A 72089-nucleotide genomic window follows, 5' to 3' on the forward strand; every position below is an offset into this window, starting at 1 on the left:
GAGGCCTGCGCTTTAGGCTGTGGACCAATGGGAATGTGTTCTTTGGAATGAATGAACTCAATACCTCACAACACCTTTGGGATGAGTTGGAGTGGTGTTTGGTGTTGGGTGTACCTGACCTCGCTAATGATTTCGTGCCATCAAATCCTCTCAGAATTTGTTCCAACATGTAGTGGAAAGCCTTCCCAGTTGGACGAACTCGCTAATGCCTTACATTTGAGAAGATAAATGGCGGATGAGCAGAAACACTTGGTCGTAGAGTGTATACGCTGTGATCAGAAGGTTCACCACTGGTCCGTGATGTTTTTAAAGCTTTGCTTCCATCTCGCACTGTACAGTGGAGTGTGGATTACCGGAGCAAAGCGGTCCAACCAATTACGGCCAAAGGAAATAAGATCAAGTGAAGAATAGGAACACATCGATTCGAGCAAAGAAGAGGTGAGTGATGTCTGGGGTGTATTTATGTCCATATTTTGTTGGGGTGAGGCTCTTTTAATTGTGCCGTTTGTGGCACATTACAATTATTTCCTCAATTAGTCATCAGCGGGGCAGAAGGAGAGCCCGGCGCTAGCCTCATGCAGATGAGAGGAGTTGAAAGTTTTGCTAGCGCCTGCATGTAATTTAAGATGGCATTTAAGCCTCTTACCCCTGATCTTATCTCCTAAATGAATTCATCAGGTAATATTTCCCATTATTCAAAGGCATTATTTTATGTCAGAGAAGGTAATGGAATGATTACAGGGCCAGGCACACAAATTAGCAGAGGGAAAAAAAAAAAAAAGTGGGCGCGATGTCCTCCCTGTGAAAACGATAGCAGCTGTGGAATTAATTCCGTTTTCTCCGTCCCCTTTCTTTTAAACTCCTTTTAAAGTCTGCAAATGGTAAAATTCGCCACATTATATACCAACAAAGTCTCGGAGGCCAATTCAATTTGTGAATCCGCTTTCATCTTTAATGATACATATCTCCCTCCTGTTCCTAGTTTTGATTTCCCATGAAGGAAGAGTGGCGGGAGGGTGGGGGTGGTGTGGGGAGAGGAGGGAAAGGTTGGAATTAATATATTTTTTTTAAAATGTTCAATGAAAGAAGGAAAACTGTGTGAAGAAAAAGAGAGTATAAAAAAATGTACAAAAAAATAAAAAAGAAAAGAACGGCTACCTCCTATCACCTGGCTGGAAATCAGGCATGTAAGTGGAGTTTGATCTTGGCGGCCCCTCTCCAGCGGCCATGCCGCCTTCTCTTTTCCGCTCCGATTAAATCTGCTCCCGTCTGATTGGAGCGTGGAAGAGATTCCAGGCCCCAGTTCCAAATTTCACACTCATCTACCAGGGGCTTCCGACGGCAAAATGAACACCATCCACAAAAAAGAAACAGAAAAACAGATAATTGCACGAGGCCTACGCTCCGAACAGAGGAGAAATGTTTCAATTTAAATGTATGATTTTATCAGAATGTGATCCAGCTGTGGCACTTTTGCGATTACACCACTTACAGACAGACGATAGCGGACCACCGGGGCCACACATGATATAGCTTAATGCACTATACGCTGTACACTCACCATGTGGATAGACAACAGAGTAAATGTTCATGAAGTGAGCTCCCATCCACTGTTTTGCTAACAACACTCTAACTCTCTTTTTTTAACCAAAGAAAAATACAAAAAAGCACAGACTGCTTTACAATTGTGTACAACCCACTGAACCTACACAATCATTCATTCATTCATTATCTGTAACCCTTATCCAGTTCAGGGTCGCGGTGGGTCCAGAGCCTACCTGGAATCATTAGGCGCAAGGCGGGAATACACCCTGGAGGGGGCGCCAGTCCTTCACAGGGCTGAACCTATACAATGTATGCTTAGTATTAACCTCAATAGTACGAATTTGTCAGACTACTGCACAAATATGAACACACTACACCTTTTCCTACTATTAGAATGTGAGGAAATGTTGCTATGACAACACACATAGTACCAAGCTGCAGCTGCAACACTGTCTGTCGTTTTTTTTTTTTTTTCTCAAGGGTAAAACTCAAACTATCTCCCTCCACACTGCATAGTACACAGTGAATGTAATAAAATAAGAGTTTGTGCACTAAAATAGCACATTATGACTAACAATAAAGCCATTTGTTTTGGATACAGGCTTTACATCCCTCTGTCTAACATTTAAGGCACTGTCTGAAGTGCACTTTGTAGGGAGTATGGCCCTAATTTCAGATGTAAAATTTTCCAGACAATAGAGCCTCCTCGCTTTTAATTCCCTGTTGGATTATGAGACATCAGTGTCCATTACAACCATACTCAAAAATCTACGACTGGTTTTAAGTATGCATTGTAGATTTCTTGGTATACTCATCTTTGACACACTTTATTACATTCCCAGACACTAGTTAGATTTAATATTAATTGGGACACAGCCGTAGTTCGCAATAGCTTTGCAGAAACACAAGCCATAATAATCTTTTGGATTTTAGAGTGTACTTTAGTGTTAGGATTAGGTTTAGGACTAGGGTTCAGCTTAGTGTTAGGTTTAGCGACAGTATTAAACAAACACAAAACCCTGCTTTTTCTTAGTTTTGGAGGTTAGCCTTAGGTTTATATTTAAATTTAGGGTTAAGTTTAGTTTTAAAGTTGTATTTAGGGTCCATTCTAAGGCTTTTTTATTGTGCTGGGTTGCCAGACATTTACATAAATCCACCAATTATATTTTGTACAAATTGTATGAATACTGTCGCAGTCACACAGCTCCAGGGACCTGGAGGTTGTGGGTTCGATTCCAGCTCCGGGTGACTGTCTGTGAGGAGTTGGTGTGTTCTCCCCGTGTCCGCGTGGGTTTCCTCCGGGTGCTCCGGTTTCCTCCCACAGTCCAAAAACACACGTTGGTAGGTGGATTGGCGACTCAAAATTGTCCGTAGGTGTGAGTGTGTGCGTGAATGTGTGTGTGTGTGTCTGTGTTGCCCTGTGAAGGACTGGCGCCCCCTCCAGGGTGTATTCCCGCCTTGCGCCCATTGATTCCAGGTAGGCTCTGGACCCACCGTGACCCTGAATTGGATAAGAGCTACAGATAATGAATGAATGAATGAATGTATGAATACTGCGAATGGTCTTTGAGTGAAATGTGTACAAATTCACGTGGAGAACAGCCTGATGGTTGCTGCAGTAACAACTCCTGCTCTTCTAGGACGACTATACACATGATACAGGAATATTGCCTGTGAGGATCTGCCACAAGAACATTAGGGTGGCGTCAGATGCTGGTGTTGAGTGATTAGGTCTGGATCACAAACACCATTCCAGCTCATTCCAATGGTACTGAAGGTCGCTCTTGAGAACACCCTACCACTGCTCCACAGCTCAGTACTGAATGAAGGGAGGGTTTTATACTGCTCTAGCCAACACTTGGCTTTGAGCATAGTGACCTTAAGCATTCAGGCAGCTTCCTACTTCACAGCATGCTCTTCTATACAGATTAAAGTGTGTATGTGCAAAAACAGATGTCTGTATTCACAGTGTGTGAACCTTAAAGAACCCAAACACGGTTTGTAATGGAAAGTGTGTGGGGCCTGTTTCTTTTTAGAGTCAAGACATGGGTCTTGCTGTGAGACCATTCTGTGGAGCTGCACAGCACACCGTTTTTGCTGTTGTGTATGCGTGGATTTCCCAACACGCTTGGACTGATCAGGCCTGGGAGATATGCAACAATTAGAAACAGGTCTTTATTTACTGTATGAGGCACATGACACTTCTCCTCCAAAAAGGTAAGTGCCATCTGCAATGTGTGCGCATAATAACGGCTGGAAAACAAAGCAGCTGTTATTTGTGAGAGTGTGCTGCAGATTTGTGCGTTGGTGCTGGGCTGCTGCACGTCTGGCATGAGCCGCTGCTGTGATTTGCCCAGGGGCACTGTGGATTTGACACTAGAGTGCTGATGAATCTCATCTGTTTAATGTGTTTATGCTTGCTAAGCCTACAAAGCTTATTGCTGTTCAATGGAGTGTCTCAAATTTACCTCCTCTCTCTCTCTCTCTCTCTCTCTCTCTCTCTCTCTCTCTCTCTCTCTCTCTCCCTCTCTCTCTCTCCGCTTTGTTTGCTTTCAACTTGAACAGGGATTTTTCCCATTTTGGAAAGACATGGCTAGATTCCTTCTTTAACAGGCGCTGTAAAAAAAGATGTCTCCAACTATGAACATTGCTGGTTTATTTTGCTTATTTACAATTACATTAAAATCTAGTTTCCTTGGCACAGTCATCAATGTCATATGCTTTTTATTTTCTGAAAACATTAGGCCAGGACTTATGTAACCGCATGTAACTAACAGTATCTTGATGACGAAGATGATGCCAGTTCCACTTCTACGGCGCTTTTCTAGACCTCCAAAGTACCTTACTTTCTTTGGGACTTTAGGGAGTTGCCTCAACCGCTGCCAATGTGCAGCATCTATCTGGATGATGCAACAGCAGCCAATCTGTCCCGGTCAGCTGTTAGGTGGAGAGGAGATGGGAGGGAATGACTGAGACGTTGTATTTGAAGATGGGAATGATAAGGTCAGACGTGACCACAGTGGTCGATTTAGAAGAGGTCGACTTTTGGGGGTTTCACGTCTATTTCAAAGGATGGCACCATTTGTTCAGTAGAGTTTCCACTGTACTCAGGCATTGGGATCCATACAGACCACCAAAACAACTTCCAGCAGCCACTCGACCTTTCCTAAGAGCTCTCCCGCCCAAGTGCTGGCCCAAATCAGTGGATTCTTATTCACTGGTGTTCAGGTGCTATGGCTTGTGGTATCTTTTTGAACAAATCAAAGTTTTTAACATTTTTCAGTCATTGCCATTTACATCCACACCCTAATCACTGGCTGCCACCAAGCGGGAAGGTTAAAGGCCAGCACATGCTTCCTCTGGGAGACCTGTATTCTCAACCCATTCTTTAGGAGCTGTTGCCTTCACAGCATCACTGTTGGCTCAACACACTTGGAGGAGAACACTAACTAACTGAAGACACAAAGGAAAAGTTGCGGTCATTTTCTGAGCAGGAGATGAAGCCTATTGATTATTGTACTATGTGTATCACGTGTGTAAGTTAACCTCTTTATGATTGGAGGAGGACAGAAATTCTGAGTTCTGGAGTTGTAAAGGGTCTAAACCATAGAATGATGGGGTGAAATGCAGTGCCAGTCCATACCAAAGCATCACACAGTGGTATATAAGCATGGTTATAAAGTAAACACTATGATTAGCTCAGTAACTGCAATGAAATAAATATCCTGCTAAATTGAGAGTGATTGAAATGTGAGTATAAAGGAATAAGACATCTTGGAACTGTAGAAAAAGATGGATATTGGAAAGACCAATAGACCGACAGGAATAAATACTTAGTGTCAAACTGGAATACACCGCTCTGACACTGTTGTGCCCTTAAGAGTGTCCTCAGTGTCTTTTTCTTATTGAAGGTGTCAGCGCTAGTTTGCCCATGTCCTCGACTTCTAACACTCTCCTGCTTATCCTCATAACGCCGCTAGTTGACTTCAAACAGCATGCGTGAATTAAACCGTCATGCTGGCAAACCATTAAAGTATAATGGCTGAAAAACGGCTCGACGTTACTGCCACGATAAGTAGTCCTGGCTGACAGGTGAGTCCGCCAAATAAATAGTTGAAAATGGCGTGATGGAATTATCCAGTGAGAACATGTACCATTAAAATGTATGACCCCCCATGAGATGCACCCTCTTGCACAATTACTCATTCGCCACACTGTCACTGTGAGTGCTGCGCTCCACCAACAGATCCTGCATTCACTTTCCAGCCAGAGGAATACGCTAGTGTGAGAACAAGGTGAGAACTGAGCCTCTGCAGTATGTACCGAGGTTTAAAAGCACTGTATGATTCCAGCATGTGTTCCACTAGCTTACACTTCCAGTACGTGCTGAAATTTAGCAGGTTTCCCTTTCGGTATGTATTCAGTGTTAGTGAGATATTAGATAGGTTTAATTTTAGCAGCTGATTTTGATTTAGTTTTAGTCTTAGTCTTCTGAATAAAATGGGTGGTAATCTTTTGATTATTATTAGTTTTAATCAATGAGAACAAAATAAATTAAACTGTTAGTCTATTAAAAAATTGTCATGTATTTTAATTTTTTTAATTACTATTTTCATGTAAAATTTGCTAAAAAGTGATATTTAAAAACATCTAAAATAATGAAAGAAATAATTTTTTTTTAAATACATTTACATACATTTATTTCACATTAACATTTTAAAGTCCTCTGCAGGGTTTTTGCTGCAGAAGGTTCTTTCAAACCGAGGCCCCCTGGAGTTTCAACTCTTCACTGGCTTCCGGACGCTTGGAGAAACATTTCCATGGGAGTCGACTCCTCTTTAAGAACCTACGCATACTTTACGTCAAAGTAAAAGTTGGGAGTGAAGAACAGTCAACTCCCAAAGAAGTTGGGACAGAAGTGAATGTAGCATTTTCCTGTTTAAATTTGCAAATCAGAATTTTTTTTCACATTTATTCATCTTACACATTAATGTTTTCTTTTTATTATTTGAAATAAAGTGCACAAAAACTTTTGGCAAGTGTTTATATTTATCTAGTTCTCATTAAAAAAATAGGTCATAAATTAATATATTTTGTCACAGTTTTGACCAACGAAATTAACACTGCTAACACTGCTAGCCATGGCAAAGTGGATATGAGCCAAAAGTGTCTTGTGAGTAGTTTGCTACTTATCCAATTGCTAACACACTTCCAGCCTATACTGAGTGTTGGTAGCATTCTGCTGAACACCAAGAACACATAATTCCAGCAAATGATGGTGCTGCACGTGCTCCCGCTCTTCCAGTATGTATTGAAAATTAGCAGCTTTTCCATATGGTATGTACTCAGTGTTAGCGAGCTATTAGCAGGCTTGCACAGTCTGTAGTTGTGGCCCAAGGTTAATCCAAAGCCACTAAAGCCTTTGTTTCCCTTAGCTTAAAGAGCGTCTGGGAACAAAAAAAAAAAATCAACCTAAAATCATCATTAAAGACGGCGGCTCTGGACGACAGGCTACAATGTGACATTCTGTCAGAGTAAATATGGTTTAATAAATGAATTAGCTCCATAAATAATGGCTGTAATGACATTTTAGGGGACAATAAGTCTGAGCGTTGTCAGGAAATAGTTGATGTATGAGTTTCATGCCTCAGCAGTTCCTCAAAATGAATAGGCCCGGGAAGATAGCTGGGGCATTGCGACTAGCCTATTTCCCCCCGAATTATCTACTTGTTGTCAATTTGCACAGCGGAATTACACATGCAAATTGCGCTGCCTGCACAAACACCACTTGGAGATGATAAAAACAAATTAACAAAGGCTATAGAAGGAGGATTTATTTCACTCGCTCACCCAGGTCAAGCAATACATGTATTTGACGATTGTGTGTACCCAATTTTGGTGTAATTATATCTGCAAATTATTCTTTGTAATCTTATTATTCTTTCCCCCAACCATCTCCTTACACTCATAATTAGCTTCCTCTGCGTTACCCCTCCCAATACCCCCCCCCCCCCCCCACCCCCAAAAAACAATTCAGCTGCCTGCCCCCGTCAGAATAGCGCTGAATAATCTGATCTCACCGGCCGCTGTCGAACCCAGGGTAGGGGTCAAGGGTTATTAAACGATGGGGAACAACGGGGGACCGGACACGCGGCCAAGGCTGGTCAGAAAAGTCGACCCCCAGCAATGGTGGTCGATCATATTCGGAGCTAATTGAGGAGTCGGCGGACCTCCGAGTTGGCTATTAGATATCTCATTTACTTTGTACACACTCAGCTAATCTGCTCTAATGAATTCTGCCACCCCAAGCCAGATCCAGATGACTTAAAAATTATTACCATTTCCTCAGATGTGCTTTTTCTCATTTTGAAGCTCAGCCCGGCTGCCTGGAAAAAAAAAACCCCAGCCTGTCACACTAAGATACTAATAATTAGGGGTTTAAGATGATTAGTTTATCTCGCCGCACTTACTGCCTCTTATCCGCCACAGCCAAAACTTAATAAGGGGGCTCCAAGTTTTAAACAGCCAACTCGAAATTACCAAGAAATGACAGAAATAATGAACTGGAGCCCGAGCCAAAGGGAGAGAGAGGATGGGTGGGGGGTGGGGGTTGTGGAGGAGTGCCACCGTGAGACAACAATAATTCAACTGTGAAATAGAAACACAATGTCTGGTAATCAATAAGAAAAATAATTTAGAAGTGGCCATAAAGAACGGCGCGGTGCTTGATGTAGCATGCCCAATGACATCGGGTCACCAAATTGCCTTAAAAAGTTCATGCTGCCATTCACTTGTCACATATGTAATTAAATTGGCATTAAGTATAAGGGGAAGCAGTGGGCTATCAGTTTGCAGTGGAGGGGACATGCTGCAACAACCCCACTGACATTTTTAATATATCTGGGTGACTTAAGCACATCAAATGAAGTTTGGGTCCAGGCATTGTAGATGAAATTGATCTTTTTTAAGGACGACATTTACATAAGCTTAAACAAGGTCAGGGGAAGTTGGACGACTTCGAAAGGCCTGGACCCAACATCTTCTGGACTTCCTGATTGGTCACTGATTTTAGGACCTACAGACACTGAGCTGACACAGAGTGAAACTGCACAGTGTAAATACACATATGAATACAAGCGTATGCCCATACATACTTTCCCTTCATGACCATCGATCGCAATGTTATAATCAACGTGAAGTGAACTTTCACACTTATATATTTATGTATTTTGTGAAATATATCTGAATGTGGCACAGTGGCGCTGCTGGGATTGTCACTACCTCAAGTCTTTGAGGAGTGTGGAGTGTTCTCCATGTGTCTGCATGGGTTTCCTCCTATAGTTCAAACCCCCTTTTAGGTGTGACACTGTCCACAGATGTGAGTGAGTGAGTGTGTTTGTGACTGGGTGAGTTTTTATTATCATCTCCTCAAACAACAAATCGTTCCAATGTGTCCGAAAACGGAATTTGAGTTGTTTTTGTAAATTTGAAACATGATGTGATTTCTAGAAACAAGTTTAAATTCAACATAGGCCCACGCTCTCAGAGGAACTCTTACTGTGGTGGGGCACTCCATTTTGGGATTATTATTGTACCATGATTTATTTTAATTGTAAATATTAATTGTTTAGGATTGTATAAATCCCATTGCAATTCCAGACTTTTATTTTGTAATTCTGTTTAAACCATTCCCATTGAGAAATACAGATACTCAGCTCATGAACTCATGAAGCGCCAATGTGCACGACTGGGCTTTAAGACCTCCTGCTGGACCTTGAAGGGATATTTACATTGTCTGGACGTTTAGCCAACAGCAATTGACCTGTAAACGACTTTTATTTTCATATACAATGGACGTTTAACTTGCAAATCTTACACACGGAGACACCCCCATATATGTATATTTGTATTGTATCAACATTATATGTATTGTTCAGCACAATTAAAATGCTATAACCTCAGGCATTATTCAGACAATTAAGACAATGTGCGGGATCGTTTAGCCTGTGTATCAGCGAGGGGAAAACATGCGGTTGAAGTAAATAGCATTTGCAGGCGGATCATTTAAGCACATAAACACTAAAGCACAGGGATGCTGGTGGATCTAAATGAACGCGTTCAGCAGCATGCTCTGCAGCCACAGGCGATGCCTAATTTGCATATTAATCACGTGAGTGATAAGGTGACGCCCTCAGCTGTTTGAATAAATTGGACCAATCATTGCCAAACGGGTGGGGGGCATTAATTATCCACAGCGAACAAACACCGGGAGGTGGGCCTGTGTCTATTTGGGATATGAATGAATGAATGAATGAATGAATGAATGCGTGAAAAAGAAAATGCAGCCTCATGCCCTTACCGAGAAAATAAAGCTTTAACCACACATTCACATTTATTATGATTTTATTTTGCATGCAGTTGTAGACCACAATACCAACAAAAGACTCAGAGATGTGTTCAGTTTTGTCTGATGGGGAAAAAGTCATTAAGACAATTAACAACAACAACAACAGAAAAAAATTATCCAGGTTTATCAAAATTTAGTGTTGTTATTTTGTGTTCATTTTTGTGCGGCCTTAAGGATACACCGTAGAAAGCATGTATAGTAGAAAGCGTATAATAGTTGTGAGTACAGTGCTGTAAAGCACATATTTCTTATGACATTTGAACATATGATTTTGCTCTACAACAAATTATAAATTATACATTATAAACATGTTGGAAGGAAAAGATAATTAATAATATTAAATGAATATAAGTATAGACAAATATAATGAACAAATAAATCTATATAATCCTCGCAAATGCAGGGAAATGTCAAATATGTGTTTTTATAAAATAAAAGAACACATTATCAGGTAACATTTTGTTTCAGCCGTTAGGAAAATTCAGTCTTTTGAACTTTACATTACTATTTCCTATTACTGATCTAGGACCGGTTGTCACGGACGGCATTGTATTCAAGCTACGGAAGCATCAACGTCTACACTGGCGTCTGTTCAGCTATTTGTCCCCTACATCACATGACGATAGGGCTTCGGTTGAGTCTCAAACGAATCCTTATTCCCCAAGTAGCGCATGTAGTAAGTCAAGACATCCTGGTTTTACAGCCAATTCTCGCACCACATACCCAGTATGTTATCGCGTACATGTTGCTGAATCACAAAAGGATGTCTTTATAGACATAATTTTGCTCTGTTCATCTGAATGAGCCAATATTTTAATCCCTAGTTGGTGCACTACTTAGGGATAAAGGAGCCATTTTGGTTTAAACCTTCGTGTCATGAAGCAACCAATTAGAGTCGGTGTTCAAGGCAAGCGCGAGGGGGTTCCGTCCAATAGCAAGCGCTGTTTCTCCGCCACAATAAAAACAATCCGTATGGTTGCCGTAGGCTGTGGAGGCGACGGTTGGAAATGTTAATTTAGGTGTAGCGCCATGTACAGCGGACTTCTCCCGAAGGGTCTGAGTGAGGCGGACCTGAGCTCCGGAGAGTCCGAGGTGGAGGAGGACTCACCCGGCACCAGAGAGACGCAGGAACGGCGGCTCTCTCACACAGCCTCCGCAACCACGGAGCTAGAGTCCGCCTCTGTCCGCCCTCAGAGACTGTGCAGCTCCCAGACAGAGCCGAATGAGCTTTCTCCTGAGGACTGTTTACCCGGGGTTCCTCCAGAACTGTGGCAAGTACGCTGCCGTTCCTCCGCTTCTGTGTTAAACGAGAACGTCATTCCTTTTTCTGCTAAAGTTACATTTCTGTACTTCAGTCAGTGAGCTGTACGCAAAACAACACAACAGCAGATGTGGAAACGCCAGTTTAAAACACTGTCCTGCTGGTGACATCTCTGCCAAATACAGTAAACACATTCTCCAATTAAAAGTGTTTATCCTTGTTGGAATGTCGGTGGGTTCAAATGGGAGTCTAGACAGACATGGTTTCTGACGTCACAAACCTAAGAACCAGTGTAAAGTTAGTCTTAGCCACATTTAACCTTTTAAGGGGGTCATTTCTTAGAGTTATGCCTTAATTTTGATGAAAACAAATGAGTTTTTAGGGGTGTACTTGATGACAGGAAGAGAACGTTAAGGCATGTAATTAGCTTAGAAACACTTTATTATTTAGTAATACTTAAATCGCATTCCCAAGCATTTTTAAGTCGTTTGCACAGCGTAATATCTTTTGAGGGGTTCTCAGCAGTGGGGCTCTGACGTGAGCCAGCTACCTTACAAATGTAGATATGTACAATCCATCGCCACCAGTGTTTTAACGTGTGTATTTGATAGTTTAGGTGCTATGAAAATGCCCTGGAACATCACATTGTAACTGCAGTTTCAGTATTTTTCTGAATACTCACACTTAAATATATTATTGAGGGTTAGATTCTGATAGATGACCTCAGCTTGTCTGTTTTTGATTACAAATGTGATCATTCACAAGTCAGCAGTCTTTTTACCATGTGAGGCACTTCTAGTTATATTCTATTCATAACTCCAAAGGGGCATGCTTGTTTTTGCAGAAATTTAAAGAGCTCCAGAAGGAAAAGGAGGTTCAGAAAGTGAATGAACCACACAGGAAGAAACGGAGGAAAACACATCACAGAAAAGGTTTGTAAAGACTAGATTTAAGCCTGATTTCATGTCGTTCTCTTCTGTGTTTCTTACTCTCTGAACACTGACGGCTAGAATGTGTAGAAACACTGTAAACCTCCGTGAAATCACACGTTTTTATTCTCCTCAAACAGATAAAAGTCAAGAGCCGGCTGGTGATCCGGAGGAGAAAAGGTAGAATATTTTCATGAATCATTTTCGATTTGCTTCAGTGGAGTGAAAAGAAACAGATCATAGTTAGAGCTGGATATGAGGTTGAGTCCAGTTTGTGTTTTTTGCTGATTCTGAATGAAGGTCTCCCACGTCTGGCCACTTTCTCACTTACAGAGACACGATGGAGGTGTCCTCTCTCCTCAGTCGCTTAGTGACACCGGCCAGGTTCACGCAAGATGGGGGTGAGACTCACAGCACTGCCATCTGGCTACAGTGGCCAAATGATTAGACACACTGCACTCAGCACGTGTAGTTTTCTGCTCATACTTCTATTACTGGTGTACGATCCGACACGGGCTGATGCTTAGCAATTTCCTCACATTAACATGGCGCCGTGTGTAATACATCTGCAGCGTGCACTCTTCATGAGCCCCCGTTTAAAAGTTTAGAATCACTATTTTTATCAGTGATATCAGCTGTGTACGATGGTTTTTTATTCAAACCAGACACCAAAAGGTATTTTTCGATATTTTAATTTTAGTTGTTAATAAAATACTGGTTGATAACATGATATTTATTATTATTTTGATTAGAAATTTGAGGACATCCTCATCCTAATTGCAGTGTAATGTGTGAAGTATTAAAGATAAACCCAATGTGATTAAAGGTTTTAAAACTATGTTGATTTATATTGTTTCTGTCCCAACAAAAACAAAATAGTAACTTTTTTGGAGTAGGAAAAACATTCTTAAATTTCAGTGGAAGTTAATGTAAAAAGTATTTTACACCAAATACGTTTACCGCATTCCTATTGGTTGATTCATTATGGAATTTTCACACAATGCGAGGGATGACTGCTGTGTTCAAATGACGTAGAAAACTAAATCAACAAAAACACAGATACATGTTTTTAACTGGACAACAATAATATATTTTAGTTAAACCTCAGGGAAAGAAGAACCCTGATATGACGTGATATGATTCTGTTGCAATATCGGCTTGTCCTAAATTTGTGTAATTATGCGCTGCACATTAATAACACTTTATTACTATTCAAACAGTTTTGTCAGTCATTTTCTTTAAAACTACCTGGGGTCCTGCTCATTTATTTTAAAGCTTTGACATTCTCAGGACCAGTGTACTCAATTAATCTTGTACGTATTGCTTTTACATTTTAGTGTTTTGAAATGTATAAAACAGTATTAAAACAACTTCAGATGAACTGTATTTTAGCTCCTACTTGGCACCAGTTACTTCACCAATGGGAGTGCGTTGTATAAACACCTCTGCTTTACCTGAGAGTGTAGAACAGATGAAGGTATTGACTATGGGATCGAGGGATAGCGTTAAAATACATGACGATTTAATGCCTCTTTTCCATATTAAGAAACACAAATACAGTACATTTTGTGCTGTACCTGAATAACTCGCCCAGTGGCGGTGCTGTCAGAAATGGACGAATATAGACCTGTTCTAATCTAACAGAGGATTCAAGATGGTCTTGCACCGAACTGATAATGAACACAAGCGGCTGTCACTGTGGTCTGCTCTTTTACAGCGAGTGCAGAGAGGAGCACAAGAAGCACTGGGAGGAGCTAATGCAGTATTTTGGCATCAACGATAGGTTTCAGCCTCCTGCCTGTAGCAGGCCTCCACTCAAGGTAACAATGGCTTCTGCCGTCTTAATGCAGCACTCTGTGGGTGTCCTAATTCCCCACCGATGCCACAGAAGCATTTTTATCTCCCTTCCCTCCTCTGTTGCATGCCTACTGTATGTGTAGCGTAATTGTTCTCTATGTGAAATGTGAGCGACAGTCTGAAGAGGCATCTTTTCTTCGATGTGGCACTGAGAAGAACTGAATGGGAATGATTATATTTAATGATGAGATTACCTTAATCTTGACACGGGGATGTTGCTGCACCGTCTGTTCTCCGGTGTGAGCTTTAAGATTGTGAGCGTGAGGTGGGTTTTTCTAAAGGAGGTATGACTCTAGTGGAAACCCTCAGCACACAAAAGTTAATAGCTCTTGTAAAATGCTGTAATTCGATGATGGGAAGGAGAATAGGAGATTGCATGCCTGGAGTGTGAGATACTAGAGCAAGGGAGAAACCTGGACCTCATTTCATTGAGAGACATCTATATACTTAGACCAGGAGGGGCATCTGCCCTTTTTATACCAGGTCTCATTGGTATCCTTCTTAGGGGTCAGGTTTATAAGCCACATACTGACAAAAGACACCCGGATGCTCAGTTTATAATCTGTAAGTGGTTATTGTCGTATAGAAATAGCTCAAGAATGAGGCGTGTGAGCATCCTGAACATACACAGTCTTATTTACGTATTCACAATACACCCCCCCTCCCTCCTATCAAAATAAGAGTTTAAGGAGTTTTATTTTATTAATATTATTTCGGTCTGGTTTGTCTTGCAAATTAAAATTCTACAATTTTTGTTTATGATTTAAACAAAATCATTTAGTGTGATTTGATGTGAAATACTCTCTTTTTTTTGGGAAATTTTCAATTACAATTATTCCCAGCAGAGTTTAAAGCATCTGTAAACACTCAGAAAGTTATTACATTTACAGATACACAGTCTGAAGCTCGAGATACAGTTTTACGATTGTTAAAGCATTCATGGCAAAGTCCACAAAGAAAACTTTTTATTATTTCAGCTGTATTAATGTTTTAATATACAAATAAAAATATATCTGAATGCCTATACAACACAGAAGCAAACATACCATCTCTGCCTTTGTGTTTTACACATGGTATTGCACATTATGTTAAATTAGTCTGCCTCTGCTGTGATAACAAGCCCCTAAGCCCAATTAGCCATCTGCAAATGCTCCAATTATAGTAAAGTGATGATGTAGGTTTAGGTTGAAACAGAGTACAGTATTGTTTTAATTGTCACGTTACACAATTTTGCACCAAGTCACTAACAGGGTCCCCAAATGTGTTGCCTGCAGACCTCTAAACTGTAACTTTGAGATGCAGGATGAATAACAATCCTTGGTGTTAGTTCCTGAAACATTTCACTGAACTTAAACCTTCATGCTTGTTATATCAGGTCTTAGGATCTAGGAGAGAAACTTTGCCACAGAAAGAGTGAGAGAGACAGTAAGTGTGGGAGATAATTAATAATGCTGACATTGTCCTTTCGTAAATGAATTCAGTTACAGAGGAGTTTTCCTGATTATAGTGGCTTTAAAAAAACGGGCTCCAATTCAAAGCTCGGTAAACAAATTTACTGGAAGCCAGCGGTATGTGCGTGACTTTGGTGAATTAAACTCTAAATTGTCACATAAGCAGAACGATGGTGAATGTAATTTGTTGTAAGTAGGGAAATTCTAATTCTACTGACCGTATCCACATTTAAAACGTTATTTTCAGTGCAGTTTATCTCAGCACCATTCAATTATGAGGTGTGTTGGCCTCAGTTTCAAAGAGCGAAGCTGTTTTGTTGGAATAAAACACGTTTATTAAAGGCTCACTGTGTACATTAAGGAAATGCATTTTAATGAAATTGTCTGTCCGCCTGATTAAGCTCCTGGCTGTTCTCTTTAAATGTGTACATTCCACCAACCACACGGAGTATTAGACTTGAATTTAAATATATTTGATTAATGTGTGACGGTAGGGAACATGACGAGGTGATCGATTAGAAATCAGGCTCAGAATAATGAAAATCATGCTTCTGCTGAAAAAAGGGAAGGGTTTATTCTGGATATTTGGAGTTAGCCAATGTTCACTGGATTCTGGAAGCATACTGTTTATGGAGATAACCTTTGACCTTTTCAGAGACTGATTATCACTGATATCTGGCCAGAAAACCAGGGGTAATGCAAACTCACATTTCCAACAAGACTTTTAAATATGGATCCACAGAGGGTTATTAATGTGTATAGATCAGGCACCTTTTGTGCCATAGTTTATTTTTTTAATTATTTTTCATTTAAAGGACTTCAGTTTTGTAAAACTGCAATGTGAGTGTAAAGAAAGGAGAGTGCTGTATTTGCGATAGATAATTGTGAGCACCCTTAATGAAATATGTCATATTACGTTAATGCGTTCTCTACACAGCCTGCTTCTGCATATTTTAACGCAAAAATTAACTTAATTTGCTCAGCAACTATGAGCAGTAATTATGTATTAAGTGCACAGAGTTGTGTTCATTGTAGAGTGTATTTATTATCAGGAAATTAACCTCCTATAGTGGTATAACTAAGATATAGCTGTGTTTGGTTTTAGCGTGTGTCCCTTCAATATTCCCCACTTCAGTCTCAATCAGTGAACCCCATGAGCCAGGCTTGTAAATATGGAAATATGTAATTAAAGGGTAGCCTTCGCATTCTTTAATCTGTAGTATTTTGGAAAGATGCTCTTTTTTTTTGGCCTAATATTTAATCAAGTAACAATTTTCATTTGTGAGAAGAAATCTCCATATTTGTTGTAATGGCAATCATATTAAAACGAGAGCCTGGGGGACTTTGTAAGTTACTCTTTGATTTTTTTTTTCTTTCTCCCCTTCTATTCCTATTTGAAAATCACTTCATTTTATTCCCCCCCCCCCCCCCCCCTCATCTCCAGTCAGGGCTAGAAAAGAGCATGGAGAGCGCCATCGCTGAAGGGGACTATACGAAGGCAGAGGAGCTGAGTGACAGACTGGCTACTCGCGAGGTACGTCACGCCGATAAGCCATCTTGGGGGGGTGCTCCGACTGTGACAAATCGAGCTAATGGGTCTGCGACCATTTTGCCTGCAAAAGACACAGAGGCGACAAACACACACTCGAAATGTACGTGCCCCCATTGAGCACGGGCACAACGTCCTGCAGGCCTTTTCCATTGGAGTTAATGGAAAGCCCTCCCCTACAGTTTTGAAGTGAGACAGTGTCTACCGCACTTTCGACTCCTCTTTTTAATGACGGGCACAATGCTCTCAAGCCAAGTGCTAAAAACGTTTTCAAGGTGCGAGTTTGCACCTTTGAAGTGTGCTCGTACCTAAACGCAGGGCCTGCAGTTTTAAAAAATGGCACATCTTCGGAAGGTGCCCAGGATCAAGCGGTTTGAAGCTAATTTGGCAGAAAATGTAACACTCGCACACGTGTAATTGCTGTTAAAAAGACATTCTACTTTCCCGGAGTTGGGGCCATCATAGCGAGCTGTATTTTTATGTCTCAGAACTTTGCTTCAGTCGCCTCTAAAATGCATGTCGCCGTATTACAGGGTTAAGACTTTGATACTGTTTTGACAGCGTGGCTTAGGTGTTCAGTAGCAACTCAGTGTACTTTCACAAACTTATGATCACGTACCCTCACTTGTAGTCAGCTCGAAGCAAATTTATTTTATAACATGACCGTGCATTTGGAAGCCCTTCACTCCAAGAACTGCCATCAGACACATTCATATGCAGTTTAATGTGAAGATGGAAGCGTGACTCTAATTTTAAATGAAGTACATTTAAATAATCAAGAATATTACATACAAATAAATTAGGAATGAGCTTCGATATTTTAATACTTCTCTTTTTGCATTTTCACATGCTGTGTATTTGAATATAAATCGACAAATTTTGAATTTTGTTTATGATACGGAATGAAAATTCAGGAAGAAATTACACAAACCTAATAATTTATTGGCTATTGTTCATATTTGTGAATTATTCTGCGTAGTTTGTTTTGATACAAATATTTGAACATGAAAAGGACTGGCGCCCCCTACAGGGTGTGTTCCTGCCTTGCACCTAGTGATTCCGGGTAGGCTCCAGACCCACCACAAACCTGATCTGGATAAGTGGTTACAGATAATGAATGAATGACTGAATTTGAACATGACTGTAGTACATGTAACTGCTTTCAGTGAACGAACACACACACACACACACACACAGAGAGACACATATACACACGGAGCAGTGGGCAGCAATCCCGGCGCGCGGGGAGCAGTTAGGGATCAGGAGCCTAGCTTAAGCCCTGATTGTAGCCCTGAATGTCGAGGGAGAAGACTGTGTTTCTTCAATCTATTTGCCCCCAATTTTCCTGATTGAAATGATTAATCTTTGTGTTCCAAAGCCCCATTCTCTAACCTTTAGGCCACAGCTATCTCCAGCCATGTCTGTAGCATACTTTAGGCCCCTGACTCAGAATATTAAACAGGATCATCTTTATTTGTCCAAACATTAATGATGCCCTTAGTGTTATTGTGTGTTGTGTTCGTACAAGTGGATCAGACACAGCAGTGCTGCTGGAGTTATTAATGCCTGTGTGCACTCACTCTCCACACTTCTAGACACTCCTACCTCGTTGGTCCACCTTGTAGATGTAAAGTCAGAGACAGTAGCTCATCTGTCGCTACACAGTGTGTGCTGATCTTCCTCTTGTCCTTCATCAGTGACACAGGACGCTAGTGGGTGGAAGCTTTTAGTTGGTGGACTGTTCTCAATCCTGCAGTTACACTGAGGGGTTTAAAAACTTCAACAGCACTGCTGTGTCTGATCCACTCGCACCAGCACAACACACACTAACACATCAAGCTCACTGCAGCGCTGGAAATGATCCACCAAGTCATACCTGCTGTGTCCTGCGGTCCTGACCATTGAAGAACAGGCTGAAAGTTGGCTAACGAAGTATGCAGAGCAACAGATGGACTACGATCTGTATGATCAGTGGAGCTGAGAGATTGGACGATGGGTTGTGTGTTTATAAATGTGTGTGAACGAGAATGGGAACAAGTGAGTTCCATGAGGTGCTTCACATCTGAAAATAATTGTAAACATTCCATGTGATTTATAAATACGTTAATATTCCCCTTATTTCTGCACTTAAACTTATAGTCTTTGTGTCATTTTGAGTCCAGTGTCCTGTAGGGCATTGGCAAATCAACAGAACCTGTCGCTGTCCTGTTACTGCCTCGTATATTAATCACAGGCAGCTGTCTGTGTCCTCCATGTAGCCGCCACAACGTGCTGTTTCGTAATGCCATGTTAAACATAATTTCTTTTTCAAGCTGATTATTTTGAATGCGCTTTTCAATATTGCAATTTCAATGGGAACACATTTTTAACTAAGCCACATTTGCCACAATTTGTGACTGAACAATCTTGGGTCACGCTTCCATAAAGTGCTCCATCAAAATAATTTAACCATCTAATTGGGTGGAGCAATGGTAATCTTGTTAACCTCAAATAGTCAGTTACCCGCCGTAATCAATTACAGCCCGTATTTCCTCCAATAAGAGTGTGAAAATGCCACTGTTTGCTCCGCACTAATACAGTTCCCATTGTGATCATATTGAGGGTAGGTTTATTTTTGTTCAAAGAGAGGTGATAATCATGTCCCTAACAGCCATGCCACCGTGAGAACAAGCATTAAATAGCTCCAGAATGCAGACAATATGCTCACGATTCAGGCAATTTCCCTTTCAGGTACTCTTTATGGCAGTAATCCGTGCCGTTGTCACTTCCGCTTATCTGCCGAGCATCTCCAAGGGTCTTATCTTTTCTTTTCTAGGTAGATCTAGACAGTTTACTTAGAAAGCATTCCAAGAAAGGAGAGATTTCATCTCGTGATGCTTTCTAAGCAAGCCTTAGCCGTCTATAAAATGCTTTGGATGCTTTTGTTTTTGTCCTGAATTACTGATATTTATCCTTTCTTAGAAGTGTATTTACTTTATCTTGTCAAGCCTCACCACACTGAAATTGAAGGAAGGTTGTATTTTATGAACAAGGAAGACTTTTCTGTGATGCACGATATATTTAAAGGTTTGTGGGCACTTCTTTTACTGGGTGGATTCACAGTTGTGCACACGCAGTTTGTCTTTATCTCTGCAGAAATGAAGGCTGCTCTGGAGCAGATGCACATGAGCTTAAAATCACCTTTCCTAATGCCAAATATCAGCTGGAGGGGTATAAAGCCGTCTCTCAGGTAGTGGCGTTCCATCCAGTGTGTTTGGGATGAGTTGGAGTGGTGTTTGTGATCAATAACTAATCACCCAACATCAGTACTTACCCCTAGTACTGTTCCAACATGTAGTATAGTCTTTTCAGAAGAGCGGACGCTGTTACTACTCAAACAAGGTACCTATTAAGACCTTTCCTTTCCGAAGATATAAGATGAGCGAGTGTGGTCTCAAAGCACATGTCAGTTTCAAATTTCTATTGTGAAGGTGGGTTTGTTGTGTGTCTCCATCAATGTAGTTGATATTTTAACTGAAGGTTTCTTTACTAAACTGAACCTAACTAACCTTGACGTAAGATTTTCCCCACATGCCAAGAGGCACCTTGGCACAATGAGCGAGTAAAACGTTGGGCAACCAAAACGACTGGCTTTTCTCTTTGATTGACACACTAGGGCTGCGTCGCCTCAGAAAGCTTCTTATAGCACTAGTGGATTTGAGCAGACTTAGCAGAGTCTTCCCCCCCTCTCACCTGCCCCTCTCTTGCTCCCCCTCAGCCAGACAGCTGAGGCCTGGTCCTGACAGAAGCCTGGCACCCACTGCACACCAGTGTGTTAAAGCTAGCTCCCTTTAGGCGCTCTCTGTTAGGGGCATGCTGTTAAAGGCAGACTCCAGTAGTTCGGAACGTGCCAGTCTTCCTTATACATAGTGTACAGTGTCAGAGGGGAATGTGATCAAGCAGTGGGCCCGTATTTTCTGACTGATGTTAAGTTTATATGGACTAGGACCTGAAAGAGTCATATTTGGGCGATCAATCATTTTTGACCCGGTGAAATCGTTACTGTTACTCCCACTGAATTAAAACAATTGAGAAGGCTTTTTCTTCTGCGGTAACTTTTCTTTGAACAGTGACAATTAAGGTTTAATTATTTTCCACAATTCAGACATTTTCTAATTTACTAATGAATGTGTGAGTGTGTGTCGCCCTGTCAATGACTAGCGCCCCTTCCAGGGTGTGTTCCTGCCTTGCGCCCATTCCTGGTAGGCACCGGATCCACCCAGACCCTGATAAGCGATTACAGATAATGAATGAATGAATGAATTAATTAATAATTTAGTAATGCTGGTTTATTTTATTTTTCATAAAGAAGTTTAAGCATTAGAGTCAGGTGAGAAATGTAGCATCATGGAGTTTTGGATGCTGACGTGGACCCTTGGATTAGGAGGGCGAGCCCCCCAGAGCAGGAGCGTTTGTATGAGCACCGAGGAGGGGAAGCTCTTATTGTCATGTGATTATTTTAATCGTATAAATATAATACATTTTATTAATTCTCTAAACATTATACACAATAAAAGTCCCGGACAAACGGAATGGGACAGTGCTGACTACGGGTGTCTCAGGGGGAAAAAGAACTTACTGTTTGAGTATCAACAAATCAATAAACCACTCCCACACGCAATCGCAAAGAAACCTGTATCGTACGTAGTTTTGTGTCTTCAATACTCGGCCAGAGATGATAGCCCATGTATCACGCAAGTGGTTGGACGTCTTCAAACATGGCTTTACCAGATTGTGTTAACGTACAGATAAGATAAAGAAAGGGAAAACGTTGTTAACTGATTAAAGAGTCTAACAAACAATAAAATTGACCTTAACAGTCAGGTCTTCCTTAAGTTCCTATAATGCCTCATAACACTTCTTCTGCTTTTTGTGTCGTGACAGTTCAGTCCAGCGTCACGTTGATGTGCAGCCAGTGCTCTCAACCGCGAGTCGGAGATAAACAGAGAGAAACATGTTGCCTGCACCGCGAATCCTCGGGGGCAGTGTGGGTGTTAGCGCAGCATTTTACGCCCTAATTTCTAATCCGGCTAGCGCTGATTATCACAGCTCTCTCTGCACTCGCCCAGCACCCCGGCCAGCCTAAACTGCGCTCGAGACGCCGCCGTTTCAAAGCGGCACGACGAGCGGCTAAATAATCAGTAATCCCAACTGTGGCAAGCCTCAATTTCAAGGTCTTAATAATGTTTGTATCTGCGGACATATGGAGTATCATACATTCCATAATATGTTTATGTGCTAACGCAGCGTTAAATTAAGGTGTTTAGTTGAGAGTGAAACAATGCGATAGTGGAAGACTTGTGAATTTGCAGTGATCATATTTTAATGTGTGCTCCTGAGTGTTGGGTTAAGGATACGACTGGTCCCCAGCGAACGGCGTATGGATTAAGGCTGGTGCAATTTTAGATGCAACATGCTCATCCTCAAAGAGTCCTATATTTCTTATATCACTTTAAAGAGACACTGTCAGATGTAAAGCGCCTTGCGCATGAAGGGATTGTTTGTTGCTCTCATGTTTTAGCCTCTTTAATCAATTAATAACGTTTCGCTTTCTTCCCTTAATCTGTACGTTAACACAATTTGGTAAAGCCATGTTTGAAGACTTCCTACAAATTGCGTGATACGTGGGCTTTCATCTCTGGCCAAGTATTGAAGACACAAAACTGCGGATAATACAGGTTTCTTTGAGATTGTGTGCGCGGAAGTGTATTCAAATATTCTGCGGGAGCTTTAACGCTTTTGTTTAAGATTTACAAAGCTCTTTTTAAAGCTCTGTTTGAAAGTGAATGCTGAAGTTTGACTCCGACGAAACAGTGTTAACAAATATTTACGAGCGCTGAACGTTTTCAGCCTGTAGGTCAAAACGCAGCTCTGTTTTGTGGCAGGTTTGACAGTTCAAATCTGAACGTAATAAAGTTGTTCTCATGTGGATGGGTCCATATTCGGGGGAAAGTTCTCACGTTGTTTTTTTTTTTTCTTTTCTTCCACCCCTCAAAAGCCTCCCGAGTCTGTCTGAACTGGGAATAGCTCCCAGCCCCTAATGTGCTCTGTTATATTAGTTTGGTAGATTAACTGCTGTGCACAGTCCAATTAAGGAACACACATGTCTTCATTCTTTGATTACTGTACATTCTTTGACACAGCTTTAAGTTTCATAAGGAGTAATTAATTTCACTAATTAGCATAACATTAAGTGAGTGCTAAATATAACGGACTCACCCAGTGTCAGGAGATTTTGTATGATCCCCCTTTACTAAAAAGTAGTGGGTTTTCAGGCTGAAAGGCAGTGCAACTTGCATTTCCTCATGTTTACCCAACTCACTGACTCCTTACTATCCCGGTGTTTACCTAATGATTTATTGTGTTGTATGTTGCTTTAAAATATACCATTTATTCTCTATAGCTGCATGGTCCACGTTTGGAAAATTGAACCAAAACAATGTGGTTTTAAAGGTTCTGGTTCGGAGAAGTCCTGAAAACCCATGCATTTATCTCTATACTTTACACATCTCTCTTCAGCCTACAGCAGGTAATCTTCTGCCATTTATACTGAGGTTATAAGGTGCATTTCAGCCTGGCCTCCGTTTAGAGTATAGGGCAGGAATCTACATATTTAGTCTTAAACACAACAAAACAATATAATCATCGAGAATTTAATGTAAATAAATGAAGTGAAGTGAAAATAGCACACCCTCCTCAGCCTGGATATTAGCTCTAAAACTGCCTCACCTTGTGACTGTGGGACACTAATAGAAACTTACTTCCATTTGGCAGCAGAAACTTCCTGAAGCCTTGGGTACACTACACGACTTTTAAAGTCGGAGCAGATTATAAACAGACTGGGTATTTCACACTACACAACGGTTTTTGCAGATTTTTATGGAGACTGGAAGAGTCAGACACACACTACACACTGCATGACCCCAAACTCCTGAACTGAACTGAAAATGTGACTTGAATTATTGCATTTACACGTATAAATAAATCCTGTCCTATGCTTTTGTTTTCCACTATATTGGATTAGCTTTTGGGCGGCACGGTGGCGCAGCAGGTAGTGTCGCAGTCACACAGCTCCAGGCGCCTGGAGGTTGTGGGTTCGATTCCCGCTCCAGGTGACTGTCTGTGAGGAGTGTAGTGTGTTCTCCCTGTGTCTGCGTGGGTTTCCTCCGGGTGACTGTCTGTGAGGAGTGTGGTGTGTTCTCCCTGTGTCTGCGTGGGTTTCCTCCGGGTGACTGTCTGTGAGGAGTGTGGTGTGTTCTCTCTGTGTCTGCGTGGGTTTCCTCCGGGTGACTGTCTGTGAGGAGTGTGGTGTGTTCTCTCTGTGTCTGCGTGGGTTTCCTCCGGGTGACTGTCTGTGAGGAGTGTGGTGTGTTCTCTCTGTGTCTGCGTGGGTTTCCTCCGGGTGACTGTCTGTGAGGAGTGTGGTGTGTTCTCTCTGTGTCTGCGTGGGTTTCCTCCGGGTGACTGTCTGTGAGGAGTGTGGTGTGTTCTCCCTGTGTCTGCATGGGTTTCCTCCGGGTGACTGTCTGTGAGGAGTGTGGTGTGTTCTCCCTGTGTCTGCATGGGTTTCCTCCGGGTGACTGTCTGTGAGGAGTGTGGTGTGTTCTCTCTGTGTCTGCGTGGGTTTCCTCCGGGTGACTGTCTGTGAGGAGTGTGGTGTGTTCTCCCTGTGTCTGCGTGGGTTTCCTCCGGGTGACTATCTGTGAGGAGTGTGGTGTGTTCTCCCTGTGTCTGCGTGGGTTTCCTCTGGGTGCTCCGGTTTCCTCCCACAGTCCAAAAACACACGTTGGTAGGTGGATTGGTGACTCAAAAGTGTCCGTAGGTGTGAGTGAGTAAATGTGTGTGTGTGTGTGTGTCTGTGTTTCCCTGTGAAGGACTGGCGCCCCCTCCAGGGTGTGTTCCTGCCTTGCACCCAATGATTCCAGGTAGGCTCTGGACCCACCGCGACCCTGAACTGGATAAGGGTTACAGATAATGAATGAATGAATGAATGGATTGTTATTATTACTAATATTTACATAATAAAGCTTAGTCATTGCCTTTCCAGGATACGGTCTCTTTTAAATACAGTTACGATCAACGTATCAGAATGGGTTGTTTTCTAAGGTTTATCCAAAACAAGCGATGGTAATAAATAGCTCTTGCTTTGTGCCGCACAGCTTGACCAGTAAAAGTTCTCACAAAGAAAAGCTTTAACTGCTGAGAAGACGGTGTTGTAGAAAGTGGTCCACTCACTCTGAGAGGGTTCATTTTGCTCAATAAGGGAAGAATAATAATGCGAGTCGCTGTGTGAGCTGGGCTACTGTAGAAGCACAAAGCGGCTCTAAACAAAGCACTGTCACACTGCGTTATTTCCTACTGTTAGACACTGCTGTGATCACCTTTATTAGCCTCACATTACCACTTCAAAACACAGAGGCTTTCGTGTGACTTCATGGGGGGTGTCATGTCCATTTCATGTGCTCCAGGAGCCAGAAAATACGAAAAATGATTAAAGACAGGGACTTAAAGGGAAGAGGAAGAAAGGGTAATGGAGTAAGAGGAACAGGGGCGACGGGGGCGAGAGGAGAAGGGAAGAGAAAGGAGCATCAAGGACATCCACAAATATGCAGAATGTAGATGTAGTTTTGTCTTTCTTCACAGTTCTCAGTTGTGTGTGCGTTGGCCTTTTTCAGTTTGGCCCTTTCCCTTTTTTAATGTGACATTTCTCACCACTACATCAGTAAACAAGAGGCACTCTGATTAAATCAGAAAACTGTTGTAAAGATGTGTACAAAACTGATACAATGTTGCCACATTACTCTAAAAAAAGTGTCAGAGTTTTAAAATAAAATAATTTTCAAGAGAGAGTTGCTACTTTTTATTTAAATTTTTTTGTTCTCCTGCTAGATTCCCTCTGACCAGTGCCCTCCAGAGTTTAAATACCTCTGTTCTCCAGTGAAATTTGCTCGATTAAGGATTAAACAAGCTTCTGGTGATGCATCTTGATAGTGGGATGAACTTTGAAGACAGAAATAGAAACTGTTTTGGCTTAAACATGGTTAAAACACTTGAAGTGTCTGAGTGATGATGAATACTCACAACATTTTATTGATGACCTTTGACCTTATTAACAAAGTAATAACTAATATTGGCAAAAAAGTTTGATATTTCTCTAAAATAATAATAAAAAAGCCTATAATTTGTACAATTTCTTTAAACACACAATTTAAAAACACACTGAGGTAGAGTTAGGTGGTTGTTGTCGGACTGTGTACAGTAACGGTCTTTCTTCACCGACAGTGGTGTGTCTGCTTTGACAGAACGGTCGACAGTCTGCTACGACAAATAGACTTGAGGTCACTCTCTTTTCTCGACACGTTCTCACCCTTCAGCTGGAGGTTATTGGTAGTCTTGTGGGTTCTAGGTGTGAGAGTCTCACCTACCTGTTTCTCGCAGCTTTCAAAAAGTGACACCAGTTATCACACTGAAAAGTAGTACTTTGCTTTCTGTTGCTCTGTGAACTTTCATGAGACACATCCAAAAGATGCTACACATTCTTGCTGCCAGACTGTGTTTTAGCTTTTTAGCTGCATTTGATTATTATTTTATGATGAACGGCCAAACAGAAGCTGTTTGAAATTGCTTAGGGTGGCGATATACAGTGACTATATCAAACTGATGCCACCTGAACCCAATTCTGGGGGTCTTAATGAAACCTCTGTGACCTGCTTTAGTCAAAACACCCGAAGATTAAAGCTCTGTAGCAGCATTTACCCCGTCTACACAGCCCTGTTCCGAATTGCTGGCTTTAGTGCCAGTTTCTTTAAATGATAAAGAACCACAGTGCACCTCGTACTCGAGTATTTGACATCAGAACGGGAGTAAAATCATAACGGCTCGTTTTATCCCATGTTTTCTGACATAGGCGGCCCACAGAAAACAGACTGGTTGGTCTTATTTCACAGTGTGTGCACTGGTGGTCCCCACATTAACGTGTGCGCACACTGAACAAGTGATTATTGTTATTATATATATATTTTTTCCCTCATCTCTTCTTTGAAATGTTCAAGTTTCCTTTTCTCCCTAAAGCATTATCTGGTGCGTCCATTAAAAACACATCTTGGTTTGTTAGTTTTTGTTTTGTTGTGTTTTAATACGCCTTTTAAAACCATTGTTTGCTTCTTAAATCTTACAGTTAATGCTGTTGTATCACGTTTGTAGATCCCTTGCTGCCTCTTTTCATATTCCCCTCCCTCTTCCTACACAGAAACGCTAGACCCTCTCTGATTTCAGCGCTGGCCCCTCCGGCGACAGGAAAACTGTTAAGGAAAAGTCTCTTCTTTGTTCCTTTTTCCTTCAGCATAAGCAATTTATCACCGAATGAACTTTTATTATATCTCCGCATGACTCACATTAAATTTTTTTTTGCCCATTAATTTTGAAATGGGTTTAAAATGGGCACTAAGCTTTTATCAAATGCAGGGGAATCTCATTTGGATTATTGTATTTCATTAATTACTTGATAGACAAAGCATACTTTTCAATGTAGATTTTTGTGCTGTTTAATTAATTAGCATGTTTTCTCTTTTAATTAAAGCTTTTTTTTTTTAAATTAAAGCCCACAGCAAAACACATATATAATTTGTTTGTAATTAGCCCTTAATTGGTGGTAGTGGAAGCTTAGCACCCTCGGTTTCTTTTTTCCTGATTGCCATTTTATTGCCAGTCAGTCATTAATTAAACTGTTTTTCTAATTAGCTTATAAAACTGTTGATGGCACATTATTGTAAGTGTGAGTTCAAAGCTCGCTAATAAGCCTTGCCTACTCAGAAGAGGGAAGATAATGGAACATGTACAAAGCCGACCAACTTTCAGACTGTTTTTTTTTTTTCCCCCTCCTTCCCTTTCTCCCTCATTCCCTGAAGATGACAGTCTGGTGTATCAGGAATCAGATTATTGGGCCTGAAACACAGACAAGAGCATTATACCAGAAGCTTTTCCACTAGATCCCCCTCTGAGAGACTGCCTCTTTGCTTGTCTTGTAATGCTGTTTGTCAAGTTGGTGGCAAGATTACAGGAATCTCTTGTCTTTCCTCCCCTAGCATCCTCCCCCCTACATACCCCCCCCCCCCCCCCCCCGAGACTGATAACCTACATTAACTGGATCTTTCCATGTGGCCAAGTAAATCAAGCATAAGACGTTAAATTTGTAGGATTGCTGCTAAAAGCTTGTGGCATATGCTTTATTGTAGATGTCATATTTAGTTATCAGTGAAGATTTGGATGTGTTGCTTATGTTGTTCAGACTGATGTTAGCAATGAGATTCAGTGATACAGTTGTCACTTAAAGGGGACATATAAAAAAAACCACATTAATTTGTGGATCCCGAGACTACCTAACCACATCCTGTGAAATAAAATAACCCAGTCATTCATTCATTCATTCATTCATTTATTTATTTATTTATTTATTTATTCATTCATTTATTCATTCATTTATTTATTTATTTGTATGTTTGTTTGTTTATTTATTCATTCATTCATTCGTTCATTCATTCATTCATTCATTTGTTTTTTTTGGTTTTTTTGGGGGGAGGCTGCCTAACTCTCCATTGCTGTGTGCTTGTGGCAGGGTGAACAGCGAGTGGCTCTTTATCATTTAAAGGAACAGGCACTGAAACCGACCGTTCTGGACGGGGATGTTTAGACAGTGGGGGAATACTGCTGTTGGATCAGTGTGGGATTTTGACCAAAGCAGGTAACAGACATTTCATTAAGACGCAGAACTGAGTTCCCATGTGGAAAAGGGGGAGAACATGTCCCAGTTAAGACAGTGTTAGGATCTAATATTGGTCACATACCGTCCCATACTGGATATAAACTATATATAAATATACATAAAACTATAAAAAGACCAAGTGGCATCTTCAAATCACTGACTCATAAATCTGTTCCAACAGTGGTGGTATATGTTGGACTGTGTTATGTAGTTTATGTCTAATTATTACTGTGAAGGCTATGTACAGTTCTATCTATAACACAAGCTCAAACAGCCATGTAACACTGGTCTAAATTACAATGCACACAGCACTGTATCTCACAAGGTTGGCTCCCTGGAGCAGGAGTGGGCAAGAACTTGTCAAGATTCGTGATCTATAACCTAATAATGTGTATTGTTCTTTTATTAAGACATGTAAAATAATCTAAGCAGCAACAACGCAGTGCCTCATTTGAACAGAGCGGTGAAACAAAAGAAAAGAAAAACAGCTGTGAACATGTGGTGCTTAATAGTGCCGCATGATTTTGATAAAAGTGATAATTGCTTCATTATTTTGGCCGGCATTGTGATTATGATTATCAGCCACAATTAAAATGTGGGGAAAAAAAGGAGACAGAAACAGAAATGTCCCTGTCCACATAATCTAGAGGTTTGCCTTTATCTTCACCTTGGCAAATTACAACAAAAGTACAATTTATTACAGAGTCATGGCCAACTTACTCAAACGCTTTGGAAAGACTTTCTAATTTACAGACCTCTCAGCACAAAACATGTTAGAAAGCTGTTTTAATGAACAGCGCTGTTTATTACTAGAACTGCTTAACTGTGATGTTGTGGACAGATAAATGTGGCTTTTGGATCTTTGATCAGCAGTTTTTACAAAGTATCATTTCAGTTAATGACTCTCACTGTCAGGTTTTGAAGTGTTGTCACAACACATTTGTAAATTAATGAAATAAATATGTATTAGAATACAGAAGTGTGATTACATATTCCAGCACTGCATAGACATATAGAATAGATAGAGCTGGCACTCTCTCTGTGATATTAGTTGGCATCTCAATAGCCATTAAAATTTATATATTACAAATCATTAAATCCAATATAATACTAACAGCCCACAAAAGAAGGACAGAGTGTAAGTCACGTCTGTCATTTCATTACATAAATGTGCTCTAAATGGGAGATAGTCAAGTGGATATTATTGTCGTTTCAACTACAGGAGGTCCTCGGGTTACGTCAGTCCTGAGTTACGATGTTTCGTGGTTACGACACATCTCCCATTTACTGTATAAAGCTTTGTTTTGACTTAAGTGGTTTTGCGTCGTAAACGTTGTAATGTGAACAGGTGTGCGCGGCGGAAGAATACACAGTTACGTGGCTCGGGACCGAGGAGGATAGGTGTTAGGATACGATAAGTGCTTACAGTATGTTATTTACGTACAGTATGTTCCGACTTACACCGAAAATCGGTTTACGACGCGACGTAGGAACGGACCAACGTCGTAAGTCGAGGACCCCCTGTATTTACAAGTACACAGTCACAGGAAACAGCGTTCCTTCAGGAATGTGGAGCCACCGTAAAGAGACATGAAAAAACACAATAGAGTTCAATAATCATGTAGTAGACTTACACGAAGTATGCACAAGGATAACAGAGAGCACTGGACAGTACACAGTACAGTGTAGTTCAGAAAGATCTGAATCCTTAAGAATCTCTCATATAGATTTCAGAAGTGTTATAATTCTGGTTTCTGTCACAGCATTGTTAATAATTCTGACTGATTATTCAGAATGGCATATTTCAAATCAAATCTGACTAACGTTATTTACATATTAAGAAGAGCTGGACAATACGGCCAATATTTATATCACGGTATATTTCTTAATTTTGGTCAATACGATATAATTCCGATATCGATATGAACAGTATAAAATCCACTGAAAATCTTCCAAGAACAAACAAGAAACATGACGTCACCGTCAAACATAAACCTATTGGCTTTGTGAATATTAAACAAATATTTAAACACAATTTTAAATCGAGAGCTGAGTGCCCTGTAATGACCGTCAGTCAGTTACAGCTGTTGTAAATAATGTGTATTGAAAACCATATCATTGTTATTGAAACATTTTATAATGATATTGAATTATCGTCCATCCATAATATTAACCATTTATATTGTTAAAACATCAGTAGAATTTTCCCTTTAACACTCCAGCCTTTATGAAAGCCCTACAGGAGCTAAACTACTGCTATTGCAAGGTCTACAGTAGTATGTTTTAGAGAATGTATGAAATGGTGGCATAGTCAGGATGTGATATGTAATTGTCATTGAAAACATTGCTAATGTAGCCTGGGACAACTCTGGCTAGGACCATCCATCCTATTCACTACAGCTTTATGTGCTCTCTGATGTTCTCACTTAAAACAGGATCGGGGCAGGGTCGGCCCCAGGAACTGTAAACAGAAATACCACCTTAAGGAAAATATTGGGGGACTAATTTGCAGCTATATTGTTGTTATTATTATGGCTAATTTCACCAACAAATGAACATAATCAAAGCCAATTAAGTCGGGCCTACAAAATAGGCCCAATCTGATTTTCCTAGCCCTTGTATACGGCCTGCTTTCCAGCGTTGACTAAGGGCACATTATTTAGGCATTAAGGTGGTGTGATAAGGGAATTAGTCCGGTCATTAATCGCTTGCACGTCAAATGCAGCAGAGCGGCTCAGAGAGGTGATTTAGCCATCCAGATCCATGCTAGCCTTGCTAATCCACCTCTCGCATGTTTTAATTGGAAGGCGCTTCACTGCAAGGGGAAATTTATGAATGGATTTCAGGCTCTTTTTCCCATGAAAATGTGCATTCTCTTGCACCCCGTTTGTGACAGTTTCACGAAAACGTTGATAAAAAACGCTCTTGATGACAGTTGAACAGCAGGTTCTTTGAGATAATGGGCTGCTCAAACTTATAATTGACTCGTCGACACATTGTTGCCCAGCACCCAAGGACTCTCCAGCAGCACCATGTTTACCGTCCATCGCTGGAGGTCCCCAGAAGATCAAATCCCCCGGCAAGACCTCGAGGGGGAAGCAGCATGCCCTGGTTGCTTTAACCCACCTAGTGGCGCTAGACTGCAGCTGCACGCGACCACGTTCCTCTCAGACCTTTCAAAGGTCACGCCATTAATCCCTCTAAATAAACCCAGCAGTGAACAAAGGCAGCTGTGATTTTTGTTTAATTCATTTCAGCTGTAAACACGTCACAATGCTTTAATAAAAACAAAATAAATAAATTAAAAAAAAACACTGGAAGAAAGGCAGCAGACTAAACGTTCATTAAGTATGATGTGGTTCTCACAGAAATGCAGGATAGGCTTCCGAGAACAAAGAGTGCACGAGTGTTTTGTGTCATGTATATTATTTTTCTTCCTGCTTTGTTAGTATTATTTATTTAATTATTTTTCTGCCCCCCCCCCCTCCCTTTTCCTCCGCCTGTGCCACGTTCTCCCTCGGCGCGTGCGTCTGATGTGAAAGGATTTGGCAGTAAGTCGCTGGATTGGGGGTGTGGGGGGGGGGCTACGGTTGAGGCACGCACTCCGGGTTGGTGGGGGGTGGGGGGTGAGGTTAAGAATAAAAAAAAAATCCTGAAAAGTGGATCAAAAAAGGAAAAAAAAAGTAAATGAAAAATAATGTCACATTACGGCAAATATGAGAGGCTAATTTGCTGCGACTTTTTTTTGCCCCCCCCCCCCCCCAGCTCCCCCCCCTCGCTAATTTCGCCCTCGCCCTGCCGCAAGAGGAGCCGACACCTGCTCGGCTCCGCAGCGATGACAGCGGCAGTGATCCATGAAATAAGCTGCCGCCGGCTTTGTTCCGATAAGAATGAACAAATCTGCACAATGTACTTGCTCTCCGAATCTCATTTTCATACTTGCATGCGGGCTAAAAAGAAATAAGCTGTTTGCAAGGCTTGATTAATCAGACATTTGAGGGCTTTTTTTTTTTTTCTTTTTCCTTTTTTGTCTCTCTTTGATCTGCACCGTCTCCTAGGTAACTTGGTTGACATTAATGTCGAGCCTCAGTAAAGACAATCAGGGATTGTCGACTGGACCGATTAGGAAAAGCAAAAAAAACAAAACGGCGTTAATGCCTTTAACGTAGCACCAGTTTGGCTGTGTGTTTGAAATAGGGGGGGGTCCAGAGGAATTGTGGGTGAGGGAGAGGTGAGGTGGGGTTTTAATTTTGGGGTATTTTCAGGAGGGGGTTTAGGGGGGGGTGTTGTTTTGTAAAGCTGGGTCTGATAGACCTTTCTGCATCTGAAATGCTCCCCACAGGAGAGGAGGCTAATGTAGGTAATCCACGTGTCGAGGAAACAGATAAATCTCGGGGTGTAAACCTCAAAAGAAACCGTTTAGTGTCCTCCACTTTTTTCCCCCCGTCTCTCTATCCCTCCCTCTGTCGCTGAACACCGCCTTTTTTTTAACCAACATCTTTATTTATGTATTTACTTGCTTCTGAACCTCGCTCTCTTTCCTCTCTCTTTTGGCAGAGATTTGTCAACAGTTTAATGAAGGTGCGATTCGGGATCACAGCGGACACCCAGACACGTTTAGCACCGAGCTCCTCTCAAGAAGCTTATCGCTGGCTGGATCTCCACTAAACATGAGCATGATCGCCCATTATAACTCGCTCTTTTCTCTGCTTGTCTGACTTGAAAACATGATTTATGCCTCTTTAAACCTAGAGAGAGAGAGAGCGCGAGAGCGAGAGCAGAGAAAACGGAGAGGAATTTAAAAAACTGTCATAGTGCGTTAGCTTCAGGTTATGCAGACGCTTTTACAAATCTTCCAAGTGACTGTATAGATGAATGCCTCGAGGGCCCCGGCTAGAGCCCCGCTCTCTCAGCCTGCTAAAGGCCTTATCGTAAATCCAAGCAAAGTACCATTAATCTTTTTGAAAGACCTTTATGGCTTTTAATGTATCCCAAATTAGAACATTTTACACCCTTGGTTCCTGAAATATGGTGATAAAAAGCCTTTAGAGTTTAATTTCTCCTGCCTGCTCGCTCTGACCTTCCTAATCCCGGCATGCATTAGGAGATATTTTAGTTTCAGTCTTTCTAATAAAGTTTATCCCACTTAATTATAATTGAAACATTTTTTTTTCCTCCTCTCACGCGTCCTCTCTCCAGGTTTTTTTTTTCAACTCCAGAAACGGTGGCACATTTCTTCATTACCTAACAGCCCCCACTTCGCCCCCCCCTCTTTTTTTTTTTTCCTCCCTGATTGTGTTCTTCAGTATTATAAGGAATTACCGCCACCCCTCCTGCAATCTTTCCTCATGAAAAAAAAGAGAAAGAAAGAGAGAAAAGGGTTTTGTGATTTATTCAGAGTGTTTATCAAAAGTTCCTCATGGTTCAATAATAAGCCCATCTCAAGAGGGCACCGTCCTCCCTTTTGTTTCCAGAGCCTTGTATTTTTTTTTTTTTTTTTTTTTTTGGTTCTTTCTTTCCCCTGCCTCCTGGGATTACTCTGTGTTACACGTCGTCTCTCCTATAAATATCCTCTAATATAAATGTGGTGGGTTCTCACTCACTCTTTCTTTCCCTTTCATTTCGTCCGATTGCACGCGCCACGATTTGCCGTAGTGGCCTGCCGTAGATGAAGTGATTAACTGTGGGAGATAATGTCATTAATTTTTCACATCCGTAGCAAATGGGTGAACACAGTGTGTTTGGCTCTGCTGCTATGTGCGCTATGAGTAATATTGTTTTAATTTCAAATGCGCACCCTCTTCATAGCCGCCGTGTAGGATCCAGCTTATTTGGGGGGGGGGGTGAAACAAAAGAGGACTGCAGGCACTTCTGGAGAAGCCTCCTTTGGCAAGGTTTCCGCGAGCAGGCCGATTTTACAGCTAATGGGGCTCATCTTCTGTCTCCTTCTCAATAGCTGGCCGTGAAAATCGCGCAAGCCGCCGAGTGTCGCGACTTCACCCAAACCAGGAAGGAAGAGGAGGCTTCCCGGGACGCTAGGAAACGGAGGAAGCAAGTGGCTTGGGGGTCTGTTATATATTTTTTATCCTTTTTTACAATCCCTCTTTCCTCTCCTCGTGAAGATCTCCTGCAGTTTCGTTTAATCGTGAAACATTTACTGAGTTACAGCACGTTTACAATCAGAGTTTAATGCATGTAAACGGTGTAAAGTTTCAATACTGTCCACCAGTGTTTTTAAAAACATTGAATGAACTGCTTTTGTGATGTCACAAAAGGAATGCCTTTATTTAAGATCCGGGCATTTTAGTCAGATATGATATTCAAATATTTCTCCCCCTACCACCCATATAAAGGACCCTTGAGGCTATAACACAATCATGCGAAACCAGATGGACACCACCAGAGACAATTAACAGCCCATAGTAGATACGGGGTGAAATTTATACCTAAAAAGGTGTCAGTCTAGTCAGACAGACAGACAGACAGAGAGAGACAGCCAAATGGTAATCGCATTAATTTAAGATAATAGACCTGGTCTAGTCACACTGATGCCATATTTGGTGATGACAAATATCAAAATGACTAAATAATGTTGAAAGATGCTAATGCTAATTATAACTAGCATCTGGGAAAGTAGAGTATAGCATAGTTACAATGAGTTAAAAGGTTTATATATATATAGTGTTTTTGAGTATGTTAATGATGGACACTTGGCCCAAAATCCAACAGGAAATGGATAGGGAGGGGCTTCTCACGTCTGGGAAAATTAAGGCTCTGTCCCAAATAGTGCCCTACTTCCTACAGAGTGCAGAGATTATAAAAGTAATACTACTACACCCTTAAACCCATCTCAGGAGGGCACCGTCCTCCCTTTTGTTTCCAGAGCCGTGTTGTTCTTTCTCCCCCCTCAGCCTCTTGGGATTACTCTGTTTTACACGTCGTCTCTCCTGTTATAATATTAATGTGATGGCACTCTTTTTCATTTTTAGCTTGAAAGTACAGAATTAGCACCCAATTACGCCTTAATATCTTTAAATAGAAATGCTTTGAACAAGTTTGTCTTGTTGTTTATCAGTGCTCACTAGGTGCTTTAGCTGATGTTTGGGCAAACACAGACAGACCGAGCCAATGGGCATCTCCTTCAGCGTGTGGTAGACTTCAGACAGCTGCAGTAGTCTTTATATGGTTCCTTTGAACCTCTGACTGTTGGACTTTCACCTCTATTTAAATATTTTCTTTAAATATATATTGGCCACTTGGCCTACAGCAGGCTACCAGTTCACACAGAAGTAAGGAATGTTTCAACCTTTATTTTCGTTATTAAATCAGGCCAGTACAGGGCAGCCAATCAGAACACAGGCAATTTGCATATGTGCAAAGGCACAGTTCGAAAAACAGCCTGATTAATTCTAAGAAAACGGAAGTTGGTCATGTAAGAAATGAATCATAACTGTTTTCGGCGGATACCACCCACGCAGACGTCAAAAGTGGACCTCGGGGGAAACAACTAAGGCACATTAAAATGTAGTATATGGTCCTTAGATCTCTCCACGTTTCACACTTCTCATTCTGTTCTCTTCTCTGGAAATCCTCCCCTATATCTGATCTATACACACTGTAATGAGTGTAAAGACACAGGCCTTTGAATCATCACTCTACTCTCATCAAAGGCCTGAGTGTGTGGAGTGGTTTTTCGAGTTTTTCCTGGACCTTCCGCCCTCATCATCTTCCTCGTAGGCAGGACACTGTAGGGTGGTTTAACAACATTAATAACTTTTCCATGACCTAAGTTCCACATTAGCCAGCTCCGATGAAATATTTTACGCTGTTATTTTTTGCACTTAACGTGTGCATTTAGCCTTTTATACACTGTATTATTCTCATTCCCATTTCAGGTTTGAAGCAAAGAAAAGGTGGGAAACCAAAAGCAACATGGGCTACATGTGATGTTTTCACACAACGTCTGAAGATTCCTCCACAAAAATGTTTGGAATTAAAAAAAAATGTTGCATTCTGCTGCTCATGTTCGTTCCTTTCTATTTGGTTGAATTTAAATGTTTCTATTTTTGGTGAAAATATGTGGAAACCTCTGGCAGTGCAGGCTGTTTACTGCTGGTTTCCCAAATAAAAGCTTTAACCTTTTACATTGCAATGCTTTAACTGTTCATTTTGAGTTGCTCTCATGCTGTTTTCTTCCTAATTAAATCTGGTCCACATTAGCATGTGCCTGCGTCGAGTCCCCAGAATTAACTGGGTTAATCAGCAGCCTCTCCTTTCTTCTACGGAGGTATGGAGCAGGGGAAGAGAAAGGAGAGATTAGAGGCCTAATGCAATGTACAGGATAATATGCAATAGGATTTGCCTGAGCAAAATGAAATTTGTTGGCTGTAAGGAGGTTTGAGCAGGCGTAAACGAGGAGTTTAGCACTGGGTGAGTGTGTAAGGAGTGTGTGCGCGTGTGTGTGTGTGATAGTGAAAGCTGGCCTCTTACCCATGATGCAATGGATACTTCAGATTAAATAAAATAAAAAAAGGACAGCTGAATCAGAGAGAACTCAGGTCTGTTGAGAGTTTGATCACATCATGGTTCGTGATTTATATCTCGTTTAAATTACAGAACCCGGAAATGAAATGGGACGCCGGTGCAGCTGCACATGAGTTTAAAGTCACCATGCCCAATGACAAGCGCTGGCTGAGAGACTGTAAAGCTCCTCAGAATTGAGACGCACCACAGTGGAACTGTGTTCTCCGGAGGGATGGAGTGGTGTATGTGATCCAGAACTAATCGTCCAACATCAGTACCTGACCTCACTAATGCTCCCGTGGCCACGCGCCATAAAACCCTTGCAGCACTTTTCCAACGTTTATTCTAAATTGTAGGGTGTTTTTCTGTTTTGCCGTGATCTCACAGACCCGCCTGTGCACTGTGAAAATCTTCCAAGAAGAGTGGAAAGTAGCACCATATTATGTATAATTTCGAAGTTTGTTGAAACATCAGTGGAGAAGCGACTAGAAACACGTTAGAAAACATTACCCTCGCAGATATAAAAAAGACCTGAAAGCCATATCAGTGCGAACAAGAAAGTTGGGCCATTTCTGATGCGGTTACATCACAAATTATTAATCTGACATGAGTAAATAAACAATGTGACATCGTATTTAAAGCTTGGAAAGTTACTTAAAGCAGGCGTCAACAAACAGCGAACCTGAATAAGAGCAGCCGTGGAAAGCCACTTTTTATTTATACTAAAGTTTTTCTCTTGATTTATTAACATTTCTAAATGTAATAATTGATTTATAACAGTTATTGACATTTGGTGAAATGCTGCTTTTAATGGATGTAGGTTTGGATTAAAAGACCCTACGCTTTATGAAGTTTGGACCTTTGCTTTGAGGAGATTTTAACAACTGGGCCTTAATTGTAATGGAACCCCCCCCATTCCTGAAAGAAAAGGTGGGATACTATTTTGCCATCTCTCCCTTTGAATGCACGTGTACAAACATGTATTGTTTTTTTGCAGATTCTGCTCCACGCCGTCTTCTGTCTCGGCAAGAGTGAGGTCATCACTCAGAGCTCTTGAGTCAGAATGCAGAGAGACGGAGCTGGAGCGTCTGATTTATGCTCCGCTGGCCCGAGGCTGAGCTATCTGCAAATAGCAATTTTAGAGCTTTAAACTACCCTCCCTGACAACAGCGGTTTGACAACTGTGGCACAAACTAGCCGCTCTCGCCTGCAGGCGTATGCCCGGCACTGGCAGCTCCCGAGACAGCTCGCTAAAGCAGTGTAAAATAGAGAGGAAGAAAAAAAACAAAACAAGAGAGAGCCAAGCTTCATCCAGTTGTCATCAAGACCATCTGCGGTGTATCAGACGAGTGGCGCTTGTTGGCAGGAAGACGTCCCGCTCCCTCTCGTGAAGCATCTTTCGGAAGGAGATAATCTGAAGAAGTGCTGCTGATGGTTTGTTTTGATTAAAGCCCTGAATGCGGCTAATATGGATCTACGCCACCGCTTTAGAAAGCCTGTCAGTTAGTCTATGTAAATGAGGTAATTAAACTCACTTAGCATTCTTTAATAAGAGGGTTACTTGGCAGCGTTTAGCACTGTTTTAGACTTTTCTTGGATGACACATCTCCAGGGCTGTCATAACATTGGATGCAAGTCACTGTTTGTTTTTCCAAAGCTAATGTGTCACTTGTTTGTGGTAGGCAAACATCAACCATGCGCTGGTTCCAACGCCAAGGCTCCAACGCCAAGGCTCCAACCTTGAATTTGTACATCTCAGTCAACAGTGAGAACCACTGCCACTTTCTGGACACAAGTGGAAGGGCTAGGACTGTGGTGCTGGGCTGAGCTTGATCTGCCAGATGCTTATGTGAGGTAAAGGAAAAAGGATCATAGTTCTGGGTCTTAATGAAACATCTATGACCTACTTTGGTCAAAACACCACAAGCCTCAAACCCCACAGCATCTTACACCCTCTTGTTCAGAACGTCAAGTTTCAGCACCTGTACCTTTTAAAAGGTAACGGGCCGCTCGCTGTTCACCCCGACCCTGAGCGCACAGCAGTAAAGAGCAACTAGCAGAAGCTCTGATTTTAGCCGTTTTTGCTCCATTCTCTTTCTGGTCTGTTCTTGTTTTCTGTGTTTTTACTTAGTGCTCTTATTTCTCAGCGTTCTTTGAGCCCGTTTTGTGTCATTTAAGCTCGTCTTTGCACTTTCACATAAGCGTAGGTCCAGCGCTGTGATTAGAGAGACTCCAACTACGGGGTGGGGCTATTCTAAAGTCAGAAGTGTCTCGTTTTATTTCATGTTTTCTGACTGGATGGGTTTATCCCAAGGTGTGTGTTGGTGGGATCCAGATTGAAAAAGTTGGACTATTTAGAATAGGATTCAAGCCTCAAATGTAGTTGGTTTCAAAATGCAATGGAATGTCATGTATGCGGTGTGATGGCCGAACCCAAATTAGATTGAATTCTGGATGCTATGTTCATGTGTATGTGCGCTCTGCAGCTGATCATTATTCATAAAAACAAAAAAAACATGGACCAAGGACACTCCACATTAAATGGATCAAAGAACCTTGAAACCTGACCTGTCGTCAGGAAGGCTGCGAGGTTTTGAAAATTCCTTCTGTGAATTGATATAATATGGGGGTGTTTTAACTATATTTGCATCTGGTTTAGCGTTTTTCAAAAATAAAAACCACAGTATTGGAGATTTTTGGAGAGGCACAGTGCACTTGAGCCTGATCCATTTTGCTTTTCTACACTGGTGGTCACTGGTGGTTAGTTTTACAACAGCCTCAAGAGCATTTCACTCTTCTGTTCGTGTGGTTGCATTACGGAGATGTTTAGGTGGGGGTGTTAGCAAGCTGGTGTGATTAGCTTGTACCATCAGCGTTCATGTCACAACGACCAGTGTGATCAGTCATCTATTCGCATCCTACAAAAACCCCACAGCTTTCACACTGGGCTCCAAATATTTTGCTCTGTTGCTCCGCAGACATCTTCATCTTTATTCTTTATGCTTTAGACGCCTCATAACTCAGACCACCCGGCAGTGGAAGAAGTTCTGAAGAAGAAATAGGGACCATGGTAAACAACTTGGTCTGTGCTGCTAAGGTTTGTAATTTATATCTTCTGTACCGAAGGCCTTGACTGGCTTGTTTTATGCGTTTCGGCCTTTCTGAAGACCAGCCTCTTCATCATCGTCGGTAATCTCTTACGGAGCTATCCGGAAGGAATGTGGAGAGCCTCTCCCAGGCGGCATTCATAAACCATTTCCACGAGCTGCGGAACGTAGGAGAGAACACGAGTGTCCTTCCGTCCCCTCTATCAATAGCATCTCAGTCTATTAATCCCTTTGAACGTGGTGCAGTGCCTGGAGCCCAGTGGATGCTCCATTAAAAGCGGGGAAATCCGCTTTGTGTCGTCTTGGTGTGGAGCGACGGCCCACTCGGTAGTGCTCTTACTCCAGGCCAGGCTTGCCCCCTGACACTCGCTGATTTGTTGTGAAGCCGCTGAGGCACAACTCTCCCGAGCACATGTTGAAGCACTTAAGGGAAAAGCGGGTATTGTTAGAAAGAGAATGACATGGAAGAAAAAACACCCTCCGCGAAACCCAATCCTATTAAATGCTTGAACAAGGACACGGCGCGTGGAAACGCCGTGAAAAACGGGGACATATGTACTTCATGATCGCACTTTACAGAAAACCGGCATCACTCGAGGACAAAGAACCAACAAACAGACCCAACACATAAGGAACCTGGAGGATAGTGGAGAAGACCCATTGGTTGATAAGTGCTGAAAGCAGTGTAGGAAGAATGTCAAAGCTAAGAGTTTATATTTAATAATCCTCTGTTTTTATAACTATATCAGTCAAAATAAGTTAACGTGTGAACGGCTGCTTCTTCTACGTTTGGAGAAATCATTAAACACTCACAGTTTTCCACAGACGAGGGCAAGGGCTTAAAGATGTTTTACATGGCCGTAGTTCTGTATTATTATATATAATTACGTATTAAGTTACATAGATTTAAAAGTGATATATTCATATTATATGATTCCAGGTGGGCTCTGGACCCACTGTGATCCAGTGTTACAGACAATGAATTAATATTTCCTTTAATTTTGGCTTAAAATCTGATTGGCCTATATACATATTATTCATATGTATTATTATATATAGATAACACCTCAAGGAAGGTTTACACCTAAGGTTTAAAGTGCACTGTTGTTACAGCAGCTGTCTGTCCTGGTTTTGATGGCCCTGAGTCTTCTGCCAGAGGGAAGTGATGTCAAGGATGAGGGGGTAAGCTGTAATGTTGCCAGCACACTTCATCACTGCTTTTGTAGATGTTCTGAAGTGTTGACAGGCTGTTAATGCGCAAAGTCACTAAAAATCATTGTGCTGTGAATGGACTGCTGATATGGACCAGCAGATGTAAGGACAGATGAAGCAAGAGCCTGGTTTAGTTTAATAAGATGTCTGTTTAGTTTCTTAACCCGTTAAACCTCTGCTTCATTAACATTGTTTGAGGCTTTGAACTGAAGGATACACTGTAAACCTGCAGTACAGAATGTAAAGAATTGCTTATTGCTTTTACGTAGTGGATTGCCTTAAACGTCTGCTGTAAATTTCACTAGACCTCATATGTAGCACTACACAGAGAGTTTAGAATCACTCTAATACTCGGCCTCTCGTGGCTTATTGCTTTAGTAGCTTACGCCTAATGATCACAGAATGTAAATCACAGCTGGTGTTTTTAAAGGTGTTAAACAAAGCAAAAATAATGTCGTTTTTCTACCGACAACGGCGATACACTCCGGTCCGTCGAGCCTGGAAAACTACAGCTGGGCGGTGGTGTATGTTTTGGCTAAAGCCGCCCCTGAATATCGCAGTCATATGGTATTGGCTGGTATTGGCTCTGAGACGAGGCAGGAAAAGAGGAGCTGCCCGTCTGCGAGGATGTTGACATTTTCCTCGCCTGATTTAATGACCTGCTTAATTCCGCCACGTCCGCGGCCCCGCACAGATGTTTTGCCGCCTTAATTAGTGTAATCATCTCTCTTCAGAGAGGCCGGCAGGTCAGCGCACAGGCCTTGTTTGTCAAGATGCGCGGAATAATAACACAAAAGATGTCATTTATTTTGACGCCGTGTTCATTAAATAATGATGTGTCGAGACAAAGAGACCGTTAATCAGATGAGAAAGAGTGGATTCATTACAGCGCTAAAATTAGCCTCGACGCTCGCAGGAAAATCAGCCTGAGTGTTGGCGCTGGGGGTTCTTACTCGGTTCAAAATTGGCAAAGTATATTTTCCTTAATTTATAGGTTCATTCGTTTATTGCCAGGTTCTGTGGAGGAAAAGTGGATCCTGAAACCACTTCGAAAAGTAAACAGCTTTTAATTTAAATAATGGTCAAAAGCACCAATATATTGTCCTTGAGTACGTGAGTCTTTATGGTGGTGTCCATCAGTGACCACTCTTCATTTACGTACCTCACAGGCACATTACCGGGTTCAAAGGTTGATGAAACAGTCCTGCAGGGGCCTGGGGTTCTGAGTTTGATCTCCACCGTGGGTCGTGGTCTCTGCGTTCTCCCAGTGTCCACACGGGTTTCCTCCTCTTGCTCTGGTTTCCTCTCCCAGACCAGAAACGTTGGTATATGGATTGGCTGTGATATTTTTCTCAGATTTAAACGACTGGGTGAGTGCGTGAGATTGACTGCGATGGACTGGTCCACAGGACTGATCCTGTTCCAGAAGATGAGTAGAAGATGGACCTATATACTGCAACAGAAACCAGTCATGTTACAGTAGAGCAATGTGTGCACTCCAGCAGCTGTACGTCTCTCTCTAGTCTCACGCTCAGTTTGAGTGGGGACGGCGAGTCTCTGGGGCTGTGGCATGCTTCAGATCGAATTATGAACCTATGTTATTTCAAATTTATTTTCATTAATTAAAGTTGGGGAAGTCTTGATATATCCCAATACCCGGGTTGCCAAGAATCAGACAGGCGAAATTCCCAGTGTCTCTTGCTTCAATTAGTTACATTTTAAACTGTCTCTAAAGTTTGTCTTGAATCTTAAACTTTCTCCAGGCTTCGGGAACGAGGTCAAGCCGACGATCTGATTAGAAACACGCAAACTTCTTCCAGAATAATTAAAAAACTACACCATACACTGCCTTGATGGGCACGCCGCATCGTTTAAGACAGAAAATGGTGGTTGACTTGGAGTTCTTTTTTTTATTAAATACACTGCTTATGATCTAAAAATAACTGAAAAGCAGCTTTCAATTAAAACTATGGTATCTTTAAATGAAACGAATGTTCCCAAGAACAAATATGCTGAATACGCACTAATAATAATGCTTTCTTCAGCTTCATACAGCAATGGCATAATGTCCTTTATCTGAACGTATTATTAATGAACTCAATGAATATTTCATTCCTGGTTATAGACACGTTTCGGGACGTTTAAGGATGAATCCTCCAGTGTTTCACAAGGCTGACGCTGCTGTGTTTGCCCCTCTTTCTTCACAGGAGTAGATTCCAGCGACGTGTGATTGTTGGTTTAAAATGGCAGGCAACCAAGAGACTGTTTACAGTGGAAGTAATTCCTCTGTATTTTGCTGTTCTCTTAAAAAAAACAAAGTTTCTTAATAGATCTGGGCTCTTCTACGTATTGGGTGTTTCTGACAGTTATGGTTTATTCATTTTCAAAGTGAAAACAGGGGAACACATCCTCTACTGGAAGACTGTTAAAATACGGCTGGGGTTTCAGTTTCCACTTTCTATTTGTTGAACGTACTGTAAAAATATTACATAATACAGTGTGCCAAATTGTCCTCAGGTGTGTGTGTGTGTGTGTGTGTGTGTGTTTGATTGAGTGACTGGGTGAGTGTGTGACATTATCCACAGGTAAGTGTTTGAGTGACTGGGTGAGTGTGTGAATGTAAAAAAGTTTTACAACTGAAATATACACACATATATATATATATATTTTCCCAACTTTTTCACACTGTCTGTTCTTCCCCAAATTCATCTTCATTGCCTTGCTTTCAGTCCCGAAACTCGGAGAAGACAAACCGAGGTGCACAGAAGGGCCAGTGTCCAGTTTCTCTTTGCACTCCGAGCCGCTGATCACAACAAATGGCCGAGGAGCGGCGGTGCCTTCACTGTGTAAACACACCTGCAGTGGATGATTCAGAGCAAGCCTCGGGGTCCCGACTCCCCACGACCCAATCTGAGCGATGCCCTCATCTCCGTACGGACACTAACGCTCACCAAAACAGCCCCGGGGCGTTCGGCCCGGCACAGGCTCAAAGTGACGTAATTAGCATTAGCTTGATTTGCCCTGTGAGTGGCTGCTGTGAAGCCAGTGTGTGTCCAGTGTGAGGAATGGATGCTTCGCTTTTCTTTCAGGAGGTATTTATTTTCAACTCAGAAAAGCCATGTCGTCGACGGGGCAAATAATTACCCACGTTAGCTTGATTAGAAACAGACCGTTAGAGCAGTGTGCTGTCATAGGAATGGTCACTGCTTTCTTGGATGAACCCGGTGTGACCTCATCTCAGAAAAATAATGATGAAAGTACATTATTCCGTCCTAAAGTGATCATTTTGCCAAGAGTTGACCCCAAATGTAGTCAATCAAGCCCCGTTTTGGACTACGGCTATGAGAACTTTTCTTCTTAACAACTGGACACTGTGAGAAGGCAACAATTCTGGTCTGATACTAACCAATGAATCATTAGCCTCTAAAGAAGCTTTTTTCAAAGGCTACAGACAGAGAGGAAGATTGTAAACCTTTGAGGATTGTACCGAACTGCTGCCTTCTCAGATGCAAGGACCTTTTTTTTCTAAATGGAACTATGAAGTGTATAAATAAATGTTAAAGTTTGTTTGTGTGTAATGTATAATTGCAATTTAGAATTCCATTATGTTCTCACTCTTGTCATTTAATGGTAACTTGCACAGAAATAAAAATGACAATTGTCAGTTTATCCAAAAAGAAATAGAAAATAAAAAATTAAGTATTAATATGCTATGTTTATGCTAACATTAAAATAGCCATCTTTAAATCAATTAGCCCCAAGAACAGAACAAATTTAGGCACGCTTTTGTAATGCTTTTTCCTGATGGAGCTCATAAGGAATAAGCAACCAACACATTTTTCTCGCTTGTCGTTTTCAAACTTAAAATGACAAAGGAGTGGAGAACGGTTGAATTTTAAATGAATAATTATTATTTAAAAAGTAAGATTTAAAATGTCTTTGTACACCTAGTAAGAAAATAATACAGTAACACACAGTAACCTCTTCATCCTGATTGGGGCCGGAGGGTCCAGAGTCTCCACGGGATCACAGAGACTCATCACAGAGTATCACACACTCGTTCAGTCATTCACACACACTCTCGGACATGTTCACACAGCCAAACCACGTATCAATGTGTTTTTTTGCGGATTGGGAGGAAACCCACTTAGATACAGAAGGAACACACTACACTCCTCACAGACAGTGCCCCAACTCAGGAGCTGTGTGGCAGTGACGCCAGCCCCATTAGAAAATCAAGTATTAAACACATAGTATTCCATTATTGTGTTATAATAACAGTATAATTGTTTAAAAGTATTGTAGTTATTGGGGTAAATATATTTTGAGTTTTGAATGTAATAAAGCATTAACTGTGCCCTGTGAAAAACCACTGGAGCTTCCAAAGCATGGCCCCCTTTTTTTTTACTAAAACAAACAAAAAGCAGCATTTGGCGAGTTGTGAAACAGTGGTTTCTATCCGTCGTCATCAGTTCAGCCGTGCTGTGATAATACATTTGCATGCTCAGTGAAAAGAAGTGCGAGGGCTTGCGGAGTTGTGCGTGTCTCAGTGTTTTTGAATGTGTGTGTGTGTGTGTGTTTTTCTCCGTGTCGAGGGCAGAGCCGACTTTGCGAGCATGCTTGATGAGCGGCTGAACCAATTTGTCTCTCCAAGCCCCCAGGAACTTTGCAGAACTCTCTAAAGTAATTCCCTCAATTCTGGCTGCCTAAAACCTTGTCCCGGCACAAACAATAGCATTGCTTTGTAAAAGCCATTCTAAAACCTCTGCCAAGCATAATTTATCATTTGAATTACAATAGGCCACTTAACACAGCTTAAATTATTTCTGTGCACTATCAGCTACTCGACTGGCTTGGTGTTGTAACAGCACACTATCATGAACGGTGCGGGTTATGAGGTAGTCCCTTATCAAAGGCTCAGCGCCCCAACTTTCGGGGAAACAACTGTTCGCAACTTTCTTTCCTCTCCTGCTCAGAGGTAGAAACACAGTACACAACGTCCTGAAGTTTTCCAGTGCTCTTATAATGGACACAAAAGTACACACTCCTTATAATGGACGCCAAGGTTCATGCTCCTTATAAAGGACGTGCAGGTGTGTGCTCCTTATACCGTACGCCACTTATTATAACTGACACCAGGGGGCGCACTCTTTATAACGTACGCAAAGTTCTGCACACTTTATATCGTACGCAAAGGTGTGCGCTTCTTATAATGGACACAAAAGTACACACTCCTTATAATGGACGCCAAGGTTCGTGCTCCTTATAAAGGACGTGCAGGTGTGTGCTCCTTATACCGTACACCACTTATTATAACTGACACCAGGAGGCGCACTCTTTATAACGTACGCAAAGTTGTGCACACTTTATAACTTACGCCAAGGTGTGCGCTTCTTAAAACGGACACAAAAGTACACACTCCTTATAATGGACGCCGAGGTCCGTGCTCCTTATAAAGGACATGCGGGTGTGTGCTCCTTATACCGTACGCCACTTATTATAACTGACACCAGGGGGCGCACTCTTTATAATGTACGCAAACTTGTGCACGCTTTATAACTTACGCCAAGGTGTGCGCTTCTTAAAACGGACACAAAAGTACACACTCCTTATAATGGACGCTGAGGTCCATGCTCCTTATAAAGGACGTGCAGGTGTGTACTCCTTATACCGTACGCCACTTATTATAACTGACACCAGGAGGCGCACTCTTTATAACTTACGCAAAGTTGTGCACGCTTTATAACTTACGCCAAGGTGTGCGCTTCTTATAATGGACACAAAAGTACACACTCCTTATAATGGACGCTGAGGTCCATGCTCCTTATAAAGGACGTGCAGGTGTGTGCTCCTTATACCGTACGCCACTTATTATAACTGACACCAGGGGGCGCACTCTTTATAACGTACGCAAAGGTGTGCACGCTTTATAACTTATGCCAAGGTGTGTGCTTCTTATAATGGACACAAAAGTACACACTCCTTATAAAGGACGTGCGGGTGTGTGCTCCTTATACCGTACGCCACTTATTATAACTGACACCAGGGGGCGCACTCTTTATAACGTACGCAAAGTTGTGCACACTTTATAACTTACGCCAAGGTGCACACTCTTTATAACTGATGCCGAGGAACATACTCCAAATGCCAATGTGTGCACTTGCTATAACGGACGTGAAGTTGCACACTAGCCTACATGTGACACTCTGAAGCAGCTGCAAATGAGATTGAGGCGCCCATAACGTGTAGTAAAGGGGTATCAGTCTTGTCGGTGTACCATTCGTTAATTGGTTTTCCAACGGAGAACAACCCATTTCCCTGTTTTGAACGATATATTTATATCATTGATTAAGGAAAACAACCTGTTTCCTGAAACGTAGTTAAACTAGAGACAACAAAATACAAAATATGAATATGAACAAATATAAATTAATTTCTTTTTATTTCTGCTTGTGGCTGATTATGGGTTGAGCTGCAGATTTTAGCCTGAACCAGAGGTTTGTAACGTTAATGGTGACATATATTTTGAAACAGAGAGGAACTTATTCTTCTGGTAGGTTAAAGATGAACACACTTGACCCATTTCACGATTTAAGAATATGGTCAAGGACGGGGAACATATGCTGAGATTCATGTGCACATTGAGGACATGGGTCTCATGCTCTAATGCTAATATCAGTCCCAGTAAACATTTAGCCGTTGATTCAACGTTGAAATAACGTAATGACTGCCGTCTAATCAAAGTTCTCTTTAGGTTGAAAATGAAAGTTGAAAAGACGTCCAAACACAGACGACTATTAGACGTATTTTGGACGTCCATTGACGTTATTAATTGGTCCCGAAATAAATTACTTGTATAAAACGCGTTTTGGACGTCCATTGACGTTTAAAATATGTCCTTGACGGACAGACTACTTTTAGACCTATTTTGAACGTCCAGGGACGTTCCTTGTTTACTGAGGTACGTTTGTGAAACTGCAACAGAACGGTGACATTTATGTGACACCAAATATCAATTTATAACGAACTAAAATCAAAATATATCCGATTCTAATATTCCCGTATTTTGGTTTTGATGCGTTGGAAGAAAAGAAAAAAACAAAAATATCTACATTCTCTGGTACTGTTGATAACGTACAGAACAGGGAAATGGGTCGTTCTCTGTGTTTCTGTTGCAGGATTAGAAATGGAAGACCAGTTAACGAAAGGTACATGGACCCAGTCTGTTCAGCATTGGGCTGTGGAACAGTGGAACTGTGTTCTTGTGACTAATGAAGCCCCGTCCAATACCTTTGAGATTAGCGCTTCTTATTCTTAAATTACTCTAAAATGAACAAGATTAGATACAAGATCTACCCTGATTAGCCTTAACACTAAAACCGCCTCCTTGTTTCTCCACTCCATTTCCACGTTCTCAGCTCCACTGACCTCACTGGTGCACCGTAGTCCACCTGTTGCTCTGCATACGTTGTTATACCTCACAGAGCAGGTGTGATGTGGTGGTGGATCATTCTCAGCGCTGCAGTGACACTGACATTAGTGCGTGTTGCCCTGGTGCGAGTGGATCAGACACAGCAGTGCTCCTGGAGTTTAAACTCTCACTGTTCACACTTACCTCGCTTGTCCGTCTTGGCTCGTCCTCTGGTCCTTCATCAGTGACACAGGTCGCTGTCGGTGGACTATCCTCAGTCCAGCAGTGACACTGAGGTGTTTGTGTTTCCCCGGATTTATGAATATAATTGTATGCTGATATATAAATGTTGCAGATACAGGGGGTGGGCCTGCTGCTGGTTTTCCCGGGAGAGCTGTTATACACTGTGTGTGAGTTGAATGGAGGGATAATTAATGATGGAGATTAAGGTTTTCAGAGGGAGAAAATGGCCTATTTGGTTAAAGACTGAATGCTAGCGCTGTGACGTCATGTGGCTTAGCGGCATTAGGCCTGTGTTGTGAATGCAGGAGCGGGCAGCGGCCATTCCTTTGGAATCCAGGCCCAGATTTAATTAGTCCATAAATCCCCTGAAAAATTCATGAATTTGCCTTGCCCCTATTCGAAGTGACTTAGCCAGTGGTGTGAGGCCTTTTTAGGGCCGGCTTGGTAAATCTCTCTCTCTCACACACACACACACACTGATAGAAAGAGAAAAGAAACAACTGTTTATGTAAATAGAGGCTGTGTGTTTACTTGATGGAAGAATGGCGGAGCCGTGGTCTCTGAGCTCAGCTTAGCGAGGCCCAGCCAAAGGGGACCTCTCACCAGCAACTTCAGCCTTATTAAACTGATTACCAACTCCAGCTAATTAATCAGAGACGAAGAAGGAGCAGTGTGTGTCGCCCCCAGATTCTCTCTCTCTCTCTCTCTCGCTCTCTCCCCCTCCTCCTCTTCTTCTTTCCTTTCTTTCCCCAGCTCTGATGGAAGGGAGGGGAGCTGGTTATTTTCATGCATCATCAGAACTGGTGGGACGGGAGGACGAGTCGTAATTACCTTACACAAACAAGGCAGAGATTGCCTGTGAAGCTGGCTCTTTATTTTAGCTGCTGAAGAATAACGAGAGGGAGAAGGGGGGGAGAGGCGGCATGTGGGTGAGGGGGTCGCAATGACTTCAAAACACAAGTACGAGAGTGCTTCCTCGTGAATACGCTTATTCTTTTGTTCAAAAGCCCTCGCAGACGAATCTGCAACTCTGCGGTGTCCCTGCCTCTTTGAGGAGTGTTCAGTACGTTCTCTGCACAGGTACGAAGTAAAACACGTGACATTCATTGTGTTTTTTATGTTTCTATGTAGTCGCCGTTAACCTCCATACACTTGTTGGATCTAGAAAAAAATCACTTTCCACTGAGACCTTTCTTCAGATTGTGGAGTGAGTAACAATCCCTCGGGGATGAGTTTGGACTCTAGGGTGGAGACTAATGCCCTGAGTCCGGAGTCACAGACAGTGCCAGGCTCAACAGACTTGTGTAACTCAGTTTTCATAGCGACTGCAACAAAACTAATGATAGCAATTACGTGATGTATTTTTTCCTGTATTTATAAATGCTTTCTTTTTTTTCTTTATTCTTTATATCCTTCAGAAAAGGCCCTGCCTAGAACCATTATAAAACTACTTCCATGAGTCGTAGACTACACCGAGAACCTATTGATCACTCCTCATTCTGTAGATGTTAAAGTGATGGTTTAGTTGCCAAATGGTTGGTGTCTAGAATTTGCTTCTTATATTCACACCTGCGTCGACTGGATATTACCATTGTTTAAAAAAATTTAAAAAATACTAATGAACATTCACTGTTATCATTTCTATAAATACTCTTCTCTGAATCCACTCAGGGCGGCACGGTGGAACAGCAGGAAGTGTCGCAGTCACACAGCTCCAGGGACCTGGTGACTGTCTGTGAGGAGTGTGGTGTGTTCTCTCTGTGTCAGCGTGGGTTTCCTCTGGGTCACTGTCTGTGAGGAGTGTGGTGTGTTCTCCCTGTGTCTGCGTGGGTTTCCTCCGGGTGACTGTCTGTGAGGAGTGTGGTGTGTTCTCCCTGTGTCTGCGTGGGTTTCCTCCGGGTGACTATCTGTGAGGAGTGTGGTGTGTTCTCCCTGTGTCTGTGTGGGTTTCCTCCGGGTGACTGTCTGTGAGGAGTGTGGTGTGTTCTCCCTGTGTCTGCGTGGGTTTCCTCCGGGTGCTCCGGTTTCCTCTCACAGTCCAAAAACACACGTTGGTAGGTGGATTGGCGACTCAAAAGTGTCCGTAGGCGTGAGTGAATGTGTGTGTGTGTGTCTGTGTTGTCCTGTGAAGGACTGGCGCCCCCTCCAGGGTCTATACCTGCCTTGCGCCCAATGATTCTAGGTAGGCTCTGGACCCACTGTGACCCTGAACTGTATAAGGGTTACAGATAATGGATTAATGAATGAATGAATGAATCCACTCAGGCATCCAGTCCTTTACTGAGGTCACTCAGACTTGTGGAGGTGGTGTAAAGTGACAGAGGGACTTACTGTGAACTGTAAACATGAACAAACCTTAGTTGGATGCAGAGGTCAGCCATCATCCACAACTTTCACTTCAGCCTCCAGATCTGTGGGGTCCAATGTGGTAAACCTGATGTTTCTTTAAAGGGGATTAATTACACTGTACACTAATGACCTCACAGTCAAATGGGATAGAATGAGTCTTTCTGACTTTTTGCTGCTTCTTACACAGAATGCAGGCAATTCTGTATGGCCCCGCCTCCTCGCCTGTATCTCTCCAATCACAGCGCTGGACCTGCTTTTATGTGAGAGCACAAAGGGGAGGATATGGTGAAGAAAGAGAACCGAGCAAAACCCAGAGCATCCGCTCCTCGTTCCTCACAGCTGTGCGCCTGGGTCGGGGTGAACAGCGAGCGGTTCGTGATCATTATCAGTGGGAGAGTGCTGCTGTGGTGTTTGATCTTTGTGGTATTTTGAACAAAGCGGTTAACATGTGTTTAATTACGAATAGGTCTCTTTCAAACCTGAGAATAAAGCATGGACTACATCTGGAGGAATGATAGAACGTGTTGTAACTGGCATTGATTTGACATTTTCCTTAACTCTGTCAACTCAGCAAACACTGCAGCGTGTTTGAGCAGCCGTGCCCTCTCTGCATCGCCGCGGCTCCTTGTTCAGTGAGACACCATTGTCTGTGCATTAGGACCCTGCTCCAGCGCTTTCCCTCCGGAGAGGAGACTAACACTGTCTCTTCTCTTTTCTTTTCCCGCCAATCTCTGAAAATGCCAAGTGGAGCCGGGTGCCCTACTGTTCCTAATTACAGCATGATTAAAGAACTAAATCAGGGATTCTACTAAAGATTCTCTCTCTCTCTCTCTCTCTCTCTCTCTCTCTCCCTCATTCTCTCTCTCTCTCTCTCTCTCTCTCTCTCTCATTCTCTCTCTCTCTCTCTCTCCCATTCTCTTTCTCTCTCCCATTCTCTCTCTCTCTCTCTCTCTCTCTCTCTCTCTCTCTTTCTCTCTCTCCCATTCTCTCTCCCCCTCCCTTTCTCTCTCTCTCTCTGCCATTCTCTCTATCTTTCTCTCTCTCTCTCTCTCTCTCTCTCTCTCTCTCTCTGTGCCTCTCTCTCTCTCTCCCTCCCTTTCTCTCTCTCTGCCATTCTCTCTCCATTCTCTCTTTTCCTCTCTCTCCCTCTCTCTATTCCTGTCTATCTCTCTCTTTCTCTCTCTCCCCCTTCCTCTCTCTCTCTCTCTCTCTCTCTCTCTCTCTTCCTCCCCCGTCTCTCACTCTCACTCCTCCTCTCTTTAAGGAGTTGGAATTAATCCCCTTTGGATCTAGCTGCACCATTTCTGCATTCCTCTTGTTCTGTTTATCAAATAAACGTCAGTAATTAGAGACTTTAGATAAGTGGGCTAAATGGGTGCCTGCCCCGCCGTCCTGGGCTCGATAGGAACTCCATCGTGTTCTGTTAATATCTGCTGTTATCCTTGTCGTAGAACAATGGCGGCGTGTCTCGCATGCGTTTATTATGCGCACAGGGGCTTCCTTGACCTTAACAAACACTTCCCGCCTTCATTTAGATAAACGTAGCGACCAATTACGCCAGCCGCCAAACTCGGACCGCGCAATCACTGCAGACTACGACATGTTTAAGAGGTTTGTGTGGAATGAAAACAAGGAAGATGAGAAAATGGCCTGAAACGCGGTTCTTGCATTTTCTCACAGACAGAATCCAGGCCGACGGCTGATGAATATTCAGAGTGTTCCTGTCTCCAAACCCGAGTGGAGAGGGACTACTTTGTGAAGTGGCCACTGTTCAGAACGAGGGAAAATGTTAATGTTAATGTAAAAACATCCAACCTCCAAGCTCAAGAGCACCTGAATTGTCCTGGTTTCCAACGGCTCCACAAAGGCGGGATTAGTGTACCCCACTTTAGACGGAGGAGGGAAGTGAGAGCGCACAAAGGACGGTGGGACCAAGATCTTTGATGTGTCCAGCTTGTGAGCGCCGCTCTTCCCCTCCACTCGAGCATTCGGAGCTTTGTCAAGTAGCGCCCGCCCACCTCCCATGACCTCCCCTCGCTCCGCATTCAATCAGCCATGAGCTAAACATTATTGAAAGCCCTGCAACGGCAGAGTAAACCAATTTTGGACCGACCAAACACATTGTCTCAGCTAGATAAACGGCTAAATCCCTGCGGAAATAGAAACATCTTGAGGCTGCGTCCCGTTCGAGCCACTTTTAGGATCGCGTGGAGATTTGCACCAAATGCCTCTAATTGATTGCGTGATTGGTTTAATGGTTCTCCAGGAACGAGGACGTTGAATCAGATGGAAGGGGGAGAATCGAAAGAAATGAGACACTGCTCCTGGATTTAGCTCATCCTCCAAAATGACCCATTGTTCCCCCCCCCCTCTCGCTTTATTCCAAGGAAACTGGATTTTGCCTTCAAAGCTCATTTGCTTGTTTTCCCTTGATTATTGTGTTCGCTCGCGGGGAACAGATAATCAGTGAAGAGAGGGAACAGAGAACAAGTCTCCATCAGCGCTGAATCACACTGTCCTAATATGGACAAGAGATGGTCTTCCATTATAAGGCACCAGAGCTGTTTGACTCCGTCAACGTCGAGAAACGAAAAATAAAGAAACCTGTTTACGAGGCCAAGGAAGTGGCGCATTGTTTGGCTCCGAGACGTGCTTTTAATACCCTCTCTGTGTAAAGAAAACACTAACTGCAGAGGAAAGAAACAGAGCTAAGTAGGTCAAAATATGATTACGCTCCGGTAAAGTGTTTTAAGCTCTTTCAATAATCCTGTTTTTGCAGCTCTCTCTTTATTTTAACAGCTCTGTCTTTGAATTATGTTAATTCTGGGTTTGATAGGCCTCCAATCCTCCCATTCTGAGAGAGACAGTAGCTAATTGCGCTGAAATAAAATACACTCTCAAATGTAGCTGTTTGCTCTAATGCTCAACCACTCTGCGTAAGTACACTTCAAAACCTTGGCTTCGCTTTTGCGCTACGCTATAAAGCAGCGCGGCTGGCTGGCTCAGTCCGACTGCAGGGGCCGGCCAGAGGATTAACATCACACGAGTGATGCAGAGCTCGATACTTCACACACCGCAAACGTTCTGCTGGAGCACGCTTCCTTCACAGTTCCCCAGATCAAGGACGGCGTCCTCCGCTAAGGGTTTCCCAGGTTCTTTTTTGTGTAGATGCACAGCTCTGGAGCAGCTGCACATGAGCTAAAGTCACTCTGTCCAATGTCAAATGTCGGCGAGAGGGGTATAAAACTCTCTGGCATGGTGTTCAGGATCAATAACTAAATACTTAAGTACACTGCTTAACCACAGTAATGCTCTTGTGGCTGCCATCAAATCCTCACGCCAATGTTCTCGCATCTTGTGTGAAGCCCAGAGGAGTACAGGCTTTTACTGCAGCAAACTCTCTATGAATACTCTTTATTGCAGAAGAAATATTGGACTAGAAGGTGACGTAATGCAGAAGCAACACACGTTTGGACAATTTTACACACTCACTCAGTCACTCACACACTCAACCAGTCACTCACACACTCACCCAGTCACTCACACGCTCGCCCAGTCACTCACACGCTCGCCCAATCACTCACACACTCAACCAATCACTCACACACTCACCCAGTCACACACTCAACCAGTCACTCACACACTCAACCAGTCACTCACACACTCACCCAGTCACTCACACGTTCACCCATTCACTCACACGCTCGCCCAGTCACTCACACGCTCAACCAGTCACTCACACACCCACCCAGTCACTCGCACACCCACCCAGTCACTCACACACTCACCCAGTCACTCACACACTCACCCAGTCACTCACACGCTCAACCAGTCACTCACACGCTCGCCCAGTCACTCACACACTCAATCAGTCACTCACACACTCACCCAGTCACTCACACACTCAACCAGTCACTCATACGCTCAACCAGTCACTCACACGCTCAACCAGTCACTCACACACTCACCCAGTCACTCACACGCTTACCCAGTCACTCACACGCTCACACGCTCGCCCAGTCACTCACACGCTCGCCCAGTCACTCACACACTCAACCAGTCACTCACACACTCAACCAGTCACTCACACACTCACCCAGTCACTCGCACACCCACCCAGTCACTCACACATGAGGGCAGTCTCACACACTCATCCATTCACTCACACACTCATCCAGTCACTCACACACTCATCCAGTCACTCACACACTCATCCAGTCACTCACACACTCAACCAGTCACTCACACACTCAACCAGTCACTCACACACTCAACCAGTCACTCACACGCTCAACCAGTCACTCACACGCTCACCCAGTCACTCACACGCTTACCCAGTCACTCACACGCTCACACGCTCGCCCAGTCACTCACACACTCAATCAGTCACTCACACACTCACCCAGTCACTCACACACTCACCCAGTCACTCGCACACCCACCCAGTCACTCACACACTCACCCAGTCACTCACACATGAGGGCAGTTTCACACACTCACCCAGTCACTCGCACACCCACCCAGTCACTCGCACACCCACCCAGTCACTCACACACCCACCCAGTCACTCACACACTCACCCAGTCACTCACACACTCACCCAGTCACTCACACACTCACCCAGTCACTCACACCTTTATAACAGAGCAGCTGTGTAAAAGTATCTATCTCCCAATGTGTGCGTGTTTGGGTTGCGAGAGGAAAAGACACAGAGGACACCCACTGAGACACAGGGAGAATACCCCACACTCCTCACAGACAGTGACCCGGGGCAAGGATCGAACCCTGAGACCCTGAGACCCTGAGGTCCTGGAGCTGTGTAGCAGTGACGCCACCCGTTGTGAACATCTTGTTGTTGTTGTTGTATGTGTTTTTCCAGAGTTTGAAGAGAAGTCTACATTCTTCATTCTGTGGCCTGTTTTCTTCTTCTTCTTCTTCTGGATGTTTACACAGCAGCCCTTATTTGTCCGTTATATCAGGAATCCGCTGAAAAAGTGGTTCCTTGGCATTATTCCCCGCTGTGAATATTAATCACGCTAATAGAGGAGTCAGAGACGAATCAGTGGGAAACTGAGAGATGATGAAACCTAATGTCTATTTCTTATTATTGGCAGGCTCTTTCTTCTAGCTTGTCAGTAGCGCTGGCAGTTTGCGGGGTTGCCAATGGGAAAGCCTACATGTTGGATTAAAGCTGCCACTTTGCCGGAGTGGATTTCAAGGTAATTCATTCAAATTTAGTGGCTTAGTTAGAAATTACATATCACTGGTGCAACTCTGTATAGAACAGCAGACAAGAGGAGCAGCGCTTTATATGAATCACTCTCTCTCTCTCTCTCTCGCCCAAAAACACACAAACACAGTTCGCAGGAGTTTCTTGAGCTGTGTTTTCACACGACTAATCTCCCCCTCTTTGAGTTGGGCCTGGTGCGACGCTCCTTGCTAATTAGATCAGGGTTTTATAGTGTGGATTAGTTGGTGAGTTGTTTTTTTTTCTTTTTTCAATGCCGGTTCCTCTGACCATGGTAGCTGTTTCAAATCACCATTTCAAACTTGACCGCACAAAAACGCTTTTCGCTGCTTCCCCTCCATGTTTTGCATTAGAAAACAGCTGTGGGAAGAATGACAAACAACGTTAATCTCTTGCTCGCTGGCAATACATTACAAACCGGGAGGTGGTGGTGGTGGTGGTGGTGGGGGGAGGGCTAAAGGAAGGCTTGGGCTCCAGCACCACGGTAAACACTCAACATGCAGCAATTGTCCATTACCTCTAAAACCCGGACGATAACAAGCCTCATTAATTAAACTGTGGGAGTAAGTGGGGGTTACACGAATCAGAATTTAATAATTGCCCCTTCGACGTCAGCGCGGTCGCCGCCTTCCAATTGTCTTCCTTTCCTCGAGTCCAGCACCGAGGCTTTTTCTTCATCACGGATGTGCCGTTTCCATCCAATCCCACGGAAAGGTTTAGTCATGGAGTGCTCCTTTAATTTGTTTGCCACGTTTTCCCTCTTTTTTGCCGGGAAAAGGAAAAAGCAGTGATCAAGTAGGCATTTAATTGCTTGAGGAAAACAAATCGCTTCCTAAAGCCATTGTTTGGATTCCGAATGTGTTGCACACGAGCTGCAAGGAACACGAAACATTTCAGCAGTGAGTTTGTTTTAGCAGCTAGCGGAGAGAAGGAGCGATTCAGAAAGAGACCACCCAGAAGACGCTGCTCCTGATGAAGCTGGGTCAAGTTTACTTCAAGAACAGATTACACACTTTAAATTAAATGAAGCGTATTGTTCCCACAGGTGCCATTACAATGTTGTCCATGCTTTTATATGACATCACTGGCTAATTCCTCAGACAAACACACACCGGAGCTTCACATGTTTCCCTGCAACGTTTACGCAGTCTGTGACCTTCCGGTCGGTTTCTAATAAAGTGGCCAGTAAGCGGAACCAATAATAGTGGTGTTTCTAATAAAGTGGCCAGTAAGTGGAAGCAATAATAGTGGTGTTTCTAATAAAGTGGCCACTGACTATAGTCATAAAAGTGGTGTTTCTAATAAAGTGTCCAGGAAGTGGACAGATGAAGTTGGTGTTTCTAATAAAGTGGCCAATGAGTGTATGTACAAAAGACATATTTCTAATAAAGTAGCCTGTGTGTGTGTGTGTGTGTGTGTGTGTGTGTGTGTGTTATTTCCCTGTTGTTCTGATGTGATGTGTTCACTGATGTAAATGACATGCAGCGTCGCATGTTGTGATGTTTCACCCTCCGTCGCAGTAAAGCAAGTGTGAAGAGCCCCACTGTGGAAACACACCTGAGAGAGAGAGTGTGTGTTTGTGTGTGTGTGTGTGTGTGTGTGTGTGTGATGCTCGGGAGCTCCATGGAGGCAGAAGGAAGGGTAGACAGGTGCGGACATGCCCATCATCATCTGCTGCAGGATCCGAGGCTTTTAAAAACAGACGATAATTTAATTAACTCCTTCCTTCCCGCAGGAAGGCCCTTCTGCACATCTGTGGCTAATTTGGACCGATGTAAGGAGGTGGGAAAGAGGAGCGCTGGACCTGTTGTTTACTCGCTGATGTCAGCTCATGGTGGGAGAGTCAAAGCTCTGTTAAAGTAGTGCAGAGAAAAACAATAACACCTGTCACGGTGCTTCAAAACCAGGCTGAGGTGAAGATATTCAGCGTCCAGTGAAACCACAGCCTGGAGGTTTCTGGAGTCTGGAGATTAGAACCAGCGACCATTCTGAGAGAAAGAATACGTAGAAATAAAAACGTGTTTGGGCTGTTTTCCCTCCTCATAAAGAACAAATTCTCACTTAAAATTAAATTTGCCTTTGGGACAATTATAATCAAGAAGTTCTCCCATTGTTCTGATCATTAATCTGAGTTTAAACAAAGGCCAAACACTTCACTGAGCAAAACCAAGCCGTGCGCAGCCTTCAGTGACGACCAGATACTACACTGGACCAAGAGGAACTGGGATTGATTTCCTAAAAATGTACAGAACTGTGCCAAAATGTCAGAGACCACCCTAATTTTATTTAACTTCCATTCAACACATTTATTTACATCAGAAAATCAACAGGAACCTTTCCCCTTTTATGTTTTAGTTTATTTAATTATGATTTATATTGCAGTTACATTATTTACCCTTTTATATTTAAGAATATTTGTTTTAAAGTTTTACTTGAGCTGCATTTGTGTATCAAAGGTGGTGTACAAATTAAATTCTTGTTATAATTATTATTCTTGTTTGAAGAGAAAAAGAAAATTACACAGAAACCTCGAAAACTACAATCTGCAAAAGTCAGAAATGCTGTAAAATCAAGTTTCTGTGATGAGTTAATTCACTTGAAGCTTTATTTAGTGATATATTTACAATGATTTATTTATTTATTTATTTATTTTTATTTATCTTTACACTTATATAGCACCTTTCTAGAGTCCCAAGGATGCTTTACTACAATCAACACCGCTCAGAACTCTATTCCATTCAACACTCAGTCCACACACACTCTGGTGAGAAGCGGCAGCCAAACGCACACAGCGTCAACTCAACCAGGAACGACTGTCCATCTGGAGGACGGCATCGGGCACTAGGGTTTCACACTAGGCACTAGGCACACACACATTCACTCACACACATACAGACATTCATTCACTCACACACTCGTTCACTCACACACCAGGACAGTTAAGAGAGAAGACAATTCACCAAACCTCCATGTTGTTTTTGGACTGTGGGAGGAAACAGGAGACCCCGGAGGAAACCCACACAGACACAGGGAGAACACACCACACTCCTCACAGACAGTCACCCGGAGGAAACCCACACAGACACAGGGAGATCACACCACACTCGTCACAGACAGTCACCCGGAGGAAACCCACACAGACACAGGGAGAACACACCACACTCCTCACAGACAGTCACCCGGAGGAAACCCACACAGACACAGGGAGATCACACCACACTCGTCACAGACAGTCACCCGGAGGAAACCCACACAGACACAGGGAGAACACACCAACTCCTCACAGACAGTCACCCAGAGGAAACCCACGCAGACACAGGGAGAACAAACTACACTCGTCACAGACAGTCACCCGGAGGAAACCCACACAGACACAGGGAGAACACACCAACTCCTCACAGACAGTCACCCGGAGGAAACCCACGCAGACACAGGGAGAACACACCACACTCCTCACAGACAGTCACCCGGAGGAAACCCACGCAGACACAGGGAGAACACACCACACTCGTCACAGACAGTCACCCGGAGGAAACCCACACAGACACAGGGAGAACACACCAACTCCTCACAGACAGTCACCCAGAGGAAACCCACGCAGACACAGGGAGAACACACTACACTCGTCACCGACAGTCACCCGGAGGAAACCCACACAGACACAGGGAGAACACACCAACTCCTCACAGACAGTCACCCGGAGGAAACCCCCGCAGACACAGGGAGAACACACCACACTCCTCACAGACAGTCACCCGGAGGAAACCCACGCAGACACAGGGAGAACACACCACACTCGTCACAGACAGTCACCCGGAGGAAACCCACGCAGACACAGGGAGAACACACCACACTCCTCACAGACAGTCACCCGGAGGAAACCCACGCAGACACAGGGAGAACACACCACACTCGTCACAGACAGTCACCCGGAGGGAACCCACACAGACACAGGGAGAACACACCAACTCCTCACAGACAGTCACCCAGAGGAAACCCACGCAGACACAGGGAGAACAAACTACACTCGTCACAGACAGTCACCCGGAGGAAACCCACACAGACACAGGGAGAAAACACCAACTCCTCACAGACAGTCACCCGGAGGAAACCCACGCAGACACAGGGAGAACACACCACACTCCTCACAGACAGTCACCCGGAGGAAACCCACGCAGACACAGGGAGAACAAACTACACTCGTCACAGACAGTCACCCGGAGGAAACCCACACAGACACAGGGAGAAAACACCAACTCCTCACAGACAGTCACCCGGAGGAAACCCACGCAGACACAGGGAGAACACACCACACTCCTCACAGACAGTCACCCGGAGGAAACCCACGCAGACACAGGGAGAACACACCACACTCGTCACAGACAGTCACCCGGAGGAAACCCACGCAGACACAGGGAGAACACACCACACTCCTCACAGACAGTCACCCGGAGGAAATCCACGCAGACACAGGGAGAACACACCACACTCCTCACAGACAGTCACCCGGAGGAAACCCACGCAGACACAGGGAGAACACACCACACTCGTCACAGACAGTCACCCGGAGGAAACCCACGCAGACACAGGGAGAACACACCACACTCCTCACAGACAGTCACCCGGAGGAAACCCACGGAGACACAGGGAGAACACACCACACTCGTCACAGACAGTCACCCGGAGGAAACCCACACAGACACAGGGAGAACACACCAACTACTCACAGACAGTCACCCAGAGGAAACCCACGCAGACACAGGGAGAACACACTACACTCGTCACCGACAGTCACCCGGAGGAAACCCACACAGACACAGGGAGAACACACCAACTCCTCACAGACAGTCACCCGGAGGAAACCCACGCAGACACAGGGAGAACACACCACACTCCTCACAGACAGTCACCCGGAGGAAACCCACGCAGACACAGGGAGAACACACCACACTCGTCACAGACAGTCACCCGGAGGAAACCCACGCAGACACAGGGAGAACACACCACACTCCTCACAGACAGTCACCCGGAGGAAACCCACGCAGACACAGGGAGAACACACCACACTCGTCACAGACAGTCACCCGGAGGAAACCCACGCAGACACAGGGAGAACACACCACACTCCTCACAGACAGTCACCCGGAGGAAACCCACGCAGACACAGGGAGAACACACCACACTCCTCACAGACAGTCACCCGGAGGAAACCCACGCAGACATAGGGAGAACACACCACACTCCTCACAGACAGTCACCCGGAGGAAACCCACGCAGACACAGGGAGAACACACCACACTCCTCACAGACAGTCACCCGGAGGAAACCCACGCAGACACAGGGAGAACACACCACACTCCTCACAGACAGTCACCCGGAGGAAACCCACGCAGACACAGGGAGAACACACCACACTCCTCACAGACAGTCACCCGGAGGAAACCCACGGAGACACAGGGAGAACACACCACACTCGTCACAGACAGTCACCCGGAGGAAACCCACACAGACACAGGGAGAACACACCAACTCCTCACAGACAGTCACCCGGAGGAAACCCACGCAGACACAGGGAGAACACTCTACACTCGTCACCGACAGTCACCCGGAGGAAACCCACACAGACACAGGGAGAACACACCAACTCCTCACAGACAGTCACCCAGAGGAAACCCACACAGACACAGGGAGAACACACCAACTCCTCACAGACAGTCACCCGGAGGAAACCCACGCAGACACAGGGAGAACACACCACACTCCTCACAGACAGTCACCCGGAGGAAACCCACGCAGACACAGGGAGAACACACCACACTCGTCACAGACAGTCACCCGGAGGAAACCCACGCAGACACAGGGAGAACACACCACACTCCTCACAGACAGTCACCCGGAGGAAACCCACGCAGACACAGGGAGAACACACCACACTCCTCACATACAGTCACCCGGAGGAAACCCACGCAGACACAGGGAGAACACACCACACTCCTCACAGACAGTCACCCGGAGGAAACCCACGCAGACACAGGGAGAACACACCACACTCCTCACAGACAGTCACCCGGAGGAAACCCTCGCAGACACAGGGAGAACACACCACACTCCTCACCGACAGTCACCCGGAGGAAACCCACAGAGACACAGGGAGAACACACCACACTCCTTACAGATAGTCACCCAGAGGAAACCCACACAGACACAGGGAGAACACACCACACTCCTTACAGTCACCCAGAGGAAACCCACACAGACACAGGGAGAACACACCACACTCGTCACAGACAGTCACCCGGAGGAAACCCACGCAGACACAGGGAGAACACACCACACTCCTCACAGACAGTCACCCGGAGGAAACCCACGCAGACACAGGGAGAACACACCACACTCCTCACAGACAGTCACCCGGAGGAAACCCACGCAGACACAGGGAGAACACACCACACTCCTCACAGACAGTCACCCGGAGGAAACCCACGCAGACACAGGGAGAACACACCACACTCCTCACAGACAGTCACCCGGAGGAAACAGACGCAGACACAGGGAGAACACACCACACTCCTCGCAGACAGTCACCCGGAGGAAACCCACGCAGACACAGGGAGAACACACCACACTCCTCACAGACAGTCACCCGGAGGAAACCCACGCAGACACAGGGAGAACACACCACACTCCTCACAGACAGTCACCCGGAGGAAACCCACGCAGACACAGGGAGAACACACCACACTCCTCACAGACAGTCACCCGGAGGAAACCCACGCAGACACAGGGAGAACACACCACACTCCTCACAGACAGTCACCCGGAGGTAACCCACGGAGACACAGGGAGAACACACCACACTCCTTACAGACAGTCACCCAGAGGAAACCCACACAGACACAGGGAGAACACACCACACTCCTTACAGTCACCCAGAGGAAACCCACACAGACACAGGGAGAACACACCACACTCGTCACAGACAGTCACCTGGAGGAAACCCACGCAGACACAGGGAGAACACACCACACTCCTCACAGACAGTCACCCGGAGGAAACCCACGCAGACACAGGGAGAACACACCACACTCCTCACAGACAGTCACCCGGAGGAAACCCACGCAGACACAGGGAGAACACACCACACTCCTCACAGACAGTCACCCGGAGGAAACCCACGCAGACACAGGGAGAACACACCACACTCCTCACAGACAGTCACCCGGAGGAAACCCACGCAGACACAGGGAGAACACACCACACTCCTCACAGACTGTCACCCGGAGGAAACCCATGCAGACACAGGGAGAACACACCACACTCCTCACAGACAGTCACCCGGAGGAAACCCACGCAGACACAGGGAGAACACACCATACTCCTCACAGACAGTCACCCGGAGGAAACCCACGCAGACACAGGGAGAACACACCACACTCCTCACAGACAGTCACCCGGAGGAAACCCACGCAGACACAGGGAGAACACACCACACTCCTCACAGACAGTCACCCGGAGGAAACCCACGCAGACACAGGGAGAACACACCACACTCCTCACAGACAGTCACCCGGAGGAAACCCACGCAGACACAGGGAGAACACACCACACTCCTCACAGACAGTCACCCGGAGGAAACCCACGCAGACACAGGGAGAACACACCACACTCCTCACAGACAGTCACCCGGAGGAAACCCACACAGACACAGAAAGAACATGGAAACTCCACCCATGTTTTGGACTCCACTATCTTTTGAACTAAACATCAGTCTCTGCAACCACTTTGGACCAAACCTAAAGAGAGAAGCAAACGCTTCTTTGGTTTATATCTTTGGTTTATATTGGTGAAAATCTACAAGGAAACATTTCCAGGCCCCTGATGTTCAGACAGAGAAGTGAGGCTGAGGACTGGGCTCTCCAAAGAACACCAGAGACCTTTCTAGTTTGCAAGCTTTGTCCTTTGCTGTTTGTTCCTTTTTCTCAATGTAGAGAGCTCCCAGTCCTTTCACACCCACGACGATCTGCCACAATGTTCTCACAGTAGAAGTATGGACATAAACAGCTGTGGATCTGAGACTTGAATTAGGAGCAGAGACAAACCAAACACTGGCTCTACAGAGGGACCGAGGGTGTTTGTGTCAAAGTGGAAACAAAGGAGTGAGGCCTGGCCTTAAGATGGATTTGTGCAGATTTGACAACAATCCTGAGGGTTCTTACAATGTGTCTGAAATATTCCTCACCCTTTGTTGATATACAGCTCGTCTGACACAGACCCAGCGTCTAAAATACCCTCACACAGCGGTTTACAGCACTGTTTCTGTAGCGCTTCTTCAGACACATAACAGAACATTTGTATGGATTTAGCAAAACAGCGCCATGAGTCGATGAGTACAGAGCATCTAAGGTGACATTTGTTTATAAGGGGTAACCACAAAAAAATATACTGAGGCCACAACATATTATATTATCGTGGGGCCTCTGTGTATTATTTCATGGATTCAAAATATTATTCTGTGGCCACAATATGTTATTTTGTGGTCATGCCGTATTTAAAACACTAAAATGTCTCCTCAGGGGCTCTGAATTAGAAGAGAGCTCGCTCAGTGATCGCAAAACTAATATAAATCAAATTTTGGGGGCGATTTCCTTTTGGTTGCAATATTTAACTTCACCACTAGATGCCACTAAATCTCACACACTGCTCCTTTAACGTGACACTGCTGAAAAACCTCCCAAGATTGCATTTGTTTTAAACAAGGCCTGGGGCAATTCCCGAAAGCTTTTCTCCTGTTTGGGACTGAACTTTATTCAAAAATGTGCCCCTGAAGCCGAGCTCCCTGTCGACCCGTTACAGATATGTGCTTTAAAGCTAGTTCAGCAGAACGGGTTGTGTCCATGAAGCAAATGTGCATAACAATATCTCACATTGAACAAGACGAACACATGTCGTTTGTGTTAGATTCGATCTCCGGGCTTTTTTGATTTTCCAGGAAAAAAGTTTCCCAACTCCGGCAGTGGACGCTGCTGCGTGACGCTGCATTTAAAATAGACCTGATGTTGCAACAGCAAATAGAGAGAGAGAGAGAGAGAGAGAGAGAAAGAAAGAAAGAAAGTGAGAGAGAGAGAGAGAGAGAGAAAGAGAGAGAGAGAGAAAGAAAGAGAGAGAGAGAGAGAGAGAGAGAGAAAGAAAGAGAGAGAGTGAGAGAGAGAGAGGGAGAGAGAGAGAGAGAGAGAGAGAGAGAAAGAAAGAGAGAGTGAGAGAGAGAGAAAGAGAGAGAGAGAGAGGGAGAGAGAGAGAAAGAAAGAGAGAGAGAGAGAGAGAGAGAAAGAAAGAAAGAGAGAGAGTGAGAGAGAGAGAGGGAGAGAGAGAGAGAGAGAGAGAGAGAGAGAATGTTTCAAACATGAGTGGGTCATTCCTTCCCGCTCAGGATTTCTCGACTTTCTCAACCTCAGTCCTGGAGGTCCACCTGCATTTGGAAAAACACGAAACTGTAAACTGCAGGTGGACCTCCAGTGCTGCTGAAGAACTAGAAGCACTAGAAGAAATGTCAGAACATTATTCTTAACAAATAATACATTCTCAAAAATTTACAAGAAAAAAAAACAGCCCTTAAACAAGTACAGAATAAATGCAACATTACTGTGTTAATAACTAATTGAGGCTGTTCCTGTTAGTCTTAGAGATTTGTTGTTGCTCTCTGGATGTGTAGAAAGGCCCTTCCTCACCCCACATCCCGCAGCACTATGTTTCTCAGTGTGGACGTATGTGAACTCCCATCAGATCTGGGCACTTAGTGTTCTCCTCTAAGTGTGTGGAGTTCCTCACCATCATCACGACCAATTAGAGCGCTTCCACAGTAGAGCTTTGTTCCGGACCAGCTTGGTAAGTTTGGAGCGGTCCAGAGTGCCCATCTCTGCTCCTTCTGAAACGGGTCTGGAGTTTGCTTCTAGTGGTGTTCAGGTGAGGAAGCTCTCCGCACCCGCTGCCACGTGTGGGGTTGTGCGATTGGTTCTTTTTGAACGCTTTTTTGCAGGGGGTCTTGCAGGGTCCTGCATCCCAAAAGTGTTTCTGCACGGTCAGAAAATTAGGTTCTGTTCTCTGGAAGGACACAGGAAAATGTATAAAATCAATAAAAAACAAATGCTGGGAGATGGTGTGTATGAAAAAAAAACTAATTTAAAAATCACAAGATTAATATTGGGCGGCACGGTGGCGCAGCAGGTAGTGTCGGTTCGATTCCCACTCCGGGTGACTGTCTGTGAGGAGTGTGGTGTGTTCTCCGTGTGTCTGTGTGGGTTTCCTCCGGGTGACTGTCTGTGAGGAGTGTGGTGTGTTCTCCGTGTGTCTGTGTGGGTTTCCTCCGGGTGACTGTCTGTGAGGAGTTGGTGTGTTCTCCCTGTGTCTGCGTGGGTTTCCTCCGGGTGACTGTCTGTGAGGAGTTGGTGTGTTCTCCCTGTGTCTGCGTGGGTTTCCTCCGGGTGACTGTCTGTGAGGAGTGTGGTGTGTTCTCCCTGTGTCTGCGTGGGTTTCCTCTGGGTGACTGTCTGTGAGGAGTTGGTGTGTTCTCCCTGTGTCTGCGTGGGTTTCCTCCGGGTGACTGTCTGTGAGGAGTGTGGTGTGTTCTCTCTGTGTCTGTGTGGGTTTCCTCCGGGTGACTGTCTGTGAGGAGTGTGGTGTGTTCTCCCTGTGTCTGCGTGGGTTTCCTCTGGGTGACTGTCTGTGAGGAGTGTGGTGTGTTCTCCCTGTGTCTGTGTGGGTTTCCTCCGGGTGACTGTCTGTGAGGAGTTGGTGTGTTCTCCCTGTGTCTGTGTGGGTTTCCTCCGGGTGCTCCGGTTTCCTCCCACGGTCCAAAAACACGTTGGTAGGTGGATTGGCGACTCAAAAATGTCCGTAGGTGTGATTGTGTGAGTGAATGTGTGAGTGTGTGTTGCCCTGTGAAGGACTGGCGCCCCCTCCAGGGTGTATTCCCGCCTTGTGCCCAATGATTCCAGGTAGGCTCTGGACCCACCGCGACCCTGAACTGGATAAGGGTTACAGACAATGAAAAATGAAAGATTAATATTATTGAATAGGGTACGATTATGTTCCCTAACTAAACATTCTCACTACCCTTGAGGGTACCACCATAGCGACAGTTTTTCTGTGGATCCATGAAAAAAAGCTTCCATTTTGCAAACTTCCACACAGAAGAGTGACATAGGAATTGCACAATGGATCCACAGCTGAAATATGTGTGAAAGCTTTATAAAGGTGCCATTTTGGAATAGGACTACTCTTATAAATGTTTATATAAATGGTTTATAATCTGTTTATTATTGGATATTAATTAGGTTGTAAACACATTAAAAGTCATTTATAAGACACATAGAAAGGGTAACCGTGATGTGTTGGTTGCCAAATAGTGAACCCACATCCATCTACAATTAAACCTCAGATCTTGCAGAATACTGATCTCACTTTGCCTTCTCCATCAGTCGACATTAACCCTGTCAGCTCCAGCACATTTAACCCTTTAACAGCAAAGTTTAATCAATTGACCAAGAAGAGAGTGTCTGTTTTTAGACCCTGATGATATTGTGGTGTGTACTGTATCATGTGAAATGACTAAAATCACATTCTCAGGTCTGATTCTGTTCTGACAATTTGAACTATTAGATGAAAAAAAGAAGTCACCGTTGCCTTTTCTATCTGTGTGTTTACAAATGATTGTTAATGATTTTAATGTGTTTACAGCTAAATTAATTACCGTGTAACGAACAGATTTTTATAAACATTTATGAGTATAGTCTTATTTTAAAGTGATACCTATATATACATAGATTTTCTGATAATTGGTGTTGATTTGTGTCATATTTATATTCTGCTGTCAAATCAGAGCCACATGAAGGACAGGGATGTGTTGTGTGCAGTTGGGGGGTTGTATTTTTTTTTGACTCTGGGCTGGATTGGTGTGCGGGTCGTGGGTGTAGTCCCAGGCTTATTCCCAGTTGGCCGGAGATAATTGGTCCGGTTCTGCCGTGCGGCACAAGCCCAGACTTGAGGAGCATGAACGTGCATACGTGACTGCCTCATTGACTCGGTGGGTGGGCAGAAGGTGGTTAGGGTTGCAGAGGGATCTTGTGTCATATGATTTCACTTTTTTTTTTTTTTCACTGCTGGAGTGAAGGGGAAAGCGAATCCCACAGATGAACCCCCAGGCACTGGGTCATCTGTTGCCGAGCCCAGCAGGTTGAGCTGTTATTTGGGACGGTGTTGAGACCATGTTGTTACTTTCAGTGTGGGCCTGGCTCTAAAGCTTGGAACTCTAGAAGAACTTGAACATTAACTGGTTTTAAAGAGCTGCACGATATGGAAACGGCATTGTTTCACAATAATTTGAAGCTGAGAAATGCCTTGAAATGCCATGAAAACCTAAAGGTTATTATTATATTATTAATGCTGTAAATGCCTTAGCAATTGATGCTTTTATACAGAAAGCCATCCGAGATATTATTATAACAGAATTATGATAATAAAATATATCATGAACACACGTTTACTTCGGGCTGTTATTCTAACGTTTCTTTAAACGACTGCATTACTATATTTTAAAGAAATGTCTATGAAACTAATATCTACAGGGTCTAGTTATTAGAGTGAAGTGACCTTATTTTTTATTTCTTAAATTCTTGAAAGTTCAAAGCCAGATGAAAGATCACAGATAAATAACAAAGGTCAGGGTTCGAGTAGTTTATAACTATATAATAAACAGAGCAAAAACCAATACAGTTCATTTTGATGAGATGGCTGAAGGCTAAAGAGGTTAAGAACACTACAGTTCTTGAAGAAAAATATTTATCCTCATCACTTGCTCACTCAGTCAATAAAGAAGAGCTGAGGTTCTTGAGGCTAATATCAAAAATAATTGGACTCATACTGAATCCAATAATAATAATAAGTTGGCTACTATAAATATTAATGTTGGTGTTAATAATTAAACATGTGAGTAGGAATGTACTGTTGGTTTTATGCAATGGCTAAAAGCTTTCACTTGAGGCTAACGGTCACAGGGAGCTTCATACACTTTACAAACCTCAGGTCTGAAAGTTTTGAGACAAAGAAAATAAAATGCAGACAATAATCAAAGTAATTTCTTAAATAAAAAGACAACACTACGAATATTGTGTTGTATATGTTTTATTTAATCAAATTTAATGTAGTGTTTTATTTGGGTTTACATTTAGAGCATTTGGAAGAAGGTCTTATCCAGAGAGACTCTAATCTAATCGATTCTAATCCTGAAACGAAGGAAGGCCACTGTAGTGTGAGGACTCTTATTGGAGGAGCTTATATCAGACAGGGGATTGAACCATGGTCTGCTACGTTGAGGTCTGCTGTGTTACCCAAAATATACCATATATATGTTAGCTGCAAAAAGCTGAGGAACATCTTAAACAAGTGAGGTGTTCATGTTTGGGTTAAAAGGACTGTTCAGGAATAACATAATCCTACTTTGCCACCAAAATAATACATAAATAAATAAACAGCTAAACAAACCCAATCAGTTTAATGGAGTCCATCCAATGAGTGAGAAAAAAAGTCAATGATTTTAATTTATTTATATATTTATTTATTTTTATTTTGTGCATAATATCTCCAAAGATTGGGGAAATCCAGAAAAGTCTGTCAGTGCAAAGCTGAAAACCACAACTAATTCCCCATGACCTTTAAGCCCTCAGACACCACTGCATTAAAAATTCAGCCAGGTTTCAGTATAATTTGTACATACGAGACTAAAAGACCGTACCCAAGACTTTGTAAATAATAAAAATTTGGATGAAACAGAGTTCGCATTTTTTAGTTGTTTTTGTACTTTGTGACCCACAATATTAGCCCTAAACTAGTCATAATCCTAAGGTCCAAAATCTCCCAGCAGAGCTATACCCAGTAAACATTTAGCCGTTGATTCAACGTTGAAATAACGTAATGACTGCCGTCTAATCAAAGTATTATTAAGGTTGAAAATGAAAGTTGAAAAGACGTCCAAACACAGACATTGAAAAGACGCCTATTAGACGTATTTTGGACGTCCATTGATGTTATTAATTGGTCCCGAAATAAATGACTAAATAAATGACGCGTTTTGGATGTCCACTGACGTTATCGATTGGTCACGACTTAACTAACTTATTAAGATGGATTTTGGACGTCCATTGACGTTTAAAATATGTCCTTAACGGACAGACTACTTTTAGACCTATTTTGAATGTCCAGGGACATTCCTTGTTTACTGGGTAAGCTTTTCCTACATCAGTTTATAGCGGTGTTTATGTATTTTTATCTTTGCGTACGCAACAATCTCATTAAGTTAATTAATTAAATTATATAAAAACCATTGGACATGACCTTGGTAATGATCCTAAAATAGCTACAAACCGTAAACTGTCTTTCATTGCAAACTGAAATGCTCTTTCCGTGATATATGTATAAATTTTCTAAAACCTTGTAAAAATATGATCTTTATTGTCACATTGGCTCAGTAATACTTCGACCGTTACTGGACTATTATAGACTATTGTCAATGAACATTATTCCTTGTGAGTTTGGACGGTGCTGTGGTTATTGGATGCACTGCCAACTTCTCTACAACTGGACGTCCAACATTATTATTTTATTCTGTTTATAACTGAACGCAGATCAAACAGATGTTATTAAATAATGGTTTCAGTTATTAGTAGAGTTTCACATGCTCTCCTCAGACTGAAGATTCCTAAAATGTCCTTGGCTTGGACAGAGTTCATAAAGTTCTGAGGTTGCTCACGCCCACCGTTCTGATTGATAATATTGGTTCTGACTATTGAAAGTTTCCTTACAGAACCAAACGTGGTCCTTTTTAAGCCACCCTTCCTTTGTACCTTATAATAGTAGAATAGTAGAATATCTTTTATCTCGACAGTTATATCCAAACAAACGAGAGGCAGCCGGTCAATTTCGCCAAACATCACGTGTTTTTTTTTTCTCTCTTTTCTTTTTTTGTATTTATTATACCCCAGGCGTGGAACTCACTAGAGACTTGTGATCCTTTGCCACGTTTTAGCTTCCGTAGGAACTCTCGCAGGGACTTTACAGAACCCTGTTGTACCACCATGCATTAAAGCATGCGCTAAAACTAGCACTTGAACTGATCTAATTGAAGTGGGATTTTCCTGCTTGTCTTT

General features: G+C 43.3%; 1 protein-coding gene across 1 annotated transcript; it reads left to right on the forward strand.

Moving 5' to 3' along the window:
* Nucleotides 1–10851: 10851 nt before the first annotated feature.
* fam204a (family with sequence similarity 204 member A) lies at nucleotides 10852–36932 on the forward strand. The gene is made up of 7 exons (XM_066679588.1): nucleotides 10852–11227; nucleotides 12058–12145; nucleotides 12283–12322; nucleotides 13860–13962; nucleotides 16895–16984; nucleotides 34756–34865; nucleotides 36695–36932. The coding sequence occupies exons 1-7, from the start codon at nucleotides 10982–10984 to the stop codon at nucleotides 36744–36746; spliced, it is 729 nt and encodes a 242-aa protein (XP_066535685.1). The 5' UTR covers nucleotides 10852–10981; the 3' UTR covers nucleotides 36747–36932.
* The last annotated feature ends 35157 nt before the right edge of the window (nucleotides 36933–72089 follow it).

The sequence above is a fragment of the Hoplias malabaricus genome, chromosome 8 (assembly GCF_029633855.1).
Source record: "Hoplias malabaricus isolate fHopMal1 chromosome 8, fHopMal1.hap1, whole genome shotgun sequence".
In the NCBI taxonomy this organism is placed as follows: domain Eukaryota; kingdom Metazoa; phylum Chordata; class Actinopteri; order Characiformes; family Erythrinidae; genus Hoplias; species Hoplias malabaricus.

Excerpts from the sequence above, each read along its gene's own strand:
- fam204a (XM_066679588.1), top strand. The coding sequence starts at position 10,982 with ATGTACAGCGGACTTCTCCCGAAGGGTCTGAGTGAGGCGGACCTGAGC. Across the intron at positions 12,146-12,282 it reads GAAAACACATCACAGAAAAG|ATAAAAGTCAAGAGCCGGCT; the intron begins GTTTGTAAAGAC and ends CTCCTCAAACAG. Across the intron at positions 13,963-16,894 it reads GTAGCAGGCCTCCACTCAAG|TCAGGGCTAGAAAAGAGCAT; the intron begins GTAACAATGGCT and ends CCTCATCTCCAG.